This window comes from Lepus europaeus, chromosome 4, assembly GCF_033115175.1.
Source record: "Lepus europaeus isolate LE1 chromosome 4, mLepTim1.pri, whole genome shotgun sequence".
Classification (NCBI taxonomy): domain Eukaryota; kingdom Metazoa; phylum Chordata; class Mammalia; order Lagomorpha; family Leporidae; genus Lepus; species Lepus europaeus.
The window spans coordinates 165,028,505-165,089,621 of NC_084830.1; the positions used below are offsets into that span (position 1 = coordinate 165,028,505).

The following is a 61,117-nucleotide window of genomic DNA, read 5'->3' on the forward strand; positions in this document are numbered from 1 at the left end:
GTCATGATCTGTGGACACCCTCTTGTGTACTCATGGAGAACACTGAGAGTGTTGGCCATCACCCCTACTGCTGCCCAGGCTCTGTGGCCCATGCTGTGTAAGCACCTGCTCATCCCATGCTGGCCTGGCCAGGCCAGGAGTGGTGGGGGTGATGTTAGATAAGGAGTGAGATCAGATTGCACAGCTGAGTGTGCTGCACCTCACCCCTGTGCTTTGAAAGGAGGCTTCGCAAGGCAGTGAATATCAGTGATGATGTCACCTTGACTCCCAGAAACCTGAAGACACAGCAAAAAGAGCCCCAAAGTTCCAGATGCCTCGGCAAAACAAGCTACATTTCCTACACATAATGTATTGACCCTTCTCTCTGCGTATGAAACACTCACCCTCTCCACAAGACTTCCAATTCTCCTCCCCATGTTTTCCTCTGTCTCGATCCTTACAGGATTCTCCCAAATCCTGCTCACTCCTGGGTCCTACCAGTCCTGGATCAGATGTGTCACTTCACATCATGTTGCAGGGGTTACACACTCCAAGCAGCACTTGGGGAAGATAAGCCAAGGGAGAAGGAATGGGCGGAGACCATGATGCACTGCTGTGCCTGATTGATAATCACCGCCAGTGGAGGAGAGGTTTCAACACTTCACATACCCCTGCCCAGAATCCTCCCCAAGCAAGAACCTACTGAGTGCTTTCCACTCACAAAGCACCTACTGAGCACTTCTTATGCCCCAAGCACCTACAGATCTTTCCACTTACCAAGCACTTACTGAGCACTTCCTCATGCCAAGCATGATACTCGCTATTACTCCACCATGAGAGCAGGACCACCTTGGGGAGACAGTATTCATCAGAATACCAGGCAGGAAGCAGGCAGGCACACAAATAACTCCCTGCAGGTGTCATGAGCACGGTGACGGAGGAGCGGAGATTCTGTGACTCCGTCATGCACCTGTTTCAGATGAGATGCACGTCAGGGAAGGTAACTCTTAGAAAGCATCCACTCAGGACCCAAAGGAAGAAAAGGCACAAGCTGGCCACTATGAAGACCAGAGGGGAGGGAAGCTCCATGGCCCTGACCCGGGGCTTCTGTGGGTGGCACCCAGAAGAAAGTGGAGGGCACGACTTGGTTGGGATTTTTGCTCACTTCCAAAATACCTTAATGAAGGTGCCTGGTGACCCGAAGCCCTGGTTTCCTCATTTGGGAAGTGCATACAACAAAACAATGCTAAAAGACAACAGAATCTGGCCACATGCTGGCTACCTGAATCCTCCACACTGGAGTCCTCCTTCATTGTTCACAAACTCTGAGTGGGGGCAAAAGCACAGAGGGTGGCCCACTCACCCCACGGCACACAGCTCCTGACCACCCAGGCAGGGTTCCAACCCATGCAGTCTGATTGCAGGGCCCCTGCACTCAACCACTCAAACGCCTGCCTGGATGTGCGTTGCCAGCATGGGATGAGCAGGTGCTTACACAGCATGGGCCACAGAGCCTGGGCAGCAGTAGGGGTGATGGCCAACACTCTCAGTGTCCTCCATGAGTACACAAGAGGGTGTCCACAGATCATGACACTGGCCACATGCAGCACAAGGCAAGGTTTGCTCTGTAGGCGTCATCCTTGCCAGGAACACTGCCTCTCCCCTCGCTCAACCAGCCTGTACCTGGAGCCTATTTTTCCCATGCTCATCTGGGATAAAACAGCAATTCAAAAAAGGACTTTTTTTCCACTGCATTTCTGCCTCTTCTTCCTGAATCATAACTGCCAGGCCTGTAGTCATCAAGGCTGACTCACGTTAACCGGGAATGTGGTCCAGACAGCATCTGAACAGAGCAATGTGCAGAGTCAGGACATGGCTGCCCACCTGGTACACCGGACATGGCAGGCAGCAGGGAGACCAGAGCGAGGCTGTGAGGCTGAGATAAACGTGCAGAGCAAGACTGTGGCTGGCAGCACCTGTGTGGTGCCCACATGCTCTGAACAGCCCCTGCCTGGGTCAGCGCTCCCACCACCCCTGAACAAGGGCTGCTCCCCCAGAGGAGAGACTGGCACTCTGGCACATGATCCGGTCATGCTGTCCCCAGGGAGCTGACCTCATACCTCTCACTCAAACCCGCAGGGGCGGGCCCTGGGGAGGCGCAGAGACGCACTCCTCCCCTCTGGGTGTGAGCCGAGGCTGGCAAGGCAGGAGAACTCGCAGTGCTGGGTGGGTGCCAGCCAGCACCTTCCTGCCTGACCATGCTGTGCCCATGCCCCAGACACAGCAGGGAGCACACGCAGGGGATGCCAATCGCAGAGGAGCTGTCTCGGGGGAGGGTCCTGGCCCAACAAAACCCCAGGCGTTAATTATTCCGAGTCCCCAGACCAAGCTGCCATTACCAGGCAAAAAATTACACACATGCTTGTGCTTGGGTCTGGACAGCCAGACAAGCAGTTATGGCCCAGCCCCGGCCCGGCCAGCACTGACCCATGCCCACCCTTCCCACCCTGGTCAGCCGTGGATGCCTAAGCAGAGACTCTGTGACTACAAACTGTCTTCCTCAAGAGTGTAAGAACAGTGTCAGGCACGTTGACTAGACAATCTGGGGTGCATGCAGGGAGAGAGAGAGGATCTCTTTGACACACTCTATACTTTTGCTAAAGAACATCTCCCTTCCTCCCTGAAGTGTCTCTCTTCCTGCATTCAGCTCTGGGCTCTGCACCAGTGGTTTCCATTTCTCTTTCACACACACACACACACACCCCTAACCACCACCTCACACATTTTCCGACTATTATCAAACATCGTAAACTCTTTAAAAAATACTTTTCATTTGGAAATATGTTAAAGGCACAGCCTGTTGTATAGAAACCATAACAGATGAACAAGAGATGGGCCCTGCAATGAAGAGTCCCAGCAGGGAATGCTGTGGGTGGAGTATGTGGGTGAGGGAAGAGATCCAAGGAAAGCTACCTAACTTTTCTGAGAGCCCAAACCATGGGCTGAGGCTACGAGTTATGAGACCACCTGAAAACAAACCCAGTGGCCCAGGAGGCTGAGGTGGACTGGAAAGAAGAGCAACAGATGGAAATAAGGTTACACTGCTTTAGACAACAATAGAGTCCTACAAGGACACTGAAAATGTTTATTAAAAAACTATGGGGCCGGCGCCATGGCTCACTTGGCTAATCCTCCGCCTGCGGCACCAGCACCCCAGGTTCTAGTTCCGGTTGGGGCACCGAATTCTGCCCCAGTTGCTCCTCTTCCAGTCCAGCTCTCTGCTGTGGCCCGGGAGGGCAGTGGAGGATGGCCCAAGTGCTTGGGCCCCTGCACCCGCATGGGAGACCAGGACGAGGCACCTGGCTCCCGGCTTCAGATTGGCGTAGCTCCAGCCATAGTGGCGATTTGGGGGTGACTCAACGAAAGGAAGACCTTTCTCTCTGTCTCTGTCTCAAATAAATTTAAAATTTTTTTTTAAATTAAAAAAAAAACTATGCATTGGTTTCAAACACTTTTTGTACCAAAGTGAACTTATATTTTTAATTCCATTTTCTGCAGACTCTTTGACTACCCTGGCATTCCCAAGAGCCAACTCCAGAGCTCCCGGTCACAGTTCAGTTCCCTGGGACGTCTCAGCCCCCCCCCCCATTAGCAATGGCTCTAATGCATGCCTTGGAGGCCCTGCCTTTGATCCTCTGCCCTGCACTCACTCCCCCAATTCCATGACAGACAATAAGCCACTGTCCATAGTGAGATGTCAATATGTCTACCCTAATAACGTCCACAAAGCATACACTAATGTCATCTGTGAACTGAGTGTCAACATCTCTCTCTGTGAAGGAACTCCCAAAGTAACCACAGTTCAAACAGGCACTGTTAAATGAGCATTCCTGCAATCACTGACCCTCGGAGTATAGCCACAGGCCCTGAGATACAGGCAGTGAGGTACAGAACTACGCACTGAGGTACGGGCGAAGATGCTGTATAGGCCTCAGAGAAGTGCCTCTTGTTGTTAAATCAAGCATGCAGCTGTTTAAATCTTGAAAGTGATGGAAGAACTTGTGACGACCATTAATGATGACCTAACTGGGGTCTTGGGAGCACTGTAAGGATTCACTGAGACAACACAGAGACCTTAGATGAGTTCCAAGTCTTAGAAAATACATCATAATAGTTATTATTATTTATGTTGTTGTTATCCCTGCCTTAAATAGAATAGACTACATCGAAAGGCAGCCAAAATCAACAGAACAATTCGATCAAAACTAAAAACTGGGTATGCGAAGCGTGATATGACTGTGAAGAGTGGAAATAAATCCCCTCCTTCAAGAAGGATTTGCATCCCTAGGACGTTCCTCACCTAATCCTATTTCCAGTCATGCCAGCGACATCATCCTATATTTGAAGACAATTAAATGCCTGGTCAACTTGCTATTGGGATTTCAGAGTTAAAGCTAATCCTTGAGTTTATTCAACAGATATCAGTGTTAACCTAGCACACATCCAAAGGTGTTTCTGATTGAAAGCATTTATAGGGGTCAGTGCCATGGCGCAGTAGGTTAATCCTCTGCCTGCGGTGCCAGCATCCCATATGGGCACTGGTTCTAGCTCGGGCTGCTCCTCTTCCAATCCAGCTCTCTACTGTGGCCTAGAAAAGCAGTAGAAGATGGCCCAAGCCCCTGTACCCCTGCAACCACGTGGGAGACCCGGAAGAAGCTCCTGTCTCCCAACTTCAGATCTGTGTAGCTCCAGATGTTGTGGCAATTTGGGGAGTGAACCAGTGGATGGAAGACCTCTCTCTCTCTGTCTTTCCCTCTCACTGTCCGTAACTCTACCTCTCAAATAAATAAATAAATAATCTTTTTTTAAAAAGAGCATTTATAAAATAAACTGCATGTACCTGGCTACTTAATGCTTACACATACCCACATAATCACTCCCACATGTACAATCTGGTCAACCAAAGAAACCACCTCTTTTTTTTTTTTAACTATGGAATGCTTCACGAATTTGCATGTCATCTTTCTTTTTTTAAAAAAAATATTTATGTTTACTTGAAAGACACAGTTACAGAGAGAGGAGATGGAGAGAGAGAGAGAGAGAGAGAGAGAGAGAGAGAGAGAGAGAGGTCTTCCATCCGCTGATTCACTCCCCAGATGGCTGCAACGGCCGGAGCTGTGCCGATCCAAAGCCAGGAGCCAGGAGCTTCTTCTGGGTCTCCCACAAGGATGCAGGGGCCCAAAGACTTGGGCCATTTTCTATTGCTTTCCCAGGCCATAGCAGAGAGCTGGATCAGAAGAGGAGTAGCTGGGACTTGAACTGGCACCCATATGGGATGCCGGCACTGCAGGTGGTGGCTCTACCCTCTATGCCACAGCACCGGCCCCATGCATGTCATCCTTCTGCAGACGCCATGCTAATCTTCTCTGTATCATTCCAATTTTAGTATATGTGCTGCCAAAGTGAGCAGGAAACCACCTCTTAAGAGATGAGTCTTTTCCAACTCGAGGTGTACCTGAGATTGAGGGCAGGTAGGAGGAAGGCAGGTGGAGGTTTCATTTTCCTATTGGTTATTTTGGAAACAAAACAAATTCAGGGGCCGGTGCTGTGGCATAGAGGGTAGAGCCACCACCTGCAGTGCCAGCATCCCATATGGGTGCCAGTTCAAATCCCAGCTACTCCTCTTCTGATCCAGCTCTCTGCTATGGCCTGGGAAAGCAGCAGAAGATGGCCTAAGTCCTAGGGCCCCTGCACCTGTGTGGGAGACCCAGAAGTTCCTGGATCCTGGCTTCAGATTGGCCCAGCTCCGGCTGCTATTGCAGCCATTTGGGGAATGCACCAGTGGATGGAAGACCTCTATGTCTCTGCCTCTGCCTCTCGGTAACTCAGCCTTTCAAATAAATAAATAAATAAATCTGAAAAAAAAATTCAGTGGGAGCAGTTTGAACAAAAAATCCAGGGTTATCTGCAATTAGGAAAAAAGGTGTGGGTTGTGTGGGTTACTGTCCTGAACCTTAGGAGCTACATGACTTTGAATATCACTCTTTCTGAAATGTTGAGATGACAGAGCATAGTCTCCACCTCACATCATGCTCCTGAGAACACAACAGGAGGTACATGAAAGCATTGCTCAACTGTAAGTTCCAGAACAAATGCAACGTGTTTTCCAATCTCAAATCTCAACTGCAGCCCCACCACATTCCCATGTGCAACTGGCTCAGAGCAGACCTGGAGCAGGCACCCAGGGCAATCAAAAGACCTACAGGGACCGGAGAGGGCTTCAAGTCCGTGTTCACTGTGTCTCTTGGGGAAACACAACATAGAAAGGGCAGCTAATGGTCCTTGTCACTGCAGAGAACTGTGTGGAGAAATGAGTGCCTCCATCAGCTAGGTGAAATCCCAAACTATGGAGAAAAGCTTGGCATAAAATCCCACCTAACAATACCCAAATTTTCTCATATAGATGGCAAGAAGAAATCATAGCTTCTGTCTACCTGACTTGATGGCCCCCAAGAAAATGGACAAGAGCCAAGACATGCATAGGTTGTCAACCCACATATCCATAGATTCACCCAGGAAACCAAGGTAAGATGAGGGGGAGGGGAGCCAGTCTCCTTGACCCAAAATCTGTCTTCATTGTATTCAATGTGTGTCATTAGCAGCCTTATTTCAGTGGAGTCAGAAGTCGGTTCTTTGGACTAAGATAAAAAACATTTCACAAACAAATCCAAAGTTTCAGATCAGCTTCTGTCCTGTAAGATGTTTTTGCACTGCTGTGAGTTGCCCTTTAAATGACTGCCTTTGAACTAGAAAAAAGGAAAAACCCTCATCCTCTTTCTCCTCACTGCTGAACTGACTCAAAAGTGATCCATTGAGGAAATTTCCCCAAAGTGATCAACTTTACAAAACAAATCTTTAAAAATAAGGAAAGCTCCAGTAGTGGCCATGGATTATGGGCTCCTCTGGCCATGTGATGTCCATGAAGGGAAGCAGGCTCCACCTGTCATGTCACCCATCAGGAGCTGGAGAGACCCATCTCCCCAACATCAGTGACACACTTTCTGTTCAAATACATTTTCCTCTTTCTGAAAACGATCAGGAAAATCAGACTTTGCTTTTTCTCTGAAAGCGAAGGTGAAAGGAAAAGAAAATTACAGGAAAACATGTAAAAGAGTTGACAGCTCACTAGGAAAGGGAAGCCAAAAGAAACAGGAGAAGAACAGTAAAATACCAGGTCTAGCAAAAGAAAAGTGGGCCAGCATGCTAGATACTTGAGGTTTACTTCAAGTCATAGATTCCACCCGAAAATCAACTGCTGTCACCAAGCAGAACGTTGTTCTGCTCTTTCCAACACCTTGCAGACCGACTGAAATGATCATTTCCCTGACAGTCCTGAGAAGTGCTGATCTGCTGAGACACGGACACACCCAAAGTGCATATGTGCAGACCTGCTTTCAAGGCATAAAAGCTAAATGTATCTCTTTTAAATGGGTATATTTTTAAAGTTTCAAGGAAATTCATAAATATACAAAGCTATAATACATGAATACTTCACGTATGTTGTAGAGGCTAGAAATCTCTACATAATTTTAATAAACTAATAATGTAAAAGTTATACTCATGTTTCTAAATATCCATCCCTTCCTTGTGCAGGAAAGTGAATTACTGTATACTGACTTGCAGCATCTTGTTTGTCCCCTCAGTGATGTGCAAGTAGAAGAGTTAACGTGAACAAGCTGAACACAACTCAAGACATCATTTATAGGAGAGCTCTCAAAGTAAGTTGAGGGAATGTGGGGGACTTGGACCCAGGCCCTTCATGGGTACAGATTCGGGTGGTCCAGGACCAATCATTTAGAGCTTTTGTGATTCATAATTCCTTCATCACCAAGTAACAGGAAGATATCAATGACTGGGGATTAAGAGGGAAGCTGATTCTTAAGGCATCCTTTAAGCCTGAACTTGAAGGGTATGACAAAAATACAATTAATTTAGAGAAGCTTTGTGACAGGCAGGCCCAAGGAGAACCCCAGTGATCCTGCCCACTGGTCCCCATGCCTTTGTGCAATCTTTCCTCAAAGGCTGGACCCATTCATTCAACAATGCTGACCCTAGGTTCAAAAAGACCAGGACTTCCATCTTTCTCTCCCTTTCCCCTTTTCTTTATCTTCCTGTCTTTCCTGAAGGAAGCCATATTGTACATGGTGCCTTGCGCCACTCAAGTGCAGGAATTGAGAGACTTCCCGCTAACAGCCAACCAAGAATTGAGGCTCGCACCCCAACAGTGCACAAGGGCTGAACTGAACACTGACAGCGGGTAAGCTGGGCAGCAGTCGCTGGAGCACTTCTGAACTCCCCCACTCTCACATCTTTCCAGGCACGATTACTCTCCACTAACAAGGCAGAGTCATGGACAGCAGGAATAAGTCTTCAGACACGGACTTCATCCTCCTGGGCCTCTTCCCTGGCATGAACCACGTCACCCTCCTTGTCTCTGCCATCCTCCTGATCTACACGGTGGCTCTCACTGCAAACTCTGCACTAATTCTTCTGATCTGGGTGGACTCTCGCCTCCACGCACCCATGTACTTCCTGCTCAGCCAGCTGGCTCTCATGGACCTGACCCTAATCTCTAGCACCGTGCCCAAGATGGCAGCCGACTTCTTCTTGGGGCAGAGAAACATCTCACGGCTGGCCTGTGCAGCTCAGATCTTTTTCTTTCTGACTCTAGGCATTGCTGAGTGTATCCTCATCACCTTCATGTCCTATGACCGGTACGTGGCCATCTGCAACCCTCTGAGATATGCCCTCCTCATGAGCCAGAGGGTCTGCCTGCAGATGGCTGCCATCTCCTGGGCTGGGGGTGCCTTTTTATCACTGGCACACACTGCCTACACCATGCACTTCCCCATCTGCGGTTCCACAGAGATTTCTCATTTCCTTTGTGAGGTCATGGCCATCCTCAAGCTGGCCTGTGAGGACATCTCTGCCTACGAGAAGGCTGTAGTGGTGACCAGCATTATGGTGCTCCTCATTCCCCTGTCCCTCATCTTGACTTCATACATGCTCATCTTCCTTGCCGTTCTCCGCATGAACTCCCCTGAGGGCAGAAACAAAGCCCTGGCCACCTGTTCCTCTCACCTGGCTGTGGTCAGCCTCTACTTTGGCCCAGCCATGCTGGTCTACATGAGGCCGAGTTCTTACCACAGCCCCAAGCTGGACCAGGTCCTCTTCTTGCTTGGTGCCATCCTCACCCCCATGATGAACCCCCTCATCTACAGTCTGAGGAATAAGGAGGTGGTGGGGGCTCTGAAAAAGGTGCTGGGATGCTGTCCAACCTCACTGTAGACCACAAATATGTGGCAAATCTTAGCCATGAGCTCTGTTTCAGCTCAGTCTGCCCTGTTGGATGTCGAGGCCTCTGGTCATGAGGTAGAAACTGCAATGGCACCACTGGCTCCATAGATTCAGGACACAGAGACGTAAAACTGGTGGAATGTGCTGTGGCCGTTCAGCCTTTCTGAGTATGCTAGGTTCACACTCTGGGACTATGATCCTCGAGGAGTAGGCATTCCAGAGTTGATGATGATGGTGAAAGTAGTGGTGGTGGTGCCAACAGCATTGCTGTGGGTTTGAGGGGAGTCACTGTGGGGGCAGCAGTGATGGTGATGAGGTTTTGCCAAGAAAAGGATGTGAATCAGCGATGCTTTATTCAAGGAGATATGAATCAAGTCTAGTCGAGAAAGGTCAACCACGACAGAAAGTGCAGAAATGGTCCAGTTTCCAAACTATCCTAAAGTGAAGGTGAAAGCTTAAGAGTGTAAAATGAAGGGGCTTTATTAGATGACATCTATGGCATTTCTAAACCTACCCAAAAAAACTCATTTTTTTTAAATACCATGCTGCTTCTTAAATTATTTTGTGTAACTGTCCTTGTTACCAAAAAGAATATAAAGACCTTTTAAGTTTCTTTAGTTTTAAGAATGCAGAATTATATTAGGCTTGATGGCAACGGACAGTTATATGCAGAGTTACACTAGTAGAGTGCACCTGAGTTTAGTTTTGTTTTTACATTTCTATCACCTCTCTGCCATGTAGTGAATTAACATTCACATCTCAGGAAAGGATAATAAGGTGAATGTGGCTGAATCTACATGTGTAGAAATATTACCATTCTAACACCTGGCAGTGAGAACATAAACAGACTGCAACTGAACCTAAGAATTTAACAGTTCACTGCCGCACCCATCACTAGTTGACTTGGTTGAGTGACCAAATTAGAGAATGGAAAGCTATTTATATGTCATTAGAAATCCAGACGATTCTCTGAGGAACATGGCTTGCTAAGAATAAAACAAAGGACTGAGAATTAGAAAGAATACTTACTGCTGTCCCTCTCGTGCTGCCCGGAGCAACCTGTAGCAGCACGGCCCCCACACGGGGCCAGCAAGGCGGCGGGCAGGTGCTCCGCACCCCTGCGGGCCCGCACACCACGGCTGCGGTTGCTGGTGACCCGTCCGTCACTGATGCCACCACCACCACCACCACCACCACCACCAGCCCTTGGGCGGGGCTGGCACTGAGAACGAGCACCCCACACCCCTGCCACGACTGCCACACGGGAACACGGCGAGATGTCCGACTGGAAGCCAAGCACAGCGGCCTACCAGACCGTCGCCCACCACACACCACCCGGGAGAGCCGCGCTTCGCCGGCACGGAGACGGGGCTCGGCCACCCCATCAACGCGGGGACGAGGACGTCCGCCAGCAGCGGGGTGACCGGGCCAGAGCTCGGCCGCCGGAGCACACGACAGGGACACGTCGGCACAACCGGGACGTGGGCGCCGCGTGGCACGAAGCGCCCAGCGGTGGCGGGACCAGGAGCGGCCGGGCACCGCCCGACGCGAGGCCACGACAGCGCAGGCGCGCGAGGCCGGCCCGGCGGACCCGCCCATCCGGGCGCCGGCGGAAGCGAGGGCGCCACGCGCACTTCCTGCGGGCGCAACCGTCGGCCTGCGGAGCGGCGCTGGGCGGGAGCGGCTGCGCGGCCTCCTGCGCTGAGGGAGCGCCTCTCGAGGTGAAGGAACGCGCCCGCACCGCGGCCCGCTCGCGCCCCGAACCCCCCCGCCACACCGGGCCTCAGGGCCCACGAACTCGGGCGCGCCTCGGGCCGAGCGCGCCTGCTGGCGGCTTGGCTGTGACAGGCCTTGCTCCTGTGGCAGGCCGTCCGCCGGCGGGGCCCTGCGCGCCCTTCCCGCCTCTTCGCCTCACCTAACTCTTCTTTTCCAGTTACCTTTGACCCGGAAGTGAAGCCCCGGCCATCCTCCGCCGCAAGATGGCAGCGTCCGCCGACAAGGCCCTGCCGCTGCGGCTGCCCGAGCTGTTCGAGGCCGGCAGGCGGCTGCTGGAGCAGGCGGAGGCCGCGGCCGAGCCCAGCGGTTCCCAGGCGGTCCAGGACGCGGTGGCCGAGGGCTTGGAGCTCCTGGGGAAGGCCGCGGACATGCTGTCGCTGCTCGACCTGTTCAGCCGAAATGAGGACTTGGAAGACATCGCCTCCGCCGACCTCAAGTACCTGCTGCTGCCGGCCCTGCAGGGCGCGCTCACCGTGAAACAGGTGCGCCCCGGCGAGCGTCTGGCCCATCTGCAGCAGGCCCGGGAACACTTCATAAACTACCTCACTCAGTGCCGGCACTACCGGCTGGCAGAGTTCCCGCTTCCTGGAACCCTCGCCGGCGCAGCCGAACGCAGTGCTGCTGCTCCCTCCGCAGCCCGGCCTGGCCTCGAGGCCATGGCGTCTCAACGAGAGGCTAAGATCGAGAGGTACAGGCAGAGGAAGGAGGCGGAGAGCAGGCTGGCCGCACTGAAACGCGCTGTGGAAAGCGGGCAGGCCGAGGATGAGCGTGTCCGTGAGTACCACCTCCTCCAGCTCCGGAGGTGGGCGGGTATCAGCTTGGATGAGATTGAGAGCATTGACCAGGAGATGGAGATTCTGCGAGAAAAAGACTCTGCAGGAGAAGCGTCGGCGCCTCCTGCATCTCCCCAGGAGAAGCCTCCAATGAAGCCCTTCATTCTCACTCGCAATGTGACCCAAGCTAAAGTGTTTGGAGCCGGTTATCCGAGTCTGGCAACTATGACCGTGAATGACTGGTACGAACAGCATCTGAAATTTGGAGCGTTGCCAGATCAAGGAATAGCCAAGGAGACGCCAGAGCCCTCTGACACAGAGAGCTGACTGAAACAGTTCAGAACCTGCAATACAGGTGCCGCTCAGCTTACAATGAGCTTACATCCAGATAAACCCATTGTAAGTTGACAATATCCTAAGTTCAAAAGAGCAGCAAGATACAGGAAGACAGGAGGAGGAGCATGGTGAGAACACCACAGAGCAAGGGAGTGGGGTGACTGGAAGGGCATCCACGTTGGGGGCTGTGGCAACTGACAGGTTGCTTCCCAAAACTGACGGGACTGCAGAACACACCGGCCCCACCAAGGAAAAACATGCAGGCTCCCTCCCTGGGCTACTGCCTCAGCTCTGTGAAACAAAGGTAAAGGTCTGTAATCTTGCTTTGCATTTAATAAAGTGTTAAAGAATTAAGTGTGTAGTTGTGTCCTAGATGATGAGCCAACAGTCTTGTTTTTGGTGTTATCATGGTGTATTCCAGTTTATCAAGGGGAAAGAAACAAGTACTGAGAAGGTATAATTATACAATTTTTATATAATTATTTATATATTTTATAAATATATGAAATCTATTTTAAAAATTACGTAAAAATAATAAATTGCTGTGTGATTTCTCTTTGAAAAATAATAAGCATCCATTCTACTGCAAAAAAGTAGGAAAACAACTCATAATGTGAATGAGAAATTCAGCACAGAGACTGAAATATCGAGAAAGAACCAAACAAATCTGGATTTCAGAAAGTCAGATTTTAAAAGTCCAGTTGAAAGCTTCCAGGATGCTAGACCACACAGAAGGACTGAGCTTGAAGCCAGATCTTTTAAAATATCCGCGTCAGGGGCCGGTGTGGTGGCGCACGGGGTTAAGCTGACACCTGTCACACAGGCATTTCCTATTGATATTGGCAGTGAATTGAGTTTGAGTTCCGGTCCTTTTCTCCTGCAGATGTAGAAATCCTAAGCAGAGACTGGTGTTGCATGTAAACAGAAAATGAGAAAGTGGAGAAGTAAGCATTCATTCACAAGCGAGCGTGGGCGGCTCGACACAGAAATACACAAAGTGAATGGGCCAAGAGTTGCTGATAAGTGGGAGGAAAACTGAAAATGTTACCTGTGGTTGGGAAGGTCTGGCTGAGGGCAGGAGAGTGAAAAAGGTACACTGGAGAGGGGCCAGCACTGTGGCGTAGTGGGTAAAGCCACTGCCTGCAATGCCAGTATCCCATACGGGTGCCGATTCAAGTCCTGGCTACTCCAGTTCAGATCCAGCTCTCAGCTATTGCCTGCGAAAGCAGTGGAAGATGGCCCAAGTCCTTGGGCTCCTGCAACCACGTGGGAAACCTGGAAGAAGCTCCAGGCTCCTGGCTTTGGATCGGCGCAGCTCCGGCTGTTGTAGCTATCTGGGGAGTGAACCAGTGGGTGGAAGACCTCTCCTTGCCTCTGCCTCTCCTTCTCTATCTGTGTAACTCTGACTTTCAAATAAATAAATTTTTTTTAAATTTTTTTTTTGGTCAGGCAGAGTTAGAGACAGAGTTATAGACAGAGAGAAAGGTCTTCCTTCTGTTGGTTCATGCCCCTAATAGCCGCCACAACTGGCACCACGCCAATCTGAAACTAGGAGCCAGGTGCTTCCTCCTGGTCTCCCATGTGGGTGCCGGGACCCAAACACTTGGGCCATCCTCCACTGCCCTCCCAGGCCGCAAAAGAGAGCTGGACTGGAAGAGGAGCAACCGGGACTAGAACCCCGGGGTGCCGGCGCCATAGGCGGAGGATTAGCCAAGTGAGCCACGGCGCTGGCCCTCAAATAATCTTTAAAAAGAAAAAAAAAAAAAGGTACATTGGAGAATCAAAAAGGCACAGTACCACAGTACCTCTAAGCAAGATCCAAGATAGAAAGGGCACTCTCTTGCCTTCCACCTCCTCATCATCTCATTAATCCAGATCCCAGATGCAACAGATACTTCATGAAAAGGTGAGAAATGAGAGCTTTGACAAGTAGGGTATGGGGGGGGGGGGGGGGCCTTGTGACTTCTGGCTCCACAGACAACTGCCTGCCTGCTTACAGTATATCATTGAGTGCCAGTTTGAATCCTGGCTGCTCCACTTCAGATCCAGCTCCCTGCTAATGTACCTGGGGGAGAAGATGGCCCAAGTGCTTGGGCCCCTGCAACCACGTAGGAAACCCAAAAGAGGCTCCTGTCTTCTGGAATCAGCCCATTCCCAACCGTTGTAGCCACTGAGTGAACCAATGGATAGAAGATCTCTCTCTTAACTCTTTCAAGTAAATAAAAATATTTTTTTAAAAAAAGATTTTATTAGGCCGGCACCGTGGCTTAACAGGCTAATCCTCCACCTGCGGCGCCGGCACACCCGGTTCTAGTCCCAGTTGGGGCGCCGGATTCTATCCCGGTTGCCCCTCTTCCAGGCCAGCTCTCTGCTATGGCCCAGGAAGGCAGTGGAGGATGGCCCAAGTCCTTGGGCCCTGCACCCGCATGGGAGACCAGGAGAAGCACCTGGCTCCTGGCTTCGGATCAGCGAGATGTGCTGGCCGCAGCGGCCATTGGAGGGTGAACCAACGGCAAAAAGGAAGACCTTTCTCTCTGTCTCTCTCTCACTATCCACTCTGCCTGGCAAAAAAAAAAAAAAAAAAAAAAAAAAAGATTTTATTTGAAAGGCAGACTTACAGACAAAAGGAGAGACAGAAAGGTCTTCCATCCGTTGGTTCACTCCCCAAGTGGCCGCAACAGCTGGAGCTGGGCCAATCCGAAGCCAGGAGCTTCTTCCAGGTCTCTCAAACGGGTGCAGGGGCCCAAGCACTTGGGCCATCCTCTACTGTTTTCCAGGCCATAGCAGAGAGCTGGATCAGAAGAGAAGCAGCAGGGCCACAAACCAGCACCCATGTGGGATGCCAGTGCTGCAGGGGGAGGCTTAGTTTACTATGCCACAGCATTGGCCCCAGCAGAAACCTTTTTTTAAAAAGGGGAAATAATAGTTTCTGGGACCTTCAGGGTACCATTAAATGAGCAAATGTTCATATTTGGGCACACAGAAGGCTAAGGGGACAGGTATGGAAAACCTATTCACTGTAAGAACAGCTTGGAACTTCCCTGGCCTTGGAGCAGGTGTGTGTATCTAGGGTCAGGCACAATTATTGGAAGAATAGCTAGAAACTTGCTCAACCTTGGAGCAGGTGTGTACAAGCAGGGACAGGAGAGATGCCGGGCCCCAAACAGACAAGACCAGATGAAAATCTACACAATGCCATGTTACAAACTTCAAGAGCTCAAGACAATTCTAAAAGTGCCGAATCACATTTAGGTGAGTCATCCCTGGACTGAGGGCAGATTGCTCAGCAGAAACCTTGCAGATCAGGAGCAAATGCAATTACGTATTCCAAGTTCTGCAAACCAAGAATATGAAATCCAGCAAGAATATCCTTCATTTCTGAAGGAGAAATAATTTCTAAGACAAGCAAAAACTGACTTCATCAACACCAAACTGGCCTCACAAAAAAAAGTGTTTAGGGAGCTGGCACCGTGGCACAGAGGTTAAGGTGCTGCTCGAGACACTGGCACCCCATACCGGACAGCTAATTTAAGTCCCAGCTTCTCACTTCTCTTTCAACTCTTTGCTGATGTGTCTGGGAAAGTAGTAGATAATGGCCCAATACGTGGGCCTCTGCAGTCCACGTGGGAGACCCAGATGGAGTTCCAGTCTCCTGGCTTCAGGCTGTCCCAGGCCTGGCTGTTGTGGCCATTTGAAGAGTGAACCAGCAAATAAGGCAGACACAGAAAGACAATTCTCACATGTTCTCCCTCCTAAGTAGAAGCTGAAAAATCAGTCTGAACATAGAGTAGTGATTGCTAATGCTAGGAAGGGTAGGTGGGGAGGGAGGCATTAGGGGCTTGGATAACAGCTACCAAAACACAAATAGAAGAAATACATCAGTGTCCAAGGCACAGTGGGGTGACCACAGTTCACCATAACCTAGTATATATGTTATGACTAACTAGAAGAGAGGGCCTGGAAGGCTTCAAACACAGAACAAATAAGGAGATAGAAATGGTAATGACCCATATTTGATCAATACACAATGTTTATATGTGTTGAATGTTGAAATATCACACTGTACCCCATAAGTATACAATTATTACATGTTAGTCAAAATTTTTAAAAGTTTTTTATGCATCTAAAATAAATAGAGTGGAAAGGGAATCTACACAATGGGGGAAAATATCTGCAATTCCTTTAATTGATAAGAGGTTAATAGTAGAATATATAAAGAATGCCTACAACTTAACAACAAATAATTTTAAAATGGGCAAAGGACTGAATAGACATTTCTCTAAAGAAGATATAAAAATGGCCAATGAGCATAAGAAAAAACATCACTAATGAACAGCCAATTGTCAATCAAAACCTCAAGGACAACGTCTCCTACCTATTAGGATAGCCACTGCCTACAGAAGAGAAAATAACAAGCACTGGTGAGCATGTGCAGAAGCCAGAGCCCTGCAGGTGGGAACAAAGTGGTGTGGACACTGTGGGGAACTGTGGAGGCTCCTCAAAAACTTTAAAATAGAACTGAGATAGAAAGATGCAGTAGTCTCCTACTGGGGACAGGTCCAGAGAACTGAAAGCTGGGCGTGGACAGGAGATTTTCCCATGTGTATTCACGGCAACATATTTACATCAGCCATCAGGTGTCCCTCGACAGGTGAATGAATTAAGAAAATGCATCATATACCACACAGATGGTTTAGCCTGTAAAAGAACAGAACCCTGCCATGTGCCACACGTGGCTGAATCTCGAGGGCATTACCCTAGGTGAAATAGGGTAGGCTTCCACTCACGTGAGGTATCTGAAGCAGTCAGTCTCGCAGAAGCAGAGTCGGATGGGGCTGCCAGTGTTGGGGAAAGGGGAAAATGGGGTGTTGTTCACACAGTTTGGGGCAGACCTTACTAAGCTGCCTCCAGAAAGGTACAGACTTACACTCCCTCGGGAACTACAGGAGTCTGCCGGCTTCCCGTCCCCACACTGCCAGTGATGATCTGTGACAAACGCATCTGATGAAAAACAGGTATCCAGGACCTGCTTGTGATGTCAGTTACTGCTCCAGGGTCTCACCCTGTTCATTCTTCAACATTTGACTTTTTATATAGCACTGCACTTTTTTTATGCCATCTATGTGTTTGTTTATGAGGTCTTTTCCACTTTGGGTATTACAAATGTGATTTAGAGTATATTTTCCCAATGTCTTTGCATTTTAATTTTGTTAATGAAAATAAATCTCACAGCATTTTAAAAACTGCTGATTTCTATCTACTTGAAAGGCAGAGAGAGAGAATGAATATCTTCCATCACTGAATACCTCTCCAAATGCCCACACAGCCAGGGCAGGGCCAGGCCCAAGCCATGAGCCCAGAGCTCCATCCAGGTCTCCCATGTGGGTGGCAGAAGCCCAAACACTAAGCCATCATCTGCTTCCAGATACATCAGCAGAAAGCAGAGGAGCTGGTACTGACCCAGCACTCTGAGACGAAATGTGGAGGTCTCAAGCGGCGGTTCAATCCACAGCAATACAACACCCACCCCAATCTTATAGCTGTATATTGGTAAACCTACTGATGAGTCCTCTTTTACCTGCTGTTATTAAAAAAAAAAAAAAAAAGTTCTTACCCAGAAAGAAGACATTCAACATGCTCTCTTAGATTTTTGATATGCTCATTCTTTACACTATTTCTCTTTTGGGTTTTGTTTTTGTTTTTTAGGATTTTATTTATTTATTTGAGGGGTAGAGTTACAGACAGAGAGAGGGAGAGACAGAGAGGTCTTCCTTCCACTGGTTCACTCCCCAGATGGCTGCAATGGGCAGAGCTGTGCTGATCTGAAGCCAGGAGCCAGGTGCTTCTTCCCGGTCTCCCAGGCAAGTTCAGGGGCCCAAGGACTTTGGCCATCTTCTACTGCTTTCCCAGGCCATAGCAGAGAATTGGACTGGAATAGGGGCCACCGGGACTAGAACCGGCACCCATGTGGGATGCCGGTCCCACAGGTGGAGGATTAACCTACTGCACCACGGCGCTGGCCCTGCATTATTTCTCTTTCATTCTTCATTTCACCAGGTTTTCATACATAAAAATATTCCCTTGTCCCAAAACATTCCCCTTAAACACAGGAATTTATAAAGGTGGAATTTAAAGCAGTGGTTAAATACATGTAATTGTCATTAGCCACCCACCTGGGAGGAAAAATAGATTCTTACATCATGCTGGTTATAAAAATGGATTCCACATGAATACATGTGTATAAGAAAAATATCTTTATCAGGAAACCTGAATCCTGCAGCTCTAGTTCTCTGAATAAACACAAAGCAAGTTACCTATCCCTGGAGTTTGACAGCCTTGGCTTAGCGCTCTAGAAGTGTTAGAAGTGTGAACAGAAATCCTTCATCACGTTATCCTTTTTTTTTTTTTTTTTTTTTGACAGGCAGAGTGGACAGTGAGAGAGAGAGACAGAGAGAAAGGTCTTCCTTTTCCGTTGGTTCACCCCTCAATGGCTTCTCCGGCTGGCACACCATGTTGATCTGAAGCCAGGAGCCAGGTGCATCCTCCTGGTTTCCCATGCGGGTGCAGGGCCCAAGCACTTAGGCCATCCTCCACTGCCTTCCCAGGCCACAGCAGAGAGCTGGACTGGAAGAGGAGCAACTGGGAGAGAATCCGGAGCCCCAACCGGGACTAGAACCCAGGGTGCCGGCGCCGCAGGCGGAGGATTAGCCTATTGAGCCGCAGCGCTGGCCCATGTTATACTTCTTAACCATTTCCTCCATCTTAATCACAGGGAAGCATGTAGTTCAGTGGGTTAAGTCACTGCTAGGGATACCCACATCTCCTATCGGAGTGCCAGTGTGGGTCCTGTCTGTGCTTCTGATCCAACTTCCTACTAATGTGCAACCTGGGAGGCAAAGAGCAGCCCAAGTTCTTGGGTGCCTACTACCCACCTGGGAGACCCAGATGGAGCTCTTGGAACTTGGCTTCAGGATGGGCCAGACGTGGCTGTTGTGGCCATTTCAGGAGTAAACCCACAGATGGAAACTCTCTCTGCTTCACTCTTCGTCACTCTTCCTTTCAAAGAAATGAATCTTGGGGGCTGAGCTGTGGCGCAGCAGGTTAAAGCATTTGCCTGCAATGCCAGCATCCCATATGGGTGCTGGTTCAAGTCCCGGCTGTTCCACTTCCAATCCAGCTCCCTGCTAATGTGCCTGGGAAAGCAGCAGAGGATGGCCCAAGTCTTTGGGCCCCTGCACCTATGTGGGAGATGTGGAAGAAGTTCCTGGCTCCTGGATTGAGATCAGCTCAGCTCCAGCCATCATGGCCATTTGGGGAGTGAACCAGCAGATAGAAGACCTCTCTCTCCCTCCCTCCCTCTCTCTCTGTCTCTACTTCTCTCTGTAACTCGTGTCTTTCAAATAAATAAAATTAAAAAAACAAATAAATGAATCTTTTGAAAAAATTGTTAAATCATGACATACAATGGTAAAAGATTTTTATTGTTCATGCAAGTTTTTCTTTGATAATCTTCACTGGGAACTCAAATACATCCCAAAGCAAGACTTTTACTTGAATAAGTTTAAATAAATAGCAGTACAAAACACAGATTTGCTAACACTTAAGAGCACTAATGTAAATATTAATGACATCATGCATCATCATGATAGAACACAGTAAAACAGCACTGTTTACAGGGTAGGAGGAAATACAAAACCCAGCCAGCAGGGATTCGGGTCTTTTCTCGACACAACTGGGTCAGAAGTGCTGCAAGTGGTGCACAGAAATGCTGCAAGTATCTCGCCACGACCACAAAGTCAAGCAAGCAGGCCAAGGCGTCACCGAATGTGGTACTCCCGGAAGCACTTGGCATGGACACCCTTCTGGCATTTCTCACACCGGGTGTTGGTCTGGGAGTGGCAGAGGGCGCACCGGGTCCTCTTGTCCTGGTGGATGATCCAGTGCCCAATCATATCGAAGCGGCTCTCCGTCTCCAGCCGCCTGCTGCGCCTGCCCTGCGAGGACGTGTCTGCGTTGCTCTCCAGGTACACGCAGGCCACGTATCTCCGGAAGGCCAGGAGGTCCACCTGGGCGTCCTGGCAGCAGATCCTGTGCAGCTGCCACGCGTTGTTGAGGGCAGCATCGATGACGTAGCCGATGAAGCTCGAGTACCACTTCATGCCGCGGATCTTCACCTTGTACTTGGCGATGTTCTGGTCCATCCGGCCGACGCCTCCCACCTTCTCCTGGTACAGCTTCACCAGCGACGGCTGGTGCACCTGCGTCCGCGTCTTGGCCGCCCCCGCGTGCCGGCTGGTCAGCCTCACTGGCTCTATGCCCACGGCGTTGGAGCAAATGTTGACCACGCGGCTGTCGTGCCAGCGGCACACGATGATCTCCTCGCTCTCGTCGACTTTGTAATCGAATGAACCCCGCTTCATTTTCTTCAGTTCCTTGGGGTCTTTGAGGGGGCACTGCTCAGTCCTGTACTCACGCACGGTTCCTGTGGCCTTCACTCCCTTTCTCCTCAAAATGGACATCAGTTTGACACTTGTAAAGACCTTATCAAAAAATATGTGGTAGGGCAGAAAGCCGCGCTCCTGCAGCGCGTCCACAAACTTGATGACCATGCTGCCGCCGAGGTCCAGGCCCCTGTCCGGCTTCGTGAACAGCGTGCCCTGCGAGGGCTCGAACCACACCAGGTAGCCCCGGCTGGTCGTGCCGCACCAGATCTTGTAGCCGAGGCGCACGGGCTTCCCGGAGCGCAGCCGCTTGGACCCGCGGTGCCTGAAGTACTCGCACATGGACTCGCCGAAGCTGTAGAACTCCTCCAGGGGCGCATGCTTCTGGAAGTTGCCGTTCATGCGGACGATGAGGGGCCTGACCTTGGCAAACCTATCGCTCTCGTCCAGCTCGCTGTTATCTGCAAAGTGCAGGTAGGAGAAGACCAGCTCGAACCTGTCCCTTCTGATGGCGTCAGCCACGAGATGGTGATGCGAGTCGGGAGAGGTTTCCCAAAACATCCTTCTCCTCGGATAGGAGACGTAGCCGCTCAGAATCAAGATGCCCAAAACACACTTCAGCTCCTGGGCCGTGACGCCCAGGTTCACGTTCTTCTGCCAGGCGTAACGATTGGTTTCGTCGACAATGAAGTTAATGGTTCCTTCGTCAAAGAACAACTCAAAGAGGCCCACGGGACTCAGCTCCTGGCTTTTGAGGTCCTCCATGTGAGGATCCGAGGCCGGCCAGCTGCCGAAGTCCGGCCGGATGTCTCTCTTGGTCCACACGCGCTGCGGCTCCGCCCCCGCCTTCTGCCTCTCGCCGGCCGGCTGCAGCTCCAGGGCTCCATCCTCCTCACTGCTGCCAGAGTGGTCAGACACCACAGAGGCGTGCAGCACGCTGCCCGGCAGCTGAGCCCCTGGCCGGCCGTCCTCGTCCCCTGAGTCCTCGTCCGTGAAGTCTCCCGAGGCATTGTCAGGCGGGGCGATGAAAATCTCCTCCCTGTCGGGGCCAGACTCCTCCTCCTCCAGGGCGCTCAGCACCTCCAGCAGCTTTGCAGCCCTCGCCCTGGGGCGGGCCCCGCTCCTAGAAGTGACACCTCTGCAGCGACAGGAAGGGTCAGGAGGGCCATTCCCAGAGCCAGGGCTGCGCAGGACGCAGCACTGCTACCAGCGGCAGCCTCCCAGGCCTGGCAGCACCAGGCCCGGCACCAGGCCCAGCGCAGGGCCGAGCAGGGCAGGATTTGGAGGCAGAGGCCATCTAAGAGGCACCTGCCTCCTTTCCTGCTTTACAAACTGGCAATGAACCCGGGGGCTGCTGTTAGTCATCAGCCCGGAGAAGGGTGACGGCCGCGGGACGCCAGTCACCAGAGCAGCACCCACTGCTGTCCCCTGCCTGGGCCCTCGCTGGCCCCTCCAGCCCTGGCGTGAACCTTGCAGTGCACCAGGAAGTGCAGACTCACTCCAGCCTCACCTCCCAACGCTGACTCCACCATCCCCGGTGCTGACCTCAGGGACACAGCGATGCGCCCACCTGAGCTGTGCATGGCCAGCAGGGGAGGGGAGAGCCGAGGGCCTTTCTGTGGGCCCAGGAGCCATCTTCACACCTTCCCGGCTCAGCCTCCTCAGGTTCACGGGGCGGATTCGGGCCCACAGGCCAGGGCTTCTGCAGTCCTAACATCCCAGCCCCCACTCTCCCCAGACTGTCAACCCTGTCTGCACGTGGCTGTCCCAACCCTGGCCATGGAAACCTGCTGTGTCCACCATGTTCTCACATCTGTGGACACATGGGTGCCGCACTCCCATCAGATCAGCCTCGCCTTCTGTCACTCCCTCTCCCTCCCCAACCCCTGCCTGCCTGCCTCCTTTATTAAGCCCCGTGGACACCAGCGGTTTAGTGAGACGAGAACCAGGGGCTAACAACGTCCCAGGTACACACCTACCTCGAGGCTGAGGCCATGGTGAACCAGGAAGACGAGGCTGCCCTGCCCAGAGTCCACGCATCTGTAAGACAGTGAAAGTCCACTTCAAAGCTCACGTCTCCACCAGCAGCACAGCGGGGGTCTCACCCACCACTCATGGGAGAGCACAGGAGCCCAGGGCCCCACCGCCAGAAGGAGGGGCTGGGCAGACACAAGAAGCAGCTCCCAGTCCTCGCAGGCGCCTCAGACAACATACCTGGGCACACTTCTCGCAGTCGGCACCGCTGGGGCGTCGGCCGTGGCCGTGGCCGTGTCCGGTCCTGGGCACCACGGAATGGCCGCCACAACACTGCCGCCTAACTGCCAATTCCAAACGCTTTCCCAGACATCGCCAGATGCCCCGTGGGACAAAATCGCCACTGGATGATGACCCCTGTTCCAGATCAGCGCAGCCCGTGGAGCTCCCTGCAAGGACAGGAAGCAGTGACGCCACCGCGTCCAACATGTGACAGTGAGCTTCCCATTCTAGACGAGCGTCGTCAGCTCTGTGGTAAACAGTCACGTGCGGCTGCTCTGTTACAACGAAATCCTAAACTTGTTAACAATTATGAAAATGCAAAAATAAAAGATATACAGGGGAGTCCTTCCTGAAGGAAATACCACAACTTAACTCTACACCTAACTTCATCGAACATCCAACAGCTCCGCAGAGCTGGTCTCTAAGACAGAGCCCAGACACCCCCCACCCGCTGGTGCTGACAGCCCTGCGCCCTCCTCCCGAGCAGGCCACCCCGCTCGCTGCTGACAGCGCGGCACCGTGGTGGGAGCAGATGCCCAGGACTGGGGCTCCTAAGCTGCTCGGTCTCTGCCCTCGGTCACTCCAGGAGGCACCAGCTGCCATCTGAGCCGTCGCGGGCAGGGGCCCTGAGCCACCATGCAGCAACCTGCAGCAGCAGCCCTGAGGACCCCTCCCATCAGCCACCAGGTGGGGCCCCGGCCGCAGGTGCCTGTGTGCTCTCGGGCTCCTAAGGGGTGGCAGCAAGGCCAGATCAGCACAGTGAAGGAGGGCAGGGCAGCTCCCCGAGGAGGGGAGGACTGGGCAGGGCCACAGGAAGAACAATGCCTGAGTGTGGGGGGGACAGCACCCCAGAGAGGATGAACAGCACGGAGGAGATGGCTAGGCCGGCCGGGCCACAGGAGGAACCCGAGGGACAGAGAGGAGCAGTCTGGAGCCGTTGGCAGGGCCCCGAGGCTCCATTGAGGGCCCGAGGCTCTGGTCCAGGAGCACACAGGCAGAATCAATGAGACAACGGAGGCCGGCCTCAGGCCGAGCTCGGGCTCCACGGGCCTGGGGCACAGAGAAGCCCGGCTGGAGTCATACACAGATCACCCAGGGAGGGGCCCAGAGCCAGCACCTGAGAGGCCAGGGGGCCTGGTCAGGGCAGAGGCCAGGGGGCCCAGAGGACGCTCGCACCTGGCCGGGACCCCAACAAGGAAAGCACCCGATTCGGCGCTATGCTATGCTCAGGGCCTTGGGGAGAGGGCAGGGCCTGCTGGGCACAGATGCTGGGCCACCAACAGCACGACCGACTGGCAGACCGGCTCCAGCAGGGCCCCAAAATGACCCTGCTGGCGAAGCAACCTGCGACCCACGTGAACCGCAGGTGGGGAATTCTTTGCACTAGCCTTGCAACTTTATAAAATTAAGATGAAAATTATTTTTAAAAAGTAACTTATAAATGTAAATCCTTCAACGCCAGATGCAAACCGGCTCAGGAGAGGCCAGTGTGGAATACGGGTATCCTGCCTACTGCCCATCTTGTAACAAAAGAAAAACAGGAAACAGAGGAGTCCCAGGGATGCCAAAGAGGCTAGGCAGCAGCAGGCCGGACGCCCTGCTCTCTATAGCAAGGCCCCGCCCCACAACCCCGCCCCCCGTGTTCAGGCCCCGCCTACAGCACCCAGCTCCTCCGTCAGGCCCCGCCCCCTCCTGCGTTCTCCGTAGCCACACCCCCAGCTATTCCTCTCCAGCCAGGCCCCGCCCACATCTTGAACTCACTGAGCCCGGCCACGCCCACCCACCTTGACTGCCCAATGTCCATCCCGCCAAGGCTGGGCCCGCCCCTGCCCCGCTCCGCCCCTTACTCCGCCAGCCGCGGCCTCGCCCCGGGAGCGCCCCCTAGCGTTCCCGGAGCTCGGTGCTCGGAGGCCCATTGTCCTCACCGTCCGTGCGCCGCCACAGGGGCGGACGCTGGGCGCCGCCGAGAAAGCGCAGCGTCAGACGCCACTGCTCCCGCACTCAGGCCAAGGCCTCGCCTACGGCGCAAGCGGGCCGACGCCTGCCCGCGCCGGCCAGGGAGAGACGCGCAGCCATCGTTGGCGCCAGGCGTCGCGGCCGCGCAACGTCCGGCACAAGAGCGCTCGCGGCGCCTCGGCCCGCCTCCGGCCACGCCCCCTCCGGGCCACGCCCCGGCCCGCGCGACCACCGAGAGGGCCGGACCTCCGCGGCGCCTAGAGGGGACCCGGAAGTGCCTCGGAGCCGGGCGCCCTAGCGGCAGGGAAGCCCCTGGAGGGGGGGTGCTGCCCGGCTTCCCCGTCCCGCTTTCCCGCCCGAATCCCAGCCCCCGTTGCTGGGGCGAAGCGGGGTCGCGGAGGAAGGCCTTTACTGCGGGGGCGGTGCTTCCCAAGCGTAGCCCCCAAATGAGAGCAGCATCACCGGGGAGTTGATAGCCTGCAAGCCCTGGGCCCGCGCCCTGCAGGCCCTGGAGGCCGTGGCGGTGCCCCCGCCGCTGCGAGGCGGCTGTCTCGGCCTGCGTCTTTCTTCCGTGGCGGGGGTCGCCCGAGAAGTGCGGAGAGCCTGACACTCAGAGCCGCCCGGGATCAGCGTTGGCCGGGTCTCTGCGTATCCTCAGTCCCTGGCTTCCTGTACTCTCAGTTGCTGAGAGTCCGACCTTAGGCTGTGGGCCTGGAGCTCCCGGGCGTCCTCCTGCGGAGTGGCAGCAGCGCCGCGCCCCAGGCCACCAGCGCGTGCGACCCCCTGGGGAGTCACTGTGCCCCCGGAACCTGGCGGCCCGCTGGGTACCTCCGGCCCTGGGCTCCCCGAAAACCTAGAAAGCTTTGCCCAGACAAAGCCCAGAGCCAGCTCCGCAGAAAAGGCCGCAGTGCAGGGTCTGACCTGGCCCTCCACCCTGGCACGGAGGGGTGTTTGCCTGTTCCGTGTAAAGTGTGTGCCGAAACACCTGGGCCATGGCTGGTGCGCAGAGACAAAGGCTCAGCCACTCTCAGCCCTCATGCAAAAGTGGCCCGGCCCCTGGGGTCGGGGCCTCCTGCCCCAGGTTCCGCGTGTCCCGTGGAAGTGCACGCTGGCAGTTGGGCACCCACCTCTGCGGATTTCTCTCTCTGAATAATGTGGTCTGGCCGTAGATTCGTATTCTGCCTCCTCTCTGTTCTGCGCCTCTTTTCCTAAAGATGCTCATGTGTGGGATCCATTCAGCATAAAAGCAAGCCAGGGGGTGGAGGGCCGGCCGTGGGAGGGCGGGGGAGCCGTGCCAGGGGGTGGAGGGCCGGCCGTGGGAGGGCGGGGGAGCCGTGCCAGGGGCGTGGAGGGCCGGCCGTGGGAGGGCGGGGGAGCCGTGCCAGGGGGATGGAGGGCCGGCCGTGGGAGGGCGGGGGAGCCGTGCCAGGGGCGTGGAGGGCCGGCCGTGGGAGGGCGGGGGAGCCGTGCCAGGGGCGTGGAGGGCCGGCCGTGGGAGGGCGGGGGAGCCGTGCCAGGGGTCTGGAGGGCCGGCCGTGGGAGGGCGGGGGAGCCGTGCCAGGGGTCTGGAGGGCCGGCCGTGGGAGGGCGGGGGAGCCGTGCCAGGGGGTGGAGGGCCGGCCGTGGGAGGGCGGGGGAGCCGTGCCAGGGGCGTGGAGGGCCGGCCGTGGGAGGGCGGGGGAGCCGTGCCAGGGGTCTGGAGGGCCGGCCGTGGGAGGGCGGGGGAGCCGTGCCAGGGGTCTGGAGGGCCGGCCGTGGGAGGGCGGGGGAGCCGTGCCAGGGGTCTGGAGGGCCGGCCGTGGGAGGGCGGGGGAGCCGTGCCAGGGGTCTGGAGGGCCGGCCGTGGGAGGGCGGGGGAGCCGTGCCAGGGGTCTGGAGGGCCGGCCGTGGGAGGGCGGGGGAGCCGTGCCAGGGGGTGGAGGGCCGGCCGTGGGAGGGCGGGGGAGCCGTGCCAGGGGGTGGAGGGCCGGCCGTGGGAGGGCGGGGGAGCCGTGCCAGGGGCGTGGAGGGCCGGCCGTGGGAGGGCGGGGGAGCTGTGCCAGTGAGGCCGGGCCTGGCCCTAGCTCCTGTGCTCCCGCACCTGTGTGTGCCGTTCGTTCATTCGGCGAGTATTCCCTGCGTGCCCATCCTGAGACGGGCTCCGCTCTGGTACCACTGCTAGAACAGAACAGAAGGCAAAGACAGGAAACCCCTGTGTCTTCCTGATGCTGAACTCCAGCGAGAGAGCGACAGTAAACAAGTGAGTTTATCCGGTGGAGGTGCTGACCAAACCCCGGAGGCAGAGAGAAGGGTCATTGCTGGGGTTGGAGAGAGAGGGCAAGGGTGCGAGGCCATGCGGGGAAAGTGGGTCTTGTTACAGCCTTGCAGGGATAAGGAAGTGGGAGCCCCGATCCCGTTAGGGTGCGGTGGTTGGGCCATTTGGTCACCTGACTTTTGGTTAGCCAGCCTGGATGCTGGAGAGGCCAACACTTACTGTACAAGATGGAGACCCGCCAGAGCCTAAGACGGCGCCGGTTTCACTCACAAAGGGGATGATCGTGGCAGAAGGCATGGTGAATGCAGTGTAAGTGCTCTGACTGGGGAGGCCACATGGGAGGGTCACAGCTGAGGAGGAAGCCAGGCGCAACGAGGGGCAAAGCGTGCAGAATTCAAGCAGAACTGCAGAGGCAGAGAACGGCATCTGGGAGGTCTCTGAGGTGGGAGCAAGCCCGGGTCACCCAGCCTCGGAATGGCTGGAGCCGAGGTTGGAGTCGAGGTCACCCAGACTCGGAATGGCTGGAGCCAAGGTTGGAGTCGAGGTCACCCAGACTCGGAATGGCTGGAGCCGAGGGCAGAGTCGAGGTCACCCAGACTCGGAATGGCTGGAGCCGAGGGCAGAGTCGAGGTCACCCAGACTCGGAATGGCTGGAGCCGAGGGCAGAGTCGAGGTCACCCAGACTCGGAATGGCTGGAGCCGAGGGCAGAGTCGAGGTCACCCAGACTCAGAATGGCTGGAGCCGAGGTTGGAGTCGAGGTCACCCAGACTCGGAATGGCTGGAGCCGAGGTTGGAGTCGAGGTCACCCAGACTCGGAATGGCTGGAGCCGAGGGCAGAGTCGAGGTCACCCAGACTCGGAATGGCTGGAGCCGAGGTTGGAGTTGAGGTCACCCAGACTCAGAATGGCTGGAGCCGAGGGCAGAGTCGAGGTCACCCAGACTCGGAATGGCTGGAGCCGAGGTTGGAGTTGAGGTCACCCAGACTCGGAATGGCTGGAGCCGAGGGCAGAGTCGAGGTCACCCAGACTCGGAATGGCTGGAGCCGAGGGCAGAGTCGAGGTCACCCAGACTCGGAATGGCTGGAGCCGAGGGCAGAGTCGAGGTCACCCAGACTCGGAATGGCTGGAGCCGAGGGCAGAGTCGAGGTCACCCAGACTCGGAATGGCTGGAGCCGAGGTTGGAGTCGAGGTCACCCAGACTCGGAATGGCTGGAGCCGAGGGCAGAGTCGAGGTCACCCAGACTCGGAATGGCTGGAGCCGAGGTTGGAGTTGAGGTCACCCAGACTCAGAATGGCTGGAGCCGAGGGCAGAGTCGAGGTCACCCAGACTCGGAATGGCTGGAGCCAAGGGCAGAGTCGAGGTCACCCAGACTCGGAATGGCTGGAGCCGAGGGCAGAGTCGAGGTCACCCAGACGCAGAATGGCTGGAGCCGAGGGCAGAGTCCAGGGAAAGAGGCCGGGGAGGGTGGGCTGAGGCGGAGTGGCTCTTCTGGAGTGAAGCTGACACGCTCAGGTCTGGTGTCTGCCCTGTGCGTGCACACGTGTTTGCTGTGTGAATGGACGTCATGGCACAGCAGGGTGAGTCACCCCTTGCAACACTGGCTCCCCCTGTTGGAGTGCCTCCTTCAAGTGCTGCCTGCTCTGCTTGTGACCCAGCTCCCTGATAATGGGCCTGGGAGGCAGTTCCTTGGCCCCTGCACCCACGTGGGAGACTTGGAGGGAGTCCCTGGCTCCTGGCTTCTGCTTGGCCCAGCCCTGGCTGCTCTGTTGCAGTTAACTGAAGAGTGAAACAACTAATGAAAGCCTCTCTCTCTCTCTCTCGCTCTTGCTCTCTCTCTCTCGCTCTCTCTCTCTCTGCCTTTCAAGTAAAATAAATCATTTTTTAAGTTAATAAAAAGATCAGGACTGCATCTAGGTGTTTATGGAGTTATGAAGAGCCCACATAGACGTTTCTAGTATACTACTTTGAATTAAGCAAATTAATGATTTAAAGTCAAATCCTTTGAAAAAAGTTTCAAAATTTGGTGTAAAGTAGGGGAAAGAACTGTGTAATAGGAGTTAGAAAAAAATTAAGGCAGAAGTCTTCAGAAAAAAATGCATGTTCTGAAATCATCTGTGATTGAGAAATAAGCTAAATAAGTTTTAAAGAAAAATTTTGTAAAACTATTAAAGTGAAGTGCATTATGTTGTAAAAACTACTTACAAAAATGCAATTAGAGATACTTAAGGAGAGAAAAGGCTTGAATGAAACTCGAACATTTATTTGTTTAGTTTGCTTCTCATGTATGAACCTATGCACGTCTTGGGTGAGATTTTACCTGTAAACATTCTCATGTCTGTCAAACTAAAGAATATTTATGGTATGGTTGATGCTGTTGCTGAATGATATTCAGCCAAAGCTCAGCTACAAATCGCTTTATTTACATGAAGGTCTTCAACGTCCATAGCAAAATCACAGCCTACCCAACAGTTAAGAATGCCACATGCAACGTAGCAGGTAACGCCGCCGCCGGCAGTGCCGGCTTCTCATATGGCCACCAGTTCAAGTCCCAGCTGCTCTACTTCCGATCCAGCTCTCTGCTATGGCCTGGGAAAGCAGTAGAAGATGGCCCAAGTCCTTGGGCACACGCACCTGCGTGGGAGACCCAGAAGAAGCTCCTGGCTCCTGGCTTCAGGTCGGTGCAGCTCTGGTCATTGCAGCCAGTTGGGGAGTGAACTAGCGGATGAAAGACCTCTCTCTCTGCCTCTCCTTCTCTCTGTGTGTAACTCTGACTTTCAAATAAATAAATAAATCTTTTATATATTTATATATATACAGATATATATATATATATAAAGAATGCCACATACATGATGCAAAGTTGTATATGATCATAGATAAGTCACTAAACCATAAAGATGTCTTATTTACAAGAACAAGTGATTTTTGGCAAGATGACCCAGGGGAAAGAACCAGAAGCTAGGTGTAGTTTTAGGCTAGGCTCTCATGATGAATGGGCACAGGGTAAGAAGAGGTACACTGCTCAAGTGGCATCCTGTTTCTTGAAGCTTGCTTGTTGTGAGTGACACTGTAGGTGATCCAGTGCTGATGGAGATGGGATTGAAGGGACACACTGTGCACTATGTGGCTCTCATGCTCTGTGTCAGGAATTACCATTGGTGGAGAACACCCAGGGACAGTAGATGTCCAAGTGCTTTTGTTAGAGTTCTCCAGAGAAACAGAGCCAGCAGGATATGCACAACGCACACACACACAGGTGCACACAAACACACGCGCACGCACACACACAATTTGTATCTGCCAAGAGATTTAACATGAGGCACCGGCTCGTGAGCTCACAGTAGCCAAACCTCTGCCGTCTGCAAGCTAACAACCCAGAGAAGCCAATGGTCAGTCAGGTCCCGGTCCAGGTCCATGTCCAGGTCCAGGAAACAGGGAAGAAATCCCAGGCCAGGGGCAGGAGAGGACGAGCGGCCCAGCCCAGGCAGTCAGGCAGGGAGCAAAGTGGGCAAATTTCTCCTTCCTCCACCCTCTGTCCTATTTAGGATCTTGTCTGCTGGGATGTTGCTCACCACGCTGAGGAGGGCAGTCCTCCATATTGAGTCCACTGATTCAAATGCCCAGCACACCCAGAAACACCCTCCCAGGCACACCCAAAATCATATTTCATGTGGACTTCCTGTGGGCCAGGCACGTTGGCGCATGAAATTAACCACTTAATCATTCAACATAATATGTGTCACGTAATGTCAGGAGTCCAGCGTCTACACTCCATGAACTGTAAATGGTAATGTATCATAAGCGATGCCAAATGGAATGCACCTGAGTTTGCCTGCTCGTTTGTGCAAACAGATAAAATGGGAAAAGGAACTGAGTGTATGGCACATGCCCTCCAAACAACATGAACTGGAAACCCTACCCTCAGTGCCATGGTGTAGACCAGGGAGCCTGATGGAACCCTACCCTCAGTGCCGCGGTGTAGACCAGGGAGCCTGATGGAACCCTACCCTCAGTGCCGCAGTGTAGACCAGGGAGCCTGATGGAACCCTACCCTCAGTGCCGCGGTGTAGACCAGGGAGCCTGATGGAACCCTACCCTCAGTGCCGCGGTGTAGACCAGGGAGCCTGATGGAACCCTACCCTCAGTGCCGCGGTGTAGACCAGGGAGCCTGATGGAACCCTACCCTCAGTGCCGCGGTGTAGACCAGGGAGCCTGATGGAGCCCTACCCTCAGTGCCGCGGTGTAGACCAGGGAGCCTGATGGAGCCCTACCCTCAGTGCCGCGGTGTAGACCAGGGAGCCTGATGGAACCCTACCCTCAGTGCCGCGGTGTAGACCAGGGAGCCTGATGGCAGGTGTTTGGACGGTTGGAGTGTTTCCCTCGTGAGAGGATCGATGCTGGTTTTGCGGGGCTGCCGGCCGCGAGTTCGCCTTTGCTCTCTCTCACCCGCTCGCTGACGACCTGAGATGATGCAGCAGGAAGGCTCCCACGAGAAGCTGATGCTCTGATCTTGGGCTCCCAGCCTCCAGAACCAAGGGAAATGAATTTGTTCTCATTGCGAATGGCCCAGTCTGTGGTTTTCTGTCAGAGAGGTGTAAGACAGACCCCACCCACATTCAGAAGAGTAAATGGTTCTTTTCCATGTCTCCAATTCTGACAAAGCACACGGAAAGGATTGAAGTGAACGTCGAGAGTACATCCTCCTGACACTCTCCTTATACTGAAAAGGTGCGTAAAAGGTATTTATCTGAAGTTCACGTTGTTTTAAAAGATTTATTTATGTGAAAGAGTTGCAAAGGGAGAGGAAAAGACAGAGTGAGAGAGTCTTCCATCCACTGGTTCACTCCCCAGGTGGCCTCAATGCAGGAGCCAGGAGCTTCATCCGGGTCTCTCACGTGGGTGGCAGGGGCCCAAACGCTTGGGCCATCTTCTGCTGCTTTTCCCAGTCTGTTAGCAGGGAGCTGGATCAGAAGTAGAGCAGCCAAGACACGAACCGGCGCCCCTACGGGATGCCAGTATCACAGGCGGCAGCTTACCCTGCTACAGCACCACACTGGGCCCTGAAGTTCACACGTAACTGAGTGTCCTACGGCCCATAGCGTTGTAGCATCCTTACCTTTAGGGAAAGACATGAGAAGTGAGGCCTGCACTGCTGTGCTGCCAATGGACAAGCTGGGCCCAGGGCAGAGGCAGAGAAGCCAGGAGACCTCGGAGGCTGCAGGGGTGAGGAGGGTGGGTGGGGCCAGGTGGGGCCCGGATGTGCTGCAGCGTTGGATTTGCTGATGTGAGTGCATGAGAGGAAGCCAGGACAGCCCCCTGTGGTTTTTAAATTATTATTATTTTTAAAATTTATCTAAAGGGAAATTTCTTGCATTTCATATATACAGCTATGGGAACATAATAATGTTTCCCACCCTACCCTCCTGGGTTTCGATTTGAACAATTGAAAGTATGGAGGTGCCAGCCGGCGCCACGCCTCAATAGGCTAATCCTCCACCTTGCGGTGCCGGCACACTGGGTTCTAGTCCCGGTCGGGGTGCCGGATTCTGTCCCGGTTGCCCCTCTTCCAGGCCAGCCCTCTGCTGTGGCCCGAGAGTACAGTGGAGGATGGCCCAAGTGCTTGGGCCCTGCACCCCATGGGAGACCAGGAGAAGCACCTGGCTCCTGCCTTCGGGTCAGCGTGGTGCACTGGCCACACTGCACCAGCCGTGGCGGCCATTGTTGGGTGAACCAACGGCAAAGGAAGACCTTTCTCTCTGTCTCTCTGTCCACTCTGCCTGTTAAAAAAAAAAAAAAAGAAAGAAAGAAAGTATGGAGGTGCCATTCACTAGGGAAAGATGGTGACAGACAAGCAGATCGGGGCTTGGGTGGGCAGAGACCAGGAGCTGGGCTTGGCATGTTCCATGTAAAATCCAATCAGACAAACCGCACATCTTAGAAAGGACTAAGATCCAAGATACATAACAAATATAACAAATTGGGTGGCTAAAAAGGGGCCGGCGCTGTGGCACAGTGGGTAGAGCCACTGCCTGCGATGGCAACATCCCATATGGGCGCCAGTTCAAGTCCTGGCTGTTCTACTTCCAATCCAGCTCTCTGCTAATGCACCTGGGAAAGCAGCAGAGGATGGCCCAAGTAAGGGGTCCCTCACTCACATGGGAGACCCAGAAGAAGTTCCTGGATCCTGACTTTGGACTGCTCCAGCTCTGGCCATTGTGGTCATTTGGGAAGTGACCCAGTGGATGAGAGGAAGATATCTCACTCCCTTTCTCTCTCTCTCTCTCTCTCTCTCTCTCTCTCTCTCTGCCTCTCTGTAACTCTGCCTTTCAAATAAATAAATAAATATTTTTTTAAAAAAAGAAAGCAATCCTATTTCAAAATGAATAAAAGCCCTAAGCATTTCCCAGAAGGAGTGTACAAATACCCAACAGAGATAATGCTCGATATCACTGATCATCAGATAAAGACAAGTTAAAACCTACTCTGGGTGAGTCGGGGAGCTGTTGCCTCGCAGCATTCGGAACAGCTGTCACCAAAGTAATAACGAGCACTGATGAGGATGTGACGGAGTGTGTGCACGCTGTGGGCGGGAGGTCGGTTACTGCTGCCATGATGGGCGAGACGGCGGAGGGTGGAGGTTTTCAGAAAATCACAGAGAACCGCCACATGATCCAGCAATCCCACTACTGACACATCTCCAAGGGAAATGAGGTCAGGCTTTCCCGGAGACACTTGCACTGCGTGTTCACTTCAGTGTTATTCTCAATAGCCAGGTTAGAGATTAACCAAAGGACCCCCAGCAGATGGATGGATAGAGACTATGGTGTACAAATTCTGGCCTGTGTGACGACCTGGGGAAACTCATGCTGGGTGAAATGCGCCAGGCACAGAAAAGCAAGTACTGTGTAATCTCACCTGTGGAATCCAAAAAGGTCGGACCCAGATGAGCAGAGTGTGGAAGGGTGGTTTCCAGGCAGGAGGGGGTAGGGGAATGAGGACCTGTTGTGTGGGTTCAAGGGTGTGTGCCCTGTTTTGAGACCCGGCTGCTCCACTTCCGATCCAGCCCTCTGCTATGGCCTGGGAAAGCAATAGAACATGGCCCAAGTCCTTGGGCCCCTGCACCCATGTGGGAGACCTGGAAGAAGCTCCTGGCTCCTGGCTTCCGATTGGTGCAGCTCCAGCCATTGTGGCCAACTGGGGAGTGAATCATCAGATGGAAGACTCTCTCTCTCTCTCTCCCTCTCTCTCTCTCTGCCTCTCCTCTCTGTGTAGCTATGACTTTCAAATAAATAAATAAATCTTTTTTTAAAAGTTCATGGAAAATGGAGTTAAGAGATGTTTATTTTGGTGCAGAAAATTTTTGAAATCCATTCATATTTTTCCATAATACTCATTACCATGAGATTTTAGAAAACTCTTAATATGCCAAAACATCACATTAGGCAACATAAACGTACACAGTTTTGTTTTTCAGATACACCTTAGTCTAGGTGGAATGAACAGTCAAGTATGCGATGACTGCTGGGGGACGGGGCAGGAGCTGTGGACATGTCGGCTGAGCGTATGTAGGTACAGTCATACATAAAGAATGACTTCCAAAGATCCACAATTTAGCGTAATGTCTGCAGTACGATGCTGCGCCTTTAAGTGTTCATTAAGTGGGTAGGTCCCCACCACCCAAGAACCAAGAACAAAACAAGACAACAAAAGGAACTTTGTGACTTTGGGTGATTTCTTAACCTCATTGGGTCTTTATTTCTTCTCTAAAAATTGTGAAGAGATGGGGCGGGGTTTGGCCGTTCAGACTTTTCCATCTCAGGTCAGAGTCCAGGGTTCCAGTCCCAACTCTCCTGATTGCACTGCCTCCTAATGTGCACCCCGGGATGCAGCACCCGATGGCTCAAGTACTTGAGTCCCTGCTACCCACATAGGAGGCCCAGAGAGAGTTCCCAGCTCCTGGCTTCAGCCTGAACCAGCCCATATGTAGTGGATATTTGCCGAGTAAACCAGCAGATGGGAAAATTCTCTCTCTCTCTCTCTCTCTCTCTCTCTCTCTCTCTCTCTCTCTCGTGTTTCTGTCTCTCTGCCTCCTAAACTAAATAAAATGAATAAATGGAAATATTAAACCTGTGAGCATAATTCTGCCCAGGTCAGAAGGTTTTTGCAGGGTTTAATGAAACAGAACATCTAACACGCAACAGAGAAGTGAACGGAACACCTAACACGTGTTGAAGTCCTGGACGACAGGCAGGGCATGGGGAAGACAGCCATGGAAGGAGGCTGAGACGCGGTTCAGTGCACGTGGGAGCCTGGGTTGGGTTTAGTGAGTTCTTGGAGAAAGACCTGTGGTTTGGCTACTCGTGCTGCGGCTCTGGTAATTCTAGAAGGTCACCCTGCAGCAATGTGAAGGGTTAGCCGTAGGGTATACTCCACCACTTCTGTGACTTTGCTGTAAGTCTGAAATGTTTCCAAGTAAAAGGTAAACGGATGTGTATGTTTGTGTATACCTATGACGGTTCTTCAAAAAGTTCAGGGAAAACTAGAACTAAAAGGTTATTTTGGTGCAAAAAGCGTTGAAATCCATGCCTAGCTTTTCCCCGCTATGCGTTTTTCACAGTGCTGTGCACCTTGTACCCAGGAGGCACCACCCTCGACCATCAACCACCCCCAAGGCCACGGTGCTCGTCCACTGGGGATGTTCTGATTAGCCCGCTCCTAGAAGTAGGGTGAGCCCCCCAGGATGTGTTCCCTGCTGATGGTTCTGCTTATCCCAGGGAAGTAAACATCATTTTTTTAAAAAGTTCCCTGATAGGCCCTCCAGGGAAAATCTGCCCCGGCTAACGAGGGCTGCTGTGGCATCCCTGCCGGCACTCCTGCTCCCAGAGCGCCAGGCCGCCCAGCAGGAGCGTCCACTCAGAGAGCAGCGTCTCCCTCAGCAGAGAAGCATGGCGTGTGAGCCCAGCGCAGGGCTCCAGGGAGCCAGGCACGTTTCACTCTCACTTCCCACTTCCTCAGCGTGGAAACCGGGTCTCCCAGCCTCCAGCTCCTCTGCCAGGGCCTAGGAAGACTTCTGCGCCTGTGTCAGCTGTGCTTCTGCTCCAGGCTTGAGTTGTGTAACTCGCAGTCTCAGGGACCAGACCTTCGGATGGGGCAGCAATGATCCCTGAAGGAACCCTGAAAGTAATGAGTCCCTCGGTGCTAAGTCAACAGTGGCCTCGCTTCTCTGTGCTGCACTAATTAGTCCTGGGGCTGAGAACTCGTTCGGGAGATCCAGATAACAGCACTTCTCTTAACAGAAGCACATTCAAGCATCACGCTGCCCACTTTCCCGGCAATCCACACATGGGTGCTATTGACAGCGCTGCCCTGTCTTCGTGCTAATAAAATAAGAGCCCTCTGACAAAGCTGGGCACGTGACAGCCACTGAGAGCTGGTGCAGGCCGAGATCACCTCGGCAAGGTCTTTGGCAACCGCTGTTTGCACAGAGTGTCTTCAGACGATCACTGAAGGGTGCATACAGGATGGGAAAGCCCACTGGAGAGGACAGTGTGTCCTCACAGCAGATCTGAGCGGCGGCTCAGCCTCGATGGCAGAGAGTGTTTCTGTAGCATGTGTTAAAGAGGATGTCACAGTGGAACTCCAAATGCTTCAGATCCCCCTGACTGCAAAGCAGATCTCTGGGTGCAGAATTCGTGAAGGGAACCACAGCTCCACACATGTCAAGGCGGTGTTGGGGGCGCCACCCCCACCTCCACGGGGGCGGCATGAGTCCATTTCTAATTCACAGGGTTTGTTTCTGGGTCAGGACTGGGTGTTGGCATTAAGATGAGCACATCTCTGTTGGGCACTGTGTTAGTTTTCCAGTGCTGGTATAGCAAATTAACACAACTTCTGTGGCTTCGAACACCCTACCTCCTCTACCTGTAAGTCAGAAGTGTGGCACGGGTCTCACCAGGAGACATCAAGGTGTGGGCAGGACAGCGTTCCCACAATGGCTCCAGGACACTTCCTGGCATCCTGGGCGCCCGGCCCTGCTCCTGTTTCCAAAGTGTCTGTATCGGGCTGGGTCTCTCACATCACGTCAGAGCGGGTCTTGTGTCCCCTCCTTCCACACCTGGGGACGCTGGGCCCCCTAGATCATTCAGAGTCATCTCCTGGTGTAAGGGCTTCAGACCGGCAACCTCAGTCCACGGGCAAACCTCGTTCTTTTCTACCAACCGGGAAACACACCCTCGGGCTCTGGACCAGGCTGTGGACGTCTCTGAGGAGCCATTACCCTGCTCCTCATGCTCATCTAAGAGTGGACGGGAAAGGCCTCAGAAGTACTCTGCATTTTCAAGCACACGTAGGCACTGATCGCCCCTAACACATTTTGAAGGGTCCGAGAGAGTGCATAAAGTTGTGTTGAACTTTTCCAAAAACGGTGATTGATCCTGTATGGCTTCCAAAAGCAGAAGCAGCAGATCAACCGTCTCCAGCCTCACGGTCATGTTGATCAAGCCATGTGATGGGGGTGAAGTCCTAAATTCCGTGCTAGAAACTGTTGGCTGCAAATACGAATTCAGAGAAGGAGTGGCTACATAGGAACTCCTCGTCAGAGAAGGTAGCCTTGTGAATTGCTGATGGGTTGTCTTCTCAGATTAGGAACACAGTACACATTCGTTAGAGAAGCAGGTAGTTCAGGAAGGCCTCAGGCAGCCCACCCACCCGCCGAGGAAGCCAGCTTCCGGGATTCCGCAGGTGCCGAACCTGGGTTTGCTTCCCCATCGACACACACTGCACACGCAGGTTTTAAACACGAGTGTGACTTCCATGCTTAGATTCTTTGGGTTTTCCACCTTGATGAGTGCAGTTCCGATCCTCATTTGTATCACTGAGACGTGTCCCACTACTTGAATTGACAGCGATTTGTTTACCAAATCCCCTGGGAAGTGAATGTTTAGATTTTCCTGGTTTTCTTGTGGTAGAATGTTCTCGAGAGCCTCCTTCACACATAACCTTTGCAGTACTTGGATGATTGTTGCCCCGGAATAAATTCCTGGAGGTAACTGCTGGGAAGGAGAGAGGTAGATTTAAGGAGCTTACGTAGGTTACCAGTCTGCCCTCCAGGGAAGTCACTCTTGCTTTCCCGAAGCCTCAGCCTGATGAACAGGCAGGGATGACAGCTGGAAGACTCCATCACGGACCCTGCAGTAAATCAGTGGATTTGGTGCCAGCTGACATCCAGGACAGCCGCTGTGGCCCACAGGGCTAAGCTGCACCCACGACCCGGTTCCCCAGTGTACCAGGCTGGCCCAAGTGCTCCGGCCCCTGCACCCTGTGGCAGACATCACAGGAACTGGAAGCACGGCCCAAATACACCTTTCTTCTGCAAGGTCCCTTCCTGGCGCGCTGCATGGCCGGGTCCCAGGCTCACCGCCTCAGCACAGCCTCTCTGGCCCTGGGTCCAGGACTGTCCCACAGCGGCCTCTCCCACGCTCCACGTCGGCCTTGGCGTCTGCTCTCTGCTCGTCTCCTGCCTGCCTGTTCCCTGGCTATTTAAAGGAGACACACGCAAGACAGCGGAGGATATCCTTGAGCTTTATTTAAACAGCAGCCCAGCGGCCCGCGGGTGTGAGGACAGATGGAGCAGCTGGGCTCCTGCTCCCTGCGGCTGCCCACGGCCTGCCCGTCCGACCTGCGACCGCATCAGTCATTTCATGGGAGCTACCCTGTGTGTCCTCTGGAGTGTCCACCCCTGGAGAGGACGATGTCTGCTGCCCCCCAGCGAGGTCTCCCTCCTTCCTCCAGCCTTCACTCAGTTGCACCTGCTTCCCAGGTGGCCTGGCACTGAGTTGAGAAGTGGCTCAATCATCCTAGCACTTAATGAGGGGAGTTCAGAGGGGTTGGGGGGAGCCCAGGGAAGTCTCCACCCAGCAACCTGGAGCCCTGAGACTTCCAGGTGCCCTGCGATAACCAGCCCTTCAAGCCGCTCCAGGGCAAGGCATCCCGGCTAGACTGGCCGGCTGCCATGAGGAGGCGGCAGTTCTCTCTCGAACAACCCAGGAGGCCCGTGAGTCAGCAGCTCACCGCTTCCTCCCCCATACTTCCCTCCCAGCATCTGTCTGGGCAGGGGGCCCCAGCCCTCCCCTCTCACAGACCCTGTCTCCAGAAAGGTTGACAGCTGGGGCCATGTCCTCTGAGGATCCCGGGGAAACAGAATGGAGATGGTGCGGGTCCTGCCACCCCCAGGCCCTGTCTTGAGAGTGAACACTGCTCCTGCTGCCTCACTGCCATTCCTGCCCTCAGTGGGTCTGGGGCCTGGGGTGTGCAGCCTCATCCCCAAAGAGGTTCAGGACCTGCTTAGGGGACAGAGTCCCACAGGGCTGAACCTTGTCCCCCGGTGCACCATCTCTGTGCACAGAATCACAGCGTCAGCTCGTGCTGTGCCTGTCCCTGGGGACAGCTGTACCTCTTGTGCCCCCTCCCCCCACTCGCTGGTCCTCAGCTCTGGGGTCAGTGATTTGCTGGCTCACTAGTGCACAGCAGTATGCGAGTGTGCTCTCTGCCCGCCACGCAGGGTGATGGTGCCTGGAGGACCCTGCGTTCACTGACGCACACCAACACAAGTCAAGGCCGAGTCACTCGCGCACATGGCACTCAGCGTGGCCACGTCCCAGAGTCAGAGAACAGACCTGGGGGCCAGCGGCTGCGAGAGCAGGGAGCGGTAGGGTGCACACTCCCCAGGCCAGCTAGATGGTGCCAACAAGCTACACACTCAGGCAAGCCACACACTCAGGGACACAGAGTCCAGAGGGCCAGCTCCAGCCCCTCTGCCAGGGCTCCCTTCTCCCACCCTCCAGGCAGCCAGGTTGAATGGACTTGAAAGGAAAGCACTGGAGACCAGGGGGCCTGGACGAGGGGCACAGGACTTCTGGGGAGCGAGTGCCCAGGGCCAGCCTCCAAAGCCCAGCTCCGGGGGCTCCCCACCTGGGCGAGCTGCTTCTTTACTGGGGCTCCTGCTGCTGTCAGGTGGTGCAGGACATCGAAGGCTCCTCCCGGGTCCTGGCACCCCCACAGTCCTGACCCTACTGCCTGCCTCCCCGTACACAGAGCCCTCTGGTATCCCAGCACAGCCTGGCTTCCGAGCATCATGGGTCCTGGAGTCCCCTCCATGTGCAGAGAGAGGCAGCAGCTGGGGACTGGGGGAGCCAAGACAACCTGGAGGGCCCGGCTGGCACCCACGCATCCACCCACCAGGCCAACACTCCAACTCTGACGTGGGTCTCTGGAGAGAGCTCGCAGACACACCAGAGAAAACGCTCAGTCTGAGCACTGTCACCAAGAGATGCTTCACCAAGGCCGCCTGGACCTGGCTTCAGGACTCCCGGGACGACAGGCCGGGCCCACACACCTCAAGACCCCTGGGTACCTGAGAAGCACAGAGTTCACCACCTCTGAAGTGTCCCACGTGAAACGCACTGCTCATTTCTGGACTCGGCTTCCTGGCCTCAAGAGGCTTTAACAAACCTGAAGTTGGAGATTCCTTATGGAAAGTTCCAGAAAAGCAAACTTCCAAAGGCCTTGTGGTCCATGAGCAATGGTGCTGCACTTGTGTAAATGAGCGGACCGAGTACAATGAGACAAGACTTACTTTGTAGACAAAAATAACTTCACTTGGTTGCCTTTGCTCAGCAGTGGAGGTGACTGTCCAGACATGGTCCGTTTCAATGGGGAGACCATAGACCCGCCTGCAGGTTCTCGGTTCCCCGGCTTCCCCAGCATCAGACTCCAAACCAACATTTTCCACTTTCCTCCCACCCCACTCACATGGAGTCACTGAGAACTAACACTTCCCTTTTCCCACGCCCTGTGGGCTGATGCTGGGTGGGCTGGCGTGGACTGCAAGTGAGTGAGCGTGACGGACGCCCTGTGGACACGTCTGCTGCGGCACGGCCCCCCAGCGCTGCACTCCAACACCCAGCGCTGCCCCTGGAGACATTCAAACTGCAAACCAGGAACTGCATTGCCAACCCGCTGCCCTCGCCCCTCCAGGTGAGGTGCTTCAAGCCGCTGTCCTCTGTGTCTTTAATCCTCTTCCTTCTCATGGACACCTGAGTGCTCACACCCAGCAAGTGTCCTCCACAGCGACACACAGACCTGCACTGTTCCAGGAGAGGAGACTGGGGTGCTGACAAAGGCTCTCTCCTTCCACCTAGCTGAAGTCTGACCTTGGGCTCTGTCCTTGGCCACTTCGGTCCACTTTTTGCAAGAACCCTGTCAGGTCAGTTCAGCAGGAGTCCCCCACCCACCAAATCTGATCGGATCTTCCATCCTCTGCATCACCCGGGCCTGCCTTCAGCAAGAATCTTGCTGACTCTCCTTTAGCCCTGATGCCTCCTCCTGGTAGTTTTCCATGCTCTGACCCCCACCCTGCAATGCAGCATGAATCTCTGTCCCTGTTGTATTTGGAGTGGGGCCCAATCTCTCCCTCCTGTTACAAAACCCAAATGTAGGGCACACAATGAGGAAGGAACAATCTCTTCAATAAATAGCTCTGGGAAAACCACATTTCCATGTAAAAAGTATGACTTTGGACCCTTATCTTACACCATATGCTAAAGTCAGCTCGAAACCTAATAGCTGGAACCATAAAACTCCTAGAAGACAACAGCAGGGAAATCTTCACATTGGCCTTGTCAATTATTTTTGGCCATCACAGCAAATCCTAGGCTGCAAACGCAAAAGTCACTGAAAGAGGGAGCAGGTGCTTGGCCTGGTGGTCAAGAAGCCCACGTCACACACGGGAGTTCTTGGGTTTGACCCAAGTCCGGCTCCTGACTCCAGATTCCCACCAATGACTCCGGGAGGCAGCAACAAGAACTCAGGTAGCTTGGTTCCTGCCACGCACACTGCAGACGAACGAAGCACCCAGATCCTGGCTCTAGCCCCACCCCAGCTCAAGCCATTGCATGCATGCGAAGACTGAGTTAGCAGAGGGGAGCCCCGGCTATCTTCTCTCAAATGAAGAAACAGTAATAAATAATCTTTTTAGAATAAATGAATAAATCATACCACACGAAACCAGAAAGTCTGCACAGCGGAAGAAGCACTCGGCACAATGAAAGGCAATCCACACACTAGGAAAACTGTGGGCAAACCACATATCTGCTCCGGGCTTAATATCCAAAACTTACACAGCAATCCTTGTAACTCAATCACAGAAAAACAAATAACCTGACTAAGAAGTGGACATAGATTTTGAAGAGACTTCTCTAAAGAAGACATTTATCAACTAGAAGGTATGTGAAAAAGAGCTCAGCATCAAGGAGAGAGGCGCCTTTCTCCGAAGGGAGGAAGGAACCTCCGCTGTGACACGGCCTTGACTAAACAAGTTCAGAGTCAGTGAACTCAAGGGGCTTCCATAGCCTAGACAGCTCATAGCAAGAGTCTCGGGTGATTGCTGACGTCATAAATAAGAGTGCCAATTGTTAAATCAACAACGGGAGTCACTGGGTACATGCTCCCCACGTAGGATCTCTGTCCTTAATGTGTTTTACTATGAAACTTAAAAACACTACTAGTCGAACAATACCCTATACCTTGTGCGGTTGTGTGAGTGCAGCCTGTTGAAATCCTTGCTTAGTATATACTAAGTTGATCTTCAGTATATGAAGGTAATTGAAAATGAAACTCGATAAAGGGTGGGATGGGGGAGGGAGAGGGGAGGGCCACGGGAGGGAGGGAGGTTGGGGGGAGGAGCCACAACAATACAAAAGTTGCACTTTGTAAAGTCACATTTATGAAATAAAAAAGAAAAAGAGCTCAGGATCGGAATTGTCGGAGAAACACAAGTGACAACCACTGCATCAAGCGCCTCACATCATGGCTGTCATCAGAAAGATGAGACAGGACTGGTGGTGACAGCGTGGAGACAAGGGTGCCTCACACAAGGCTGCTGGGCAGCAGATGGACGCGCCGCTTTGGGAAACAGTGTGGAGGTTCCTAAAAGTGGAACTCCTGTGTGACCCAGCGTGTGGGGCAGTGGCCAAGGGCAGGAGAGATTCCTACGCTCTCACAGCACTTTTTTGTAAGATTTATTTATTTATTTGAAAGGCAGAGATACAGAGAGGCAGAGGCAGAGAAAGGGGAGAGAGAGGTCTTCCCTCCACTGTTTCACTCCCCAAATGGTCGCAATGACCAGAGCTGTGCCAATCTGCAGCCAAGAGCCTCTTCTAGGTCTCCAACACGGGTGCAGGGGCCCAAGCACTTGGATTGTCTTCTGCTGCCTTCCCAGTCCACAGCAGAGAGCTGGATCAGAAGTAGAGCAGCCAGCACCCACGTGGGAGACCCAAATGAAGCTCCTGGCTCCTGCCTGGCCCAGCCTTGGCTGTTGTGGCCATCTAGGGAGTGAGTCAACGGATGGAAGATCTCTCTCTCTCTCTCTCTCGCTCACTTTCAAATAAATAAATAAATCTTTTTTTTAAATGGAAAGCAGATCCTGTTATTTGCAACAGCATAGACGGACTTGGAGGCCACTCTACTGAGTGAAATAAGCCAGACATAAGGATAGTGCATGACCCTGCTTGGGTTCTGTCTTTTCCTAACCTCAAATATACAGAGAGAGAATGGAACAGTGGTTACCAGGGGCGAGAGTGGAGAGAGAATGGGGATATGCAGGTCGGAGGATATAAGACAGCAGACAGGCAGGAGGGACCAGTGTGAGAACCAATGCACAAACGAGGGCTGACGTTAATCAAATGGGACTGCTCAGGGACTTCTGTTAAGTGAGCAGATTTTAGTTCCTTTTGTCACAACAAAGGCAGTCACAAAGCTGTCTTAATCCGCTTCGCTGCAGAAGCCATTTCATTATCTGCGTGCATCTGTAACATCATGTTGTAAGCCACAAAGACACGATAAAACTTGTTTTGAAAGACCCATTGTGCCAGGACAAGCAGTGTGGCACAGCGGGTTAAGCCATGGCCTGCAACATGGCGTTCCATATTGGCGCACCGGTTGGAGTCCCGGCTACTGCACCTCCAACGCAGTTCCCTGCTAACGTTGCTGGTAAGGCAGCTGAAGGCCCAGTACTTGGGCCCCTGCCGCCCACGTGGGGGGCCAGGATGGAGTCCCGGACTCCTGGCTTCAGCCTGGTCCAGGCCCTGCCCTGGCTGTTGTGGCCTTCTGGGACTGAACCAGCAGCTGGAAGATTGATCTCTCTTTCTCTCTCCTCTCTCTGTCACTCTAACCTTCACATAAATATTATAAATCTTTAAAAAAAGCCACATTGTATTAAGCCTGTCTTATGGTCCCCAAAAGTGGTACAAATAACTTTTGTCTTTAACGAGGCTCAGAGCCAAGTGCCCGAGGCAGAGTGGAGGCAGCACTTCGTCCAGGCATGCAGAGGGCCCCAGGGCAGAGAGGAGGGCAGCCTGGAGCCCAGGGGGGCCCAGGTGCCAGCTCCCCCCACCCCGCCGTGGCAGACCCCTGCAGTGCTCCCCACCAGCCTACTGCTGCTCTCTCTGAAACCTGTCCAGGTGCAGCTCTTGGCAACGAAGGCCAGGCAAGCCTGGGTGAGGCTGGGTGAGTCCACGCCAGGTCAGGAGTCCTACCCTCTGTAGGAAGCTGGGAGACAGCACGGGAGCTGGATCGCAGAGACAGCAAGGGAGGTGGAAACTGAGGCCTCGTCCCCACGTGGCCAGACACTAGTTGGCACACTCTTGCACCATGCGCCTCTTGCATCACTCCAAGATGCCTTCCTGGTTGTCAGGCAGAGTCATGAGCCCTGGCTGGCATTGACAGACACCTGATAATCCCACCCTCTTCCCTTCTCCTCCCCAAGCTCCCTGCAGGGCCTGTTTATAAGGGGACAGAGAGGCCAGGAAGCCCAGCTGCAGGGAGGCCAAGGCCACGGGCTCGTGAGAGAAGAAGGTGGTACACACATTCTTGCAGGGGCCTCTGACCTCCAGCCACCCTCCCAGAGGCTGACGACCGGCAGCAGCCCTGACCTTGTGGGCACGGGTGCTGCGGGCCCTGGGCAGGCTCCCAGGTACGTGGCCCCTCACCTGCTGCCACAGCGCAGCCCTGTGGGGTGAGCACAGCAGAACTGGCAAGGGCCCCTCTCACAGGCTGGCCACTCCCCGGGCCCCAGCGCAGGACGGGGCCCCTCCCCTAACGCAGCTTCCTGGGGCCGCTGGTTTCAGCGGGATGTCACGGTCTGAGACCCTCCCTGTCCCCGCCTCTGCCTCCTGTGCTTTCTCGTTCTCACAGGGTGGGAGGTTCTGGATGGTTCAGAGTAGGAAGACGAGTGTGTGTCTGGGGCAGGGGGCTGTGCTGTGTGCTGTGTGTTCTCCTGGGCCCCTGTCTGTCTCCCTTCTCTTGCCAGATAGGCAGCACCCCTCCACCTGCTCCCTGGGGTTCTATGCACGGTTACAGTGGAAGTGGGGTTCGCCCTCCACGGCAGGGGCAGAGGAGGTGCGACCAGGGCTTCCGCCCTCATGCTCTCCCCCACGGCCTACACTGTCCCCATTGTGTCTTTGCCATGCACAGGTCAAAAGGGTCGGCAGGTGGGGCGGGGGCATGGCTCAGGGACATGCCCTGTGTGTGGGACATGCTCGAGAGCAGACAGGGCTCTAGGGTGACTCACATACCCTAGGTCAGCTGACAGGAACAAAACAGAGCAGCGGCAAGGGCCTGGGCCAGGCACGGGCTCCAGAGTGCCATCAGGCAGGGCACGGACTGGGCCCCACCGCTGCCAGCCTAGCACCCTGCTCCCGCTAGCTCCTGGACTTGGCTGCCCTCCTGACCAGACCCCGTGCCTGGGCTGCCATGGGATGCCCACCATGGGCCCAAACTTTGCCCCTCCCATCAGAGGGCTAGCAGAAGACTCTCCCAACCCAGGCCTCCCTTGGGGACCCCTCTCCTGGCTCTGGGTGGAGGGAGGTTCAGGAGCTGTGCTGACCAGGCCCCCAGCAGACCTCACCAGCCCCCGGGCACAAGCGGCTGGGACAGCTGGCCACCGGGCCCACATGGCCAGTGCCCTGCGCTCAGCTCACTGGTCGCAGGATGCACCTGGAGGCCAGTCCCCTCACCCCTTCCTGAGGGGGTGCCCGCATCCCAGGCCTGGAGCTCCCGGGCTCCTCGGGGCATCAGGTGCACACCTGCGAGCACACCTGTGCTGCTGATTCCCATCAGTGGCTGAGTCATTTTCTCTTGTCCTGAGTGTTCCCCCAGGGTCCAGGTTTGGCGAGGTCTCAGTTCCGGCCCACCCCTTAGACAGGAGCCGGGCTGTCAGCAGGTCCAAGCTCCTGGGCAGCCTCGGCTTCCTCACAAGAAACGGTAGGGGAAAGAAGACCTGCCCCCAGGCCGCGGGTGAGGGTGTGCGCAGGATCCGAGCTGCCCACATCCTGGGCCCTGGCAGCACCAAGGGGTCTCATGGGAAGGGACAGGGATGTTTAAAAAAAAACTTTGTTGGACTTTTCTTCTGTTGGAATTTGCAGATGTTTTCCATGGGGGTTTTCCACATTCCAGGCACAGGGCTCCCGGGATCCCTGAGCAAGGCACTAGCAGAGCTCAAGCAGGCCTCCCAGGTGTCCCCACCGCCCGCCCAGTCCATGCTGTGCCCAGTCCTGCACCTTCCCCAGGGGACACCTCCTACAGTGATTTCGTCTCCTGCCTCTCCTCTGTTGTCCTCTACTCACCCCATCCCCCACCTTTTTTAACCTGGAAAAATGCAATGTTAGTGTTGTTAGCGCATGGGCACGTATTTATGCTTTAAAGTCTGACCTGAGTTCTGAGAGGTGTGGGATGTGTGCCGTGCAGTGTAGACACTTTAACCAATGACATGCATGTGTGGTCAGTCCAGGATGACGACAGAGAATGTGCCCAGCATCGCCCAGTGTCCTGGACAAGAGACCACCACCCTGCAGTCATTTCGCCCCCATATGCAGAGCCAGTCCAGCAGGCACCATTTGGTTTCCCCTGCCCAACGTGGGGCCTGGGGATCTCAGGGGACAGGCCCGGCACTCAGAGATCAGGAGGTACTGAGCAAGCCCCTGGGGCACAGCCCTTGGGGGTCGGTGCTCTGCTGAGGCTCCGACACTCACACCAAGCCCCGGGTTCCAGTGTGCAGAGTGAGGGGCTTGGTGCCCGGGGTGGGAGCTCACAGAGTGGAGTTTCCTCCCCTCACCCACTACAGCTTCCTGCCAGGCCGAGGTCCAGCCCTGCCCCACGGCTGGGCATCAGAGTCTCAGGAAAGACGTGTGAGCCGGGCTAAGCCCCCGGAGCAGGTGTCTCGCTGAGGTCAAGCTCAGGGTCTTGGGCAGGAGCAGGGGAAAGGGGAGCAGGGGCCTGGGTCGGGGGGGCAGCCGGCGGTGACTCCCCGAGGGGCTCTCCTAGCACGGGGTGGAGAAAGACAGGGTCCTGTGAGGACAGCGCTGTAGCAGCACAGGCAAGGGCTCCTGGCATGGGTTTGAAGCAAGGAGTCTGGGCGTAGGAGGCCAAGGGGGCGGGCGGTGACCTTGCAGCAGCAAAACTAGTGGGAGGGAGCCTCCACCAAGGAGGGGGCTGGGAGCCCTTGCCCGGGAGGCTCAGATGGGCTTCAGGACTCCTGGCCAAGGACACTGGCTGGGCCAGAGCCACCCAAGGCAGATGGGGCGGCCAGGTGGGCAGCAGGCAGGTGGAGAGCAACACAGTGGAGTGTGGCTTCCCCCAGGGCCCAGACCTCCCTGCCCAGGGCTGCCTCGTGGCCCACCCGTGTCAGGGGTAATTGAAGGGGTGGCAGCAGGGAAGTTTCCAGGCGGGAGGGTCAGAACTCCTCCCCTGATCCCGTCCATCTCTCAGGCAGACCACAGCGCCCCCGCAAGACCTGCAACCCGCTGTCCCCCCGGGGCCCGAGAACCATGCTAGCTTCTGTGAGTATCCAGAGGGAACTCCAGCCCTGGCTCCATCTTCCTCTCTCACCCCCCCTGCCCTGCCCCTGGTCTGGGGTGACCCTGCTTCCCAAAGCAGCAATAAACAGGTGCGTTTGGGAAGGAGCAAGGTGAAGATGTACGATGGACACTTTCCAGATCTACTCCTCACTCAGTTACTCATTCATCAACCAAACCTGACCTCAGGCGTCCACCAAGGAGCATGGGGCTGGCCAGGGTGGTGGGCAGTCTCACCCCTGACCCCAGAGTCAGGGACTGGTGGTCGGTTAGCTGGGTAGGAAAGAGAATGAGGGCCATGGGTCTGGCGTTGACTTTGCTTGGCAAACAGCAGGTGCCGTGAGGCACCTGGGGCCAACGCACGCTTCCTGGGCTTGGGTTCTGTGGGAGTCAGGGGCTGCACTGGGGCTGGTCCGAGCTGCACACACGTCTCAGAGGCTGTGTGCATTAGTGGACAGCGTCCCTCCACGCTGCCATGGTTTCGGGTCTTCTCACTCCAACAGACATTCTGTCAGTGTGGCAAACAGCCTCCCGCACTGGTCCTCCTGGGCTGAGGGCCTGGCCTCCAGGCTAGCTGTTGAGCTGGCCGAGGCGAGGGCAGCCCCTTGGCAGGTGTGCAGCGGCGGCATTAGTCCCGGAGGGAGCATCGCTGGCCAGCGGCAGTCTGTGGAAAGCCCCTGATGGAGGCACCCTCTGGTAGGGCAGGAAAAAAATGGGAGAGCTGGGACCCTGCACCACAGGCCTGGTGACAAAGCCACTCCTCCGTGTGGGGTTGACTGCTGTCTGCACTGTCACATGCCCAGGCTGGCTGGCCCTCGCCCTCCTGTCCATGCTGAGCTCGGCTACCCAGGACTTCAAGCTTGTCAAGTGCTTTGAGGACCCCCAGTATGAAGAGCTGGTGCAGCTGGCCCGAGACAGGCTGGGGAAGACGGCTGAGAGGAAAAGGATTGTCGTGATCGGGGCTGGCATAGCCGGGCTCACCGTGGCCAAGACCCTGCAGGATGCTGGGCTCGGGAGGGTCCCTCTGAGCAGAGGGTGGGGAACTCGGCAGGGGACAGCGCTGGAGAGCAGGGTACAGACCCCGGGGGAGGGCTAGGAGAGCAGGTGGTGGGACCCAGTAGTGGGGCAGACGTGGGAACTGGGGTGTGGGGTGTGGGGATGCGGCTGGCGTGGACGGGGCCAAAAAGGGCTGTCTTTCCAGGTGACAGTGCTGGAGGCCTCGGGGCGTGTGGGCGGCAGGGTAAAGACCCACAGAGTGCCTGGAGCGCCGTGGCACGTGGAGCTGGGTGCCATGCGGATCCCTGTCAGTCACAGGTGCGGTGGAGAGAAGGCGGCAGTAGGAAGGCTACCCCGTGGGCTGCCTGCACCAAGGCCAGGAGACACCAGGAGGGGCAGGCCAGCAGGGGTGGGGAGGGCCTGGGCGCCGTGTCAGATCATCTCAGAGATGCAGGCTTCTGTGGTGTCATCTATCCAATGGGCATGACTGGCACTTCCTGCCAGGCAAGGGGGCTGCGAGCTGGGCACTGCAGAAGGCTACAGCTTGGAGGTCAAGAGCGGCCCGATCTGCTGGGGCCATCCCAGAGGGCGGAGTGGGCTCACAGGGTGCAGCCCAGGGACTCGGGAAGGGTAGGGTGGCCTCCAAAGGATGTACCCCGTGAGCCCCCATGGCATCTGTGGGGCTGGAATGGCCGCACCTGAAGGCCTGGAGGTCACAGGTCCCAGGCACAGTGAGACAACGCTAGCCGGTGCGGGGGACAGTCATGGGGTGGTGACACCACAGCAAGGCTGCCTGGCCCCTGCTGGCTGTGCTACCACTAGCTAGGGCCCTTGGGGCTCTGTGCGTGGAGGCTGGGCGGCCGGGTGATCTGTGGAGGTAGGAGCAGTGCCCTGGAAGCAGGGCAGGTGGGCGACTCCTCTTCCTACAGGCTGGCCCTCGGGCTCGTCTGGAAGCTAGGGCTGCCCCTCCAGGAGTTCTGGCCTCGGAACAACCAGACCTGGGTGCTGGTCAACGGCGTGTGGCAGTGCCTGGGGGGCCGACCCTGGGCTGCCGGGCTACCCGGTCAGCAGAGGAGAAGGGCAAGATGGCCGAGCAGCTCTTACTGCAGTCTCTGTGGAAGGTGAGCCCACGAGGGCTGCTGCCGCCTTGGGGCCACCTCTGGTGAGCCTCCTCAAGCGTCTCTCCCATCCCCTGGGGGAGGGGAAGGATGGTGGTCCTCAGCCCCAGCCCCCTGCTCAGGAGGCGCCATGCCCAGCTGTCGCCATGAGCACCTGACCCCACGCCCGGCCAGAGGTGCAGAAGGCAGGCCCAGGCCGAAGCCGAGACTGGGCGTGAGTGTGTGAGCGAGCCTGAGCGCACACGGGGGGAAACCATGCCAGCCCAGCCTGAAAGGCCCACCCACCCTTGGCTGTCTGGGTGGGCGTCACCCAGCATGACCAGTGCCTTTGTCCTCTAAGGGACGCAGAGTTCTCAGGGGAGGCCCTGCCCCAGTGTCCTGCCAAGGAGGTCAGATGCTGTGCAGCCTCACTGAACAGCTCAGGGGGCCCAGGCCGGCCCCACTGCAGCCACACGGCCTTCCACCTCTGGGAGCCCGCGGGCCAGCGAGCCCAGGGCCCTCCCTCCGCATACCCCATGACAGGTACAAGACCAGAGTGTCTGGACTCGCCAGTCAGTTTCAGGACACAATCCTGGAACCTGGGGTCCACACGGAGCAAGCCCTGAACACACACACACACACACACGAGCCAGGGACTGGGGGGTGGGGGGGGCAGCGGGGGGCGGCTGCTGCAGACTCTCCTGTGTGTGCAGGAGGAGGAGGAGTTGAAGACCACCAGCTGTGAGCAGATTCTGAGGAAGTACAGCTCCTTCTCCACCAAGGTCAGTCCTCAGCCTGCAGGCCGCTGCCCTCTCCCACAGTCATTGTGCCGGTTCCACTTGCTTCTCCCCTGCTGGAAGGCAGGCTCTGTGAGGACAGGAGGGCTGGAGAGGAGGAGAGAGGGACCCAGGGAGAACAGCTCAGGGCTCACGGCATCTGGGGAGAGCTCACGGCATCATGGCGGGGAGCCGCTGGCGAAGGCCGGCAGAGGCCCGGGACAGCTTCACACAGCAGAGCGGAGCTTACCAGTGGAGCTTACCGAGAGCTGTGTGGCTGGGGGGTGGTCCCACAGACCACACAGACTCGGGCCACTCCACCCTGACTCCGTTCCTCACTGTCCCTGGCTGGGAGGCCTCCCTGGCCTCTCTCTGCACCTGGCTGCAGGAGTTCCTGTCCACCTTGGGGAACCTGAGCCTTGGCGCCACGCAGATGATCGAGGACCTGCTGAAACGAGACTCCGGCTACCACCAGGCCTTCATTGAAACCATGCAGGCTTCCACCTCCCTCCTCCTGGATCTCCGGTAGGGTGCACAGGCGTGGGACGGCCAAGGGCAGAGGTGGGGCAGCCAGGGAACCAGCCTCCGTGTTGTTGGCGGAGAGGGCGCTGCTGAAACACAGGAATCCATGGGTCTGGGCCAGGACCCGCGCTGCTACTAGCTGTCTAGACCCTGCTCTGAGGATCCCTGGTTGGGGGCTGTCCAGAGCCCAGGGAGGGTGGCCCCAGCTCCGCTTTGGGGACCCGCGCCTGGGGTATGGCTGCTTTTCAGCCCAGGAGGATGGATCAGAGGTGCTGAAACTCAGGCCCCAGCCACCAAACCCTTGCTTCCCAACCGTACGTGATCTGAGGCCACAAAGACGCACTCACCACCCTGAGCCGGAGACCCGGCACAGACACTACCTCCCTCCCCTCCCAGCCTGTGTCTAGGTATCATGAGATCACCCGGGGCTTCAACCAGCTGCCCCAGGCCCTGCAAGACACCCTCCTGCCCGGGACAGTGCGACTGTACTCGCCTGTGCACGAGGTAGACATGTTGCGGGGGCGAGTGCACGCCACTCATGGGACGCCGGGCCCACTGCAGCTGCGGGAGCGCCTGACCGCGGACTTCGTGGTAGTGGCCACCACGGCCAAGGCCGCCCAGCTGTTGCGTTTCTGGCCGCCGCTGAGCCCGGCCAAGGAGCGCTCGCTGCACCAGGTGCACTACAGCAGCATCACCAAGGTGGTGCTAGCCTGCACCCAGCGCTTCTGGGAACGCGATGGCATCACCAGTGGCATGTCCATCACCAACCGGCTCTCCCGCTTCATCTACTACCCCAGCCACACCTTCGCACGTGCCTCGGGTGTCCTGCTGGCCTCCTACACCAGGGAGGACGACTCGGCCTTCTCCACGGCCTTGGACCAAACGCGCATCCTGGATGTGGTCTTGAACGACTTGGCTGCCGTCCACGCATGCCCCGAGAGGGAGCTGCGGGCCCTGTGCCCCTACAGCGCAGTCAAGCGCTGGAGCCGGGACCTCTACTCCATGGGTGGCATCACCCTCTTCACCCCCCTACCAGTACGTGGACTACGGCCAGGAACTCAGCCAACCTGAAGGGCCCATCTACTTTGCGGGTGAGCACACATCCCTGCCTCATGGCTGGATCGACACGGCCATCAAGTCTGGGCTCAGGGTGGCCAGGAACATACAAGACGTGGTGGACAAGACTTTGGAGAAGGACGCCAGGGACAAAACAGAGCCTCACTCCCGCGTGGAGCTGTAGCTAGCCTCGGGGCACGCAGGAGGCTGGGGCTGAGGGGTGCCTGGGGGCCCGCTCTGTCGCTGGGCGGGCTCGCAGGAGCCACTGATGGCCTTCCAGGATTCCTGCCACCCGGGAGTTGTCACCGGTGTCTCAACAACAGCAGCAACAGGAGAGGCACTGACTCCGACAATAAAGCATTCCTTGCTGTCACCTGGAGCTAAATGGTTTATCCATTTCCCCACCAGTAATTCCAGACTTGAGAGTCCCTGCTTGGGGTCCTTCTCGCTCTTCAATCTGAGTCCAGCCCTCGCTGCCTTCCTCATGGCCACCCCACCTCCCAGAGGACTCAGAGGCTTAGGGGTTAGAAGGCAGTGCCCGTGTAGTCAGCACCGTGGAGCCCCTGATGCTCCACTTCGCAGAAGAAGCAACCCGAGTCTCAAGGAGTCGGCCACCCTGCCAGGGGTCCCAAATGCCGGCCCAAGGGGACTCAGACCCAGCCCTGACTCGGGTTGTGGCCCAAATGCTCGTGTGGGCAAGGCTGCTGCTCTGGGTTCCTCAAACTGGTGATGATTCCTTTAGGGGACGTTCAGCAGTGAATTTGCTGTGTGCTTGAGAGGAAACCAGTTCTCGGAGTGCCCAGGGCCTCAGTCTGCCCCACCTGTCCCCGACCCCCTCTGTCTTCTGGTCCTGGCTGCCCGAGAGAGGAAGAGGCAGACAGGGGCGGCCCCTGATGATGGTTTTCAAGCAGACAGATTGTTGCTGGCACACCGATTAAAACACAGCGACACTTTGAGATCAAGCTGGGAGTCTTTAGGAGCCAGCTGGCGACTGCCTTTCCACAGAGCAAGCCTGGAGAAGATAGCAGCGTTGCAGTCGTGGGTGGGCGGCGCAGGGTTCAAAGGCAAAACCACATTCTGTTAGTGGCAGTTATCGTGTGGGCACGGTGAGAAAGCTGGAAGCAGTAAGCCAATCAGCAGTCAACACTTATTCTCACCTGACATCGTGGCCGGCACCAGGTGTCCGGCATCTGATGTCCTCAGGTACCAAAGGTTTCCTTAATGTTCAGTCGACACAACCTACACAGCTTTGCTTTACTTTGACTGCTTGAGGTTTTAAATTTTTAGGAACCCCACCTTGTCACATAGATGAGGATGTGGTTAGGCACTCAGGAGGAGGCTGTGACCTGGCCTGAATGTTGTCACGACTAACAGATGGTTGCCTTGTGTCCCCAAGTCCCCTGAGGCCACACAGAGGGCTCAAAGTGGACTCTGTATGCAGTGGGCTGCAGTGCCCTAGAGGACTCACGGGTATGGCAGCAGGCAGCCCTGCAGGGTGTTGGGGAGACGTCGCTGTGTCCCTCAAGCTTGCCTGCCACACACAGCCCTGGGAAATGGCCCAGACATGCAACACACAGGACCTGCTCATAAGGAGTACAAGTGGCTGACTCCCTCATCCCCCACCCCCCAACACCGTGGTCCTCCTTACCCTTCCTTACCCACATCCCAGCCTCACAGCCCCTACCTTGTCACACTGCACACAATGAGGTCACTGGATTAGATATTACTCAGGAGCAGCTCTGAAATCTGGTGACTGAGACCCAGGCCCTGCCCTGGTGAACATCCCCAAATGTCCCCAACTGCCAGGCCAGGGCCAAGCTAAAGCCAGGAGCCAGGGACTCCATCTGGATCTCCCATGTGGGTGGCAAGAATCTAAGTACTTGAGCCATCACTCATTGCCCTCCAGTCCCATTAGCAGGAATCTGAGTTGGAAGTGAAATAGCTGGGACTCAAACCCAGCCATTAAAAATATGGGACATTGGCTTCTCAAGCGGTAGCTTAACCTGCTGTACCACAAGGCCATCCCCAAGGAAGCAGATCATTTGAAAAAAAAAAAAAGATTATAATTATAGAATCACTGAAGGTTTCAAAGAGCACAGGGGCCCACACTGTAGCGCAGTAGGTTAATCCTCCGCCTGCGGTGCTGGCATCCCATATGGGCACCAGTTCTAGTCCCGGCTGCTCCTCTTCCGATCCAGCTCTCTGCTATGGCCTGGGAAGGCAGTAGAAGATGGCTCAAACTCTCGGACTCCTGCACCCATGTGGGAGACCCGGAAGAAGCTCCTGGCTCCTGGCTTCGGATAGCTCAGCTCCGACTGTTGCAACCATTTAGGGAGTGAACCAGCAGATGGAAGACCTTTCTCTCTGTCTTTCCCTCTCATTGTCTGTAACTCTATCTCTCAAATAAATAAAATCCTTAAAAAAAAAAAAAAGAATACAGAAAGGTCCCAGTGTAACGGTCACTTCCAATAATTACTATATATATATTTTGCCAATAATGGCATTTTACATAATTAATGTGTAATAAAACTGGAGATATGACATTGGTGCACTGTGTGTACAGCTCTGTCTCATGTTGTCACATGTACCTTCTTGGAACCACCATCACAATCAGAACACAGAACTACCCCCTCCACTCACAGGCTGCCCTGGATCCCTACCCCCACGTTCCTAACCCCTCTGTCCCTGTACTGTCATCTCCAGGGTACAGGTGGGGTCCTGCCATCTCTATCTTGGGAAACTAGCTTCTTCACACATGAAGTACGTTCTAGGTCTACCCAAGTTTCATGCATCAGCATTTGTTGTCTTTGCTAAGCAGTATTCTTTTGGACAGTGAGAGAGAGAGACACAGAGAAAGGTCTTCCTTTGCCGTTGGTTCACCCTCCAATGGCCAGCGCACTGCACCAATCCAAAGGCAGGAGCCAGGTGCTTCTCCTGGTCTCCCATGGGGTGCAGGGCCCAAGTGCTTGGGCCATCCTCCACTGTACTCCCGGGCCACAGCAGTGGGGCTGGACGCTAAGCAGTATTCTTTAGTGAGCTGAGTTCTGTGTTTGACCTTTCACCTGCTGAGGGACCTGGGATGCTTCCAGTCTCCGTGCAATGAGCACTTGTGTGTGGGCTTTCACGTGAGTGGAAGTTCTCATTTCTCGGGATAAATGCCCAGGGTTGTGGTTATTTGGGGCTTTTGTAAGCGCGTGTGCAGATGTATGAAATGCACTGCCAGGGCTGGCGCCATGGTTCACTTGGCTAATCCTCTGCCTGCGGCGCCGGCATCCCATATGGGTGCCGGGTTCTAGTCCCGGTTGCTCCTCTTCCAGTCCAGCTCTCTGCTGTGGCCGGGGAGGGCAGTGGAGGATGGCCCAGGTGATTGGGCGCCTGCACCCGCATGGGAGACCAGGAGGAAGCACCTGGCTCCTGGCTTTGGATCGCTGCAGTGCGCCGGCCATAGCAGCCATTTGGGGGGGTGAACTGCAGCGTTGGATGTCTTTTCCTAGGTTTCTTTGGTTAAAAGTCTTCTCATGCCTTGAGTTCCTCTTCTAGCTGAGGTGTTCACTTTGTCACTGCTGAGTGTCAGCAGTTCTCTGTATACCTAGATATGAGCTCTGTGCTAGAAACGAGGTTTGCAAAATTTTTTTCCTGTCTGGATCTTGTCTTCTCCTCCTCTTACCAAAGTTCCTTGGGGTGCCAGTGTTTACTGTGGCTGCCTTTCCTGTAGCGGGTTTCTTTCATGGGCTTCGCTCTTGGTGTCGTGTGTGAGAACTCTTCTCTAAGCCGACTGCTCTGAAGATTTTCTGCTCTGTGTTTTTTTCGGAAAGTCTGGTAGTTCAACGGTTAAGAATGTTATACCACCATAGTTTTAATGATCTGTGATCATTAAAATTCACTGTATATGGGTGAAATGGTCATTTTTACATTCAATTATTGTTTATAGCCATTGTCTATATTCTCACCAAACTAGGGTCTTTTTGCTTTTTATTTGTCTTATTTGGTGAAGTATTAACCTTTTTTACTGTAATGTAATTTTAAAATGTTATCTCAAAATCTTAAAAAAAAGAAAAGGAGAGGAAAAGCGTGGGAGGAAGTGAGGGGGAAGGAGGACGGAAGGGAATACCATTATGTTCTTAGAATTGTATCTACAAACCACATTGAATCTGTTAAAACTAATTAAAAATTAAAATAAATGTTTAACATAAAGTAAAAAGTCTGGTAGTTACATTTAAAACTAAGATTCATTTGAGCCAATGTGAGTTTACAAGTGAAGTATATTATTTTTCTACTAATACATTTATATACTTTGGTAGAAAATTCACCATATGCATAAAATTTCAACAAAGAAAATTAAAATTTTTCATAATCCTAGCATTACAGGCCATCACAGTCACACACAGACATTTGTGTTCCTCTCTATTCTCACATATGCGGGATTCCTTTCAATTCAGTTTGAAGAGATTTCAGACTGAAACGGAGAAGTCTGACAATTTCTTTTTCTTTCTTCTTCGTCACTGGGCCAGTTTGAGCGAGCAGAGCACCAAAGACGGGGAGACGACTGACTTTCCGCCGGAAAGGAGCGGCCGGGATCTTGGGCCAGCTCTCTCCGCCCAGAACCTATCCCGGCTCCGGCGCTCGGTGAAGACGGCGTGAGGAAAGCAGCGGAGTGGCAGGCAAGCTCGGAGGCGGGCGAAGGTCCTGTTCCCGTCAGGGACAGCCACCGCGTCCTTCCCGCGCCCACCGCCCTGTCAGCCCCCGGGGGCGCCGCGTCCACGCCTGGCTCCGGGACCAGGCGCCTCCGGCAGCCCCGGGCCAGGTTTTGCGGGGCCTGTGCGATTCCTTTCTCACGGCGACACGCACTAGGCTCACGCACGGTAAGAATCTCTGCTGATGGCTGCCCTGCCCCGAGAGAACGTCCTAGGCTCACTGTCATTCTGTCTTGTTTTTTAAGGAAAAAAAAAAAAAAAAAAAAGACTTCCCTGACCGGGAATCGAACCCGGGCCGCGGCGGTGAGAGCGCCGAATCCTAACCACTAGACCACCAGGGACGTGCTATGAAAAGGTGTCCTGACGTGACAGACCAAGTGAGGGCGCGTGACGAGTGGGCCGCAGGCTCGGCCTGCCCCCGCGCCTCCCGCTCGCCGCTGCCCCGGACAGGGCTGACCCCGGCGCGGCCGAGGTCCTGCACAAAAGAGAGCGCCCGCGGCCGGCGGGAGAGGGCCGAGGTCTGCGAGAAAAGAGAAAGAAAAGGTTGTGTCAGAAGTGGGATTCGAACCCACGCCTCCATTCGGAGACCAGAACGCCCGCAGGCAAGGTGCGCACCTTGAGTCTGGCGCCTTAGACCACTCGGCCATCCTGACACCCGGCAACCGGGCCGCTCCCGCCGCGCCTGCTGCCTGCGCCGCGCCGGCCCGCCCGGCCGCCCCACTGCGCAGGCGCCGACGGGGCGGGCCCGGAGCGGGGCTGAGGCGCGGACGCCGCCGCGGGCCGGGCCGGGCGTCGCGCTCGTGGGCGCGGGGCGAGAGTCGGCCCCGTCCGCACGTCCCCGGGGGCCGCTGACGGAGGCGAACGGCACACACAGACACCGGCCGTGCGGCGCGGCGTCCCTGGTGCCCGCCGACCGCCCCGCCGGCCGGGCTCCCGCGAAGGGCGCTGTGGCTGACACATTTTTCCGAAAACGAAAATGGACGCGTGCCTCGTCCGGGTCCGGGTCCGGGTCCGAGTGCGGCTGCTCTGCTCCGGAGCCCGCTCCCCGCTGAGGTGATGGCTGCGGTGCTGGGCCCTGCCACCCAGTGGGAGACCCGGGCGGAGGCCCTGGCGCCCGGCCTCGGGCTGGCCCTGGGCGCACGGGGACGAACCAGCGGACAGGAGCTGGGGCCCTCACACACTCGCACACGAGCTTACCGCGCTAACCTCAGCGTTGCAAAGACTGCCCAGGGGGAGGGGCTGCTCACCCCTAAGCAGCAGGGCAGGGGTGAGAGGGCGGGAAATGACTCCGGAGGAGTCCTGCTCAGCAGGCCTGTAGACATCACAGGTGTGGGAAGAGGAGCTGGCCAGACGCAAGAGAAGATGGGGCTCCGCTGAGAGTGGACAGACCGAAGGCAGGGTGTGGGTCAGCCCAGACCTGTGCAGACGTCCCCGGGAACCTTGCTTGATGGCCGGGACCGCGAGGAGGAAGTAGCTGGATGCCCTGCACAGCTAAGGGCTACAAAGCGTTACTTGCTGAGACCTGAAAGAGGCCAAGCATTGGGTTGAGAGATCCCGGTGCTTCGTTAATCAGGATGAAGCCCACGCAGCCTGGAGGCCATGCTCATCCTGCCCTTAATTAGTTGTACCCCCTTTGAATTCTGTTAGAATAAATTCAAACCTCTGGTCATGCTGACCTGGCAGGGCCGGATAACATGCAACTGCAGCTGCTTTCTCAAGGCCAAACTCTCGAATTCACTTCTTTTGAACAGACACTCTAGCCAGCTAGAAGCTAAGTACTTTGCTTGTTGTGAGAATATGGTAAGGAAAGAAAAACGTATTCCATGTGGCTACATTTGCCTCGGCCATATTGTGATTTCCACATGTGGCGTGCATCGGTACTTCTTTCCTCTCCACAGCCAAGCGTGGACACTCCATGCTTCCTCTTCATCCACACTGGGGTAGCTTTGCCTGTGAACATGACTGCTCGTGTGCTTGTCTGAACGGGTTTCCAGTTCTTTGGGGGTATGTAAACCCGGTAGCACTGCTGAGTCATATGAAGAACTGGCAAGATATTTTTCAGAGTGGCTAAGGCATTTTATGCTTCCATGAGCAATGTAGGAGGTTCTAATTTCTCCACACTTATTTCCCCTTTCCTTTTTCATAGCCACTCTAGTGATATCATTGTGGTTCTGATTTGCATTTTCCTAATGATTGATAATGTTGGGTACATTTTCATGTGCTTATTAGTTCTTAGGTCTTCTTTGGAGAAATATCTATTCAATTCCTTTGCCCATTTTTCAATTGAGGTGACCCGAAAATATTCCATCCCATTCTGTAGACCATCTATTTCACTTTCTTCATAATGTCTTTAGTACACAAAAGTTTTAAACTTTGAATAAGGGCAGCTTTTCTGTTTTTTCTTTTATTCATGCTTTTGATAGCCTATCTAAGAATCCATTGTCAAATACAAAGGAAGATCTATCCTTATGCTTTCTTCCAGTTTTATGTTTTTTTATATTTAGACCGTTAATACATTTTTTAGTGTTTATGGTATGAGGTAGAAGTCAAACTTCATTATTTTGTATGTGAGTATCTTGTCATGCTAGCACCGTTTGTTGAAGAGACTTTTCCCCAAAATCAATTGACCATAGATTTATAGGTTTTTTTCCCCTGGACTATCAATTCTATTCCATGACCCACATGTCTATTTTATGTCATTATTAACCTGTTTTGATGACTTTTGTTGTGGCTTTGTAGCAAGTTGTGAAATTGGGAAATGTGTCTTCCAACTAGGTTTGTTCCCTTCAAGTGTTTTTTTTTTTTTCCCCCTAATTGAGGGCCCTTGCAGTCCCGTATGAAGTAGAAGATTGGCTTAAACATTTCCACAAGCAAAACAAAACCAGACATTGGAAGTCTGATAAAGATTGCATTGAATCTATACATTACAGTGAGTAGTATTGACTCTTTAATATTTTCTTCCAGTCTGTGAACATAGGCTAACTTTTCATTTATTTAGGTAATCTTTTTCTTTTAGCCATGCTTTATGGATTTCAATGTACACGTTTTCCATTTTCTTGGTTAAATTTATGCCTACGTATTTTTCATTGGGGTGCTATTGCAAATGAAATTCTTTATTCTTCTTGTTCATTGCTGCCATATAGAAACATGATTTAATGTTGTGTATTCTGCATTTTTGTTTAATTTATTAGCTCTTGTAGGGTTGGTGTATGTATGTGTTCTTTGGCATTTAAAAAATATGTAGGATCATGTCATCTACGAATAGTTTACCTGTTCAATTACTTCTTTTTTTCTTACCAATCTAATTTAGCTAGAATTTCTCATAGAATGTTGCATAGAATTTGTGAAAGTAGGCATTCTTGTTCCTGATATTACTTGGAAAATGTTCAGTTTTCTCTATGAAATGTGGTGTTAGCTCTGGGCTTTTCATATATGCCTTTTATCATGCTGAGGAAAGTGCCATTGTAACGTTCTGAAATGTGTGAGACAAAATATACAGGATTACAAAGGGAGCTAATTATATCGAAATTCTTCCATAAAATATTAAAAATACTAAATTTGTAACATAGTAATGTGTACTGTCTTTAAAGTCACTGTATAACAAAGTACAGTAGCAGGGCTAATTTCATCCTGAATTAGGGATGAGTTTAAATGACATTGGGAAATATCTACAACCACTGTCACGTGTGGGGCTGGAGTTGTGGCACAGCGCTTAATGCTACCACGTGGCACGCCGGCATCCCACAATGGAGTGCTGGTCTGAGTCCCATCTACTCTGCTTCTGACCCAACTCCCTGCTAATGCACCTGGAAAAGCAGTGGAGGATGACCCAAGTGCTCGGGCCCCTGCCACCCGCGTGGGAGACCAGGATGGAGTTCCAGGCTTCTGGCTTCAGTCCTGGCCAGTGTGGCCATCTGGGGAGTGAACCAATAGATGGAAGA

The 61,117-nt window shown here is 54.4% G+C and overlaps 4 protein-coding genes, 2 non-coding genes and 1 pseudogene across 7 annotated transcripts; 3 read left to right on the forward strand and 4 right to left on the reverse strand.

Moving 5' to 3' along the window:
• Positions 1-5,366: 5,366 nt before the first annotated feature.
• LOC133758937 (U6 spliceosomal RNA) lies at positions 5,367-5,449 on the reverse strand (annotated as a pseudogene).
• Positions 5,450-8,388: 2,939 nt separating this feature from the next.
• LOC133758847 (olfactory receptor 2T27-like) lies at positions 8,389-9,327 on the forward strand. Its single transcript, XM_062189983.1, has one exon. It carries the CDS (start codon positions 8,389-8,391, stop codon positions 9,325-9,327), a length of 939 nt encoding a protein of 312 aa, XP_062045967.1.
• A 1,988-nt stretch (positions 9,328-11,315) lies between these two features.
• Positions 11,316-12,419, forward strand: LOC133758848 (immunoglobulin-binding protein 1-like). Its single transcript, XM_062189984.1, is given in 3 exon segments — positions 11,316-12,208; positions 12,300-12,355; positions 12,358-12,419. Coding segments are annotated over 3 exon segments (1,011 nt in total).
• A 7,291-nt stretch (positions 12,420-19,710) lies between these two features.
• On the reverse strand, positions 19,711-24,951 carry PGBD2 (piggyBac transposable element derived 2). 2 transcript variants are annotated; one of them, XM_062189827.1, is made up of 4 exons: positions 24,844-24,951; positions 22,877-23,085; positions 22,642-22,702; positions 19,711-21,800 (listed from the first exon to the last, which is right to left on the reverse strand). In XM_062189827.1, exons 3-4 carry the CDS (start codon positions 22,656-22,658, stop codon positions 20,039-20,041), a joined length of 1,779 nt encoding a protein of 592 aa, XP_062045811.1. In that variant the 5' UTR covers positions 22,659-22,702; positions 22,877-23,085; positions 24,844-24,951; the 3' UTR covers positions 19,711-20,038. The 2 variants fall into 2 exon arrangements, with proteins under 2 accessions (XP_062045811.1, XP_062045812.1); XM_062189828.1 differs by lacking the exon at positions 24,844-24,951 and having other exon boundaries at positions 22,877-23,309.
• A 14,810-nt stretch (positions 24,952-39,761) lies between these two features.
• LOC133758849 (L-amino-acid oxidase-like) lies at positions 39,762-52,666 on the forward strand. Its single transcript, XM_062189985.1, is given in 11 exon segments — positions 39,762-39,835; positions 47,950-48,020; positions 48,839-49,053; positions 49,237-49,349; positions 49,961-50,065; positions 50,067-50,096; positions 50,098-50,152; positions 50,842-50,910; positions 51,293-51,429; positions 51,834-52,452; positions 52,454-52,666. Coding segments are annotated over 11 exon segments (1,701 nt in total).
• A 4,779-nt stretch (positions 52,667-57,445) lies between these two features.
• On the reverse strand, positions 57,446-57,517 carry TRNAE-CUC (transfer RNA glutamic acid (anticodon CUC)). The gene has a single exon. It is a non-coding gene; the product is annotated as a tRNA-Glu (tRNA).
• A 206-nt stretch (positions 57,518-57,723) lies between these two features.
• Positions 57,724-57,829, reverse strand: TRNAL-CAA (transfer RNA leucine (anticodon CAA)). Its single transcript has 2 exons — positions 57,792-57,829; positions 57,724-57,769 (listed from the first exon to the last, which is right to left on the reverse strand). It is a non-coding gene; the product is annotated as a tRNA-Leu (tRNA).
• Between the last annotated feature and the right edge of the window lie 3,288 nt (positions 57,830-61,117).

Bases quoted from the DNA above. Each gene is read 5' to 3' on its own strand.
- LOC133758847 (XM_062189983.1), top strand. From the start codon at position 8,389: ATGGACAGCAGGAATAAGTCTTCAGACACGGACTTCATCCTCCTGGGC.